The sequence below is a fragment of the Trichomycterus rosablanca genome, chromosome 9 (assembly GCF_030014385.1).
Source record: "Trichomycterus rosablanca isolate fTriRos1 chromosome 9, fTriRos1.hap1, whole genome shotgun sequence".
In the NCBI taxonomy this organism is placed as follows: domain Eukaryota; kingdom Metazoa; phylum Chordata; class Actinopteri; order Siluriformes; family Trichomycteridae; genus Trichomycterus; species Trichomycterus rosablanca.
The window spans coordinates 33889085-33961173 of NC_085996.1; the positions used below are offsets into that span (position 1 = coordinate 33889085).

The 72089-nt window shown below is 39.4% G+C and overlaps 3 protein-coding genes across 3 annotated transcripts; 1 reads left to right on the top strand and 2 right to left on the bottom strand.

Annotated features, from left to right (window-relative positions):
* The first annotated feature begins 13218 nt into the window (after positions 1 to 13218).
* LOC134320886 (mitochondrial basic amino acids transporter-like) lies at positions 13219 to 29923 on the top strand. The gene is given in 5 exon segments (XM_063002526.1): positions 13219 to 13248; positions 15315 to 15412; positions 22733 to 22778; positions 23509 to 23592; positions 29156 to 29923. Coding segments are annotated over 5 exon segments (1026 nt in total).
* A 6254-nt stretch (positions 29924 to 36177) lies between these two features.
* On the bottom strand, positions 36178 to 41985 carry myh6 (myosin, heavy chain 6, cardiac muscle, alpha). Its single transcript, XM_063002286.1, has one exon. The coding sequence runs from the start codon at positions 41983 to 41985 to the stop codon at positions 36178 to 36180; it is 5808 nt and encodes a 1935-aa protein (XP_062858356.1).
* Positions 41986 to 44166: 2181 nt separating this feature from the next.
* Positions 44167 to 55882, bottom strand: pak6b (p21 protein (Cdc42/Rac)-activated kinase 6b). The gene is made up of 8 exons (XM_063001394.1): positions 55622 to 55882; positions 53390 to 54016; positions 50403 to 50870; positions 49388 to 49521; positions 48746 to 48872; positions 46235 to 46360; positions 45323 to 45457; positions 44167 to 44458 (listed from the first exon to the last, which is right to left on the bottom strand). The coding sequence occupies exons 1-8, from the start codon at positions 55880 to 55882 to the stop codon at positions 44291 to 44293; spliced, it is 2046 nt and encodes a 681-aa protein (XP_062857464.1). The 3' UTR covers positions 44167 to 44290.
* Between the last annotated feature and the right edge of the window lie 16207 nt (positions 55883 to 72089).

Consider the following 72089-nt stretch of genomic DNA (forward strand, 5'->3'; position numbering starts at 1 on the left):
TAAGACAATTTAGGGTGGCATGATGACTCAGTGGGTAGCACTGTCGCCTCACAGCAAGAAGGTCCTGGGTTCAATCCCCAGGTGGGGCGGTCCGAGTCCTCTCTGTGTGGAGTTTGCATGTTCTCCCCGTGTCTGTGTGGGTTTCCTCCAGGAGCTCCGGTTTCCTTCCACAGCCCATATACAGTATATGCAAGTGAGATCAATTGAAGATACAGTGGTACCTTGTAACTCAATGTCCCCTAAACTCTTTGAAATTCAACACCCTTCTGCATTTGTGTGAAATAACTGTCAAATCCACTCTGAAAGCTCCACATGTATCTGTTGTAAACTTGTGTTACAGCTCGAGGTTCTGAGAAATTGCGAAAATCAGCTTTTCCAAGAGATTCTAAACCACTTATCATTAAAAAAAAAAAGCTTAATGTGACTTAATGTATTAAAAGAACGACATAGAAACACTAAAGTGTGCAGTTGTAGCCTAGTGGTTAAGGTACTGGACTAGTAATCAAAAGGTCGCTGGTTCAAACCCCAATACTGCCAGGCTGTCATTGTTGGGCCCTTGAGCAAGGCCATTAACGTTAAATTGCTCAGCCTGTATACTGTCACAGTACTGTAAGTCACTTTGGATAAAAGCATCTGCTAAATGACAAAAATGTAAATGTAAAGTTCTCTTAATTATTACTGCTCATAAGTTCTCTCCACGATTAAGAATCATAAGTAAATAATAAAGAAGTAAAGGTTAAATGCAGGTTTTATTGTATTTTTTATTGATTTTAAACTGTTTTTTTTATTGTATTTTAGTGTGTTTTGTATATTATATTTGTGTTATTTTTAGTGTAAAAAAAAAACATTATTTTACATTAGCCTAAAATATATGCAGTGCCACAGGAACATGGAACACATTAACAGGTTCCCCATACATCCTTACGGGAAAAAATACCTTGAATGTAACCAAAGTGTGTAAAACATGTCGTTAAAATCCTAATAAATAAATAAAATATGATGATTTAACCGTCCTGTTATGTTCATTTCTCAGGAACAACAATAATGTTCCCGGGTCAGTTTGACCCGGGGCATGTTTAATTCTCCAAAAGTTTCAGAAACCAAAAAATCCCAATAATCATTGTTTATATCTCATTATTAACTGCATTACTAACTATTTCAATCAATATTTAGTGCAATTTTGTTCTTTATCTCTCACAGATCATGGTTCAATAAGGACAGTTCATTTGTTTTTAATAAAAAATGCATTAAAAATGAATGTTAAAACTTTTTAAATGTAAATTTGAATGACCTTCATATTAAATACAATAGTTTAACATGTCATTGATATATTTTTAATATTATTTTACATTTGGGATTTTTTTTCTTTTTATAGAGTGATAATAAATTAACACGAGACACATCTTCTGTTCAGGGTTAAACTGTCCCTCTTAAAATCAATACAAGTGAGTCATGAGGATTTATATTGAAAATAAACTTTATTTAAGCCCTGTTTTCAAACCAGAAATGACCAAAATAACAAAAAAACAAGATTACCAATAAGAACACGGTGCTCAGTAAACACTGTGTACTGTTTAGAACTAGAAATACATTATAAATATACTAGGTGGAACTAAACTAGGTGCATGTATGTGCATCTACACAGCGCATGAGTGACATGTCATGACAGTGTGCTTTTAACACAGGTCATACTCGTCTTCACATCGTCAGATGACTTCCAAAACCTCCTGGGCTGACAGACGTTTACTTCAGTTGCTCATTTTGTAAAGCTCTGACAGAGAGTATATGTAGCTGCAGTGTGTAATTCTGATATGACTCCCTTGCAGAGAATCTTTATACAGTACACTATATTGCCAAAAGTATTCACTCACCCATCCGAATCATTGAATTCAGGTGTTCCAATCACTTCCATGGCCACAGGTGTATAAAACCAAGCACCTAGGCACGCAGACTGCTTCTACAAACATTTGTGAAAGAATGGGTCGCTCTCAGGAGCTCAGTGAATTCCAGCATGGTACCGTGATGCCACCTGTGCAACAAGTCCAGTCGTGAAATTTCCTCACTACTAAAGATTTGGGTGAAATATGTCTCACAGTTGCAAAGAAACAAATAGTAATTGACACTTCTGACCCCTTTTGGGCCCCTTTTCTGACCCCAAACAGCATCGATGTAATATAAACGTGCAGGGAAGGGGGGGGGGGGGTGAAGGGGGTTTGGGGTTATTTCACAAATATGTGAAGTAAGTTTCATCCCGAAAAAATATTTATTTCTACCTATATTTTTTTACAGTTTGAAACCTTAAGACGGGTCCAGAGCGGTAGAGAGAACAGAGTGGCGACACTCCCATAGGGAACCGTTGGAGCTTCCGGGTTGTGGAGCTCTGTATAGTTCCAAACAACCCATAGAGCCCCATTCATTTCCACTACTTATCAAACATTTTTAGCTGTATGTTGCTTTGTTTTAAAAAAATTATGAATTTAATGTCATTAATATACTTGCTACTGTTATTGTTTAGCATTTGCTCAGCACTAAATGTTACATGTTTATCTTAATTAATAGGTATAACCCAATCTAGCTTAGTCAGTTAAGCTTAATTAATGACACACGAGTCTTTTCACCTAAAATGAGTTGATTAATCAAGAGTCTTGTTACAGAAATGATCATAAAACATTAGAACCACAATAAATCATTATACTTTTACTTTCATACTTAAGTACATTTGAAGGTAAATTTAGTTTAGTACTTTAGTGGAGGTAAAGAGTATTTTTACTTTTACTACTACTTTTACTGGAGTAATATGTTACCTTGGATATCTCTACTTTAACTCAACTACATGGTTTGTGTACCTTGTCCACCACTTACAGTGTATCACAGAAGTGAGTACACCCCTCACATTTCTGCAGATATTTAAGTATATCTTTTCATGGGACAACACTGACAAAATGACACTTTGACACAATGAAAAGTAGTCTGTGTGCAGCTTATATAACAGTATAAATTTATTCTTCCCTCAAAATAGCTCAATATACAGCCATTAATGTCTAAACCACCGGCAACAAAAGTGAGTACACCCCTAAGAGACTACACCCCTAAATGTCCAAATTGAGCACTGCTTGTCATTTTCCCTCCAAAATGTCATGTGATTTGTTAGTGTTACTAGGTCTCAGGTATGCATAGGGAGCAGGTATGTTCAATTTAGTAGTACAGCTCTCACACTCTCTCATACTGGTCACTGAAAGTTCCAACATGGCACCTCATGGCAAAGAACTCTCTGACGATCTTAAAAGATGAATTGTTGCGCTACATGAAGATGGCCAAGGCTACAAGAAGATTGCCAACACCCTGAAACTGAGCTGCAGCACAGTGGCCAAGATCATCCAACGTTTTAAAAGAGCAGGGTCCACTCAGAACAGACCTCGCGTTGGTCGTCCAAAGAAGCTGAGTGCACGTGCTCAGCGTCACATCCAACTGCTGTCTTTGAAAGATAGGCGCAGGAGTGCTGTCAGCATTGCTGCAGAGATTGAAAAGGTGGGGGGTCAGCCTGTCAGTGCTCAGACCATACGCCGCACACTACATCAAATTGGTCTGCATGGCTGTCACCCCAGAAGGAAGCCTCTTCTGAAGTCTCTACACAAGAAAGCCCGCAAACAGTTTGCTGAAGACATGTCAACAAAGGACATGGATTACTGGAACCATGTCCTATGGTCTGATGAGACCAAGATTAATTTGTTTGGTTCAGATGGTCTCAAGCATGTGTGGCGGCAATCAGGTGAGGAGTACAAAGATAAGTGTGTCATGCCTACAGTCAAGCATGGTGGTGGGAATGCCATGGTCTGGGGCTGCATGAGTGCAGCAGGTGTTGGGGAGTTACATTTCATTGAGGGACACATGAACTCCAATATGTACTGTGAAATACTGAAGCAGAGCATGATCCCCTCCCTCTGGAAACTGCGTCGCAGGGCAGTGTTCCAGCATGATAATGACCCCAAACACACCTCTAAGACGACCACTGCTTTATTGAAGAGGCTGAGGGTAAAGGTGATGGACTGGCCAAGCATGTCTCCAGACCTAAACCCAATAGAACATCTTTGGGGCATCCTCAAGCGGAAGGTGGAGGAGCGCAAAGTCTCGAATATCCGCCAGCTCCGTGATGTCGTCATGGAGGAGTGGAAAAGCATTCCAGTGGCAACCTGTGAAGCTCTGGTAAACTCCATGCCCAGGAGAGTTAAGGCAGTTCTGGGAAATAATGGTGGCCACACAAAATATTGACACTTCAGGAACTTTCACTAAGGGGTGTACTCACTTTTGTTGCCGGTGGTTTAGACATTAATGGCTGTATATTGAGTTATTTTGAGGGAAGAATAAATTTACACTGTTATATAAGCTGCACACAGACTACTTTTCATTGTGTCAAAGTGTCATTTTGTCAGTGTTGTCCCATGAAAAGATATACTTAAATATCTGCAGAAATGTGAGGGGTGTACTCACTTTTGTGATACACTGTACATTAGACAAAATGAACTAGTGCATATTCATAATGAATTCATTAATGTATTACATGTAGGAATCAATTATTAATCACTCATGAAATAAGAGATGAATGAATGCTTTTTCATGTACCTGCACTATAATGTTTTTGGTACGGTAATGTGTTTATCAATCTGTTCATTCAGTGCAGGTAAACCTTATGAATCCAGCACATGACTTAGTGTTTAGCCAAAATGATTATTATTATGAATCCTCAGGAAAGTGAAGGGAGATTAGTTTATGCAAAAAACAAAACATAAAAAACTTTAATCTCTGTACTGTATATTGTCTCTACTGCTTAATGATATGGCATTATGTTATGTATGCTAATATAATGTACTGTGTGTTAACAAGAACGACCTATTAACAAGTCATTATAAACATCAATCTTCCACTTTATATACCAAATTGACATTAAAGCAGATGCAGTAAATGTAAACGCAGTTGAAAATACCCAGAAATTGTACAAATGTTTATTATTTGCCGTTTAATATTTCATTTACTGCTGCCTGTCCCATTTGAGAACATGACATCATCTTTTTACACACTTTGTGGCTCTATTTCTTTTTATGTTACTTTTGATACTTTCATTTGTTCTTTGATACTTTTGTTCTTTCTACTGTACATCACGTCTGAAGGCTGGTAGCGAACGGTGGATGAGTTTTCCTGGGATCGGCACAATGTTGAACTATTCCGTTGACCAGCTGATGAAGTTCAACAATTGCACTACTCCATCGTGTATTCTAGTCATCAAACAGCTTGGACTCCTTCGCCGGCCTCGTTATATTCACAGGGGCTCCCGGAGAAAGCTTGTTTATTTTCGAAACGGTAACGCTATTCCATCCTTCTGGTCAGCCGTGCACACTGCTGCTCCGCAAACACATCATCAGAGCACTGCTGCCTTGCACAATAGTAGCGGTTTAGTCTCAATGACAACGCTGTCCACGGAGTGGGATGGGAAACGCGGAGTGGACTTTGCACCTGATCTTGTCCGCGACTACTCATTAGATTTCAAACCTGTTTATCTCAGGTGTGTTCAGCCTGACAAATCGGCGCTCAGCTGGCCTGTCCGGGTACGCCCACTTCACCGTAGAAGAGAGGGAGCGGTACTCGCAAACCTACGAGAATTCGTCCCGGAACCGAGCTCGGCCGCTGTATACACCCCGATGAAAATGGCACTGACCAATGTGAGATCGCTCACGAACAAAACTTTTATCCTGAAAGATTTCTTCTTAAATCATCAGTTAGATTTTATATTTTTAACTGAAACATGGCTCAGTGTTGACGAATTTAGCCCTCTACTGGAACTGCTGTCCAAGAGCCACTGGTAGAGGAGGGGGTGTGGCTGTGGTTTTTAATAACCGATTTAAATGTGAAGCTCTTTCAGTCGAACATTTTACTAGTTTTGAAGTGCAGCTTATACAACTGGATTGTAGTAATCCTCTGATTTGTGCTCTTATATATAGACCACCTAAAGTGGTTGGTCATTTTATCAATGAATTTTCTAACTTCTTGGCTTGGATTATACCTACTGCAGACAGACTTTTAATTCTGGGGGATTTTAATATTCATGTCTGTTGCCCAAACAAACCTATGGTCAGTGAATTTATGCACCTAATAAAATCTTTTAACCTTGTACAGTCAATCAGTGGTCCCACTCATAGTCTCGGTCATACTCTTGATCTTGTTTTATCTTATGGTTTTCCTATTAATAATACTGTAATCGAGGATGTTGGGTTTTCTGATCATAAATCAGTATTTTTTAATATCACATTGCCAATGCAAGCCACCGGCACCAGAGCTACAAGCTGTCGTTATCGGCCTATAAACTCTGCTACAGCAAGCATTTTTTCAGAATCTTTTCTTAAGATGTCCCCTCTAGAGTGCAATGTGCCTCCTTTATCTAATTCAACTGCTGATGAATTGGTCACCATGTTTAACTCCACCTGCTCATCAATCCTTGACTCTGTGGCTCCCTTCACAACCAGGCGGGCTAAGGGTAAACCCAATCAGCCATGGGTAAATGATAATATCCGCATCCTTAGAAAAGAGTGTCGGAAAGCAGAGCGGAAATAGAAGAAAGACAGGCTTCAGGTATCTTTTGAGATTTTAAAGAGCTGCCTGTTTGCTTTTCAAGAAGCTACTAGGCTGGCTAGAGAAAGCTATTTTTCAAATATTATATCTAGGCACAGTAACAAACCCAGAGTTTTATTCACTACTATTAACTCTGTTCTAAATCCACCAATTTGTTACCCTGTCGAGTCCTCTAAAATTTTTGAGGATTTTTTGCAGTTTTTCATGGGGAAAATTGAGACAATCAAATTAAATATAACACCCTCTAATAATGACCCCCATCCAAATTTGGGGTGTTCGGATAGCTTCTATCTTTTTGAGCCCATCTCTCTTTCTGCATTGAAAGATGTGGTTTTTTGCATGAAACCCACAACCTCTCCTGGTGATATTATCCCCACTTCCCTCCTTATGGAAACATTTGATACAATTGGTCCTACTCTGTTGACTATAATAAATGCCTGTCTATCTTCTGGTACTGTTCCTGTGTGTTTTAAGCATGCTGCTGTGCAGCCCTTACTTAAAAAAAATAATCTTAATATCTCTATACTTAATAATTATCGACCAATCTCAAAACTACCCTTCCTTTCTAAAGTACTGGAGAAAGTGGTGCTTTCACAGCTGTGGGCTCATTTGACAAAAAATGACATCTTTGAAATTTTTCAGTCTGGTTTTAAACCTTTTCATAGTACAGAATCAGCCCTCCTAAAGGTGACTAATGACCTGCTCCTTGCTGCAGATGCAGGAAAGTGTGCTATTTTAGTCTTATTAGACCTTACTGCCGCTTTTGATACTGTTGACCACAATTTGCGCATTCAACATCTTGAGCATGTGGTTGGCCTTAGGGGGGCAGCACTGAGTTGGTTTAAGTCTTATCTTTGCAATAGGACCTTCTCAGTACATGTCGGTAATTTCTTGTCTTCTGTTTCTACCATTGGCTGTGGGGTTCCTCAAGGATCTATCCTGGGGCCGGTACTGTTTGCTTTATATATGCTTCCTTTGGGGAAAATCATCAGGAAGTATGGTATTCAATTTCATTGTTATGCCGACGATACCCAGCTGTACCTCCCCCTGCGTCCAACCGATTTGTGCTCTTTTAAACGCCTGAAGGAATGCTTGAAAGAGATTAAGTGTTGGTTAGCAAATAGTTTTCTTCAACTGAATGAGGATAAAACAGAAGTTATTCTCTTTGGCTCTCCCAAATATACAGATCCTTTAATAGAAAACATTGGGGAACTGTCAGACTATGTGAAATCACAGGTAAAGAATCTTGGGGTAATATTTGATTCTGACCTGAAATTCGATAAACAAATAAACTCTGTTGTTAGAAGCAGCTTTTTTCACCTTAGATCAATTGCTAAGATCAAATCAATTTTGTCACCACAAGACCTGGAAAAGGTCATTCATGCACTTATTTCATGTCGCCTAGACTACTGTAACAGTTTGTATATGGGTATAAGTAAGTCTTCATTAGCTCGGTTACAGCTAGTCCAAAATGCAGCAGCACGTCTGTACAAAGAAGTTTGACCACATTACCCCGGTCCTGGCATCTCTCCATTGGCTTCCTGTAAGCTACAGGAGCCAATTTAAAGTTCTTCTGTTTGTTTTTCAGTCCTTGGATTGGCGCCATCTTACATAAGAGACTTGCTCCATTTCTATTGTTCTCCTAGATCTCTTAGGTCATCCGATCAATTGCTCTTGGCTGTGCCACGGTCACGGTCAAAGCTCAAAGGTGATCGAGGTTGTGGAACAGTCTACCTTTGGACATCAGGGCCGCTTCCTCCATTTCTGTTTTTAAATCTAGACTAAAAATGGTCTGCGTTTCTGTTGTTCTACTGTTTTATACTTTGTGTTGCTTTTTTATATGTGTGTTTTATGTTTCAACATGTACAGCACTTTGGTTGTAAATGTGCTTTATAAATAAATTACTTACTTACTTACTTACTATGACAGCGCCGGGTTTGTTTGGAACTATTGAGGGTTACATGAACCACGTGACCGCGTAGCGGCGAGATCAAGGAGTGTCGCAACTCTCTCTATCTACGGCTCTGGACGGGCATGCATTTGGGGCCAAAATCGTCTTAGTTCTAACGCCTGTACACGTAAAAATATTACGTGTCCAGACGTAAAATATGTACGTGTACAGACGGCAAAATATGACGTGTTAACGCCTCTTCACAACTTATAGCCAATCAGTGAACTATAACATGAATATATCTGCATGTGAATAAGGGACCGTGACAAACACTGACAATGTGCAACGTTTGGCTTCCCATATTCATGAGACGCGTACACACGTTACAACGTATTGCCTACTAAGCATGACACACATGCAAACGTAGCGTTACGTTATTTGCACGTGAGAGCACGCACTAAATACGCACTGTGCTCTTAATTTAAACGTAGGCTCATGTGACCGTGATGTAGTAAAATTAACTTTACAAAATGGCTTTTCGAAATTTTCTTTTGATAATAACAAGGTAAAGTGCTAATTATGATTTTTGTTGTCTGTTATGATGTCTGTTTTCTTTGTTGTTTATATGTACTTTTTTGCATTTATCCACAAAATGAAATGAAGTTGAATTCTACAGTATGTCAAAATAAAACCGGGCCTTTTGATTTTGTAGATAAAACTGTCCATGGCATATTATTATTATTATTATTATTATTATTATTATTATTATTATTATTATTATTATTATTATTATTATCAATATTGAACTTTGACCCCAGACAAGGTCCGTGTTCATATAGAATTTTTTTTTAATTAAAATTGTATATTCAATACCAGATTGTGTCTTTGCCCCCAAGCACAATGCAAGCAAAGGCTATTTTTTAAGATGATCTCTGAACCAATCACAAAATTTTACTTTACCCCATACATCAATTTAAGCCAGTATCAATAGCTTTACTGTCATCATTCATACACAAATCAAACCCTGAATATATTTCTGCCTTCAAAAACATGACTACCTACATGCCCACTTAATTTTACTGCCCCCCAAGCAAAGCAGTCCAGAACCGGGGCTGTTCAATATTGTCATTTTCAAATCTACATTAATGCAAATGTTATTGGTTCAAAAACAGCCACAATTAAGTAAAATGTTTCGACGGAGCTCCATGGTGACTTAGTGCTATTTTTATAACATGCCCTGCGGGCGACACACATGGTCCATGCGGGCGACCAGGTGCCCCCGGGCACCGTCTTGGCTACCCCTGGCCTATGGTGTGTATTAAACACTGCAGGTTTGTCTGAGAATGAATGAATGAATGTTGACCGTAAAGTGCAAAGATTTAAATATGTATTGTTTATTTATGGATTTATTTAGATTTAATGCATTGAAATGCTCAAACACGTGACCAAATAAACCAACTAAAATCTATATTAATGCCAGAATCTGAAATCTTTTTTTTTTTTTTTTAAATAGTGTAATGAGGAGTTTTACTGGAAAAAGAGTCCAGCTGCAACTGAAACATGAAGAGCTCCAGCAGTGTGAGGACAACACCAGATGCCATAAGAAGTCTAAATTGGAAGTTTTGTTCAAACTGTTGGAACTAACTGGAGCGCAGTTCAAGAGACCTCAACACAACATTTCTGTTTTATGTACGTGGACAAAATTGTTGGTACCCTTATGTTAAAGAAAGAAAAATCCACAATGCTCACTGAATTAATTATATATTACCACCATCATTCTATTACTACTATGAATATATCAGTACACCTGATTATAACAGCAGACTTACAGGTGCATCTCAATAAATTAGAATATCATCAAAAAGTTAATTTATTTCAGTAATTTGAAAAAAAAAAAAAAAAACTCATTATATAGATTTATTACAAACAGAGTGATCTATTTCAAGTTTTTATTTCTTTTAATGTTGATGATTATGGCTTACAGAATATGCACTCAATACTTGGTCGGGGCTTCTTTTGCATGAATTACTGCTTCAGTGCAGTGTGGCATGGAAGCAATCAGCCTGTGGCACTGCTGAGGTTGCCCAGGTTGCTTTGAGAGCGGCCCTCAGCTCGTCTGCATTGTTGGATCTGGTGTCTCATCTTCCTCTTGACAATACTCTATAGATTCTCTATGGGGTTTAGGTCAGGTGAGTTTGCTGGCCAATTAAGCATAGTGATACTGTGGTTATTAAACCAGGTATTGGTACTTTTGGCAGTGTGGTCAGGTGCCAAGTCCTGTTTGAAAATGTAATCTGCATCTCCATAAAGCTTGTCAGCAGAGGGAAGCATGAAGTGCTCTAAAATGTCCTGGTAGATGGCTGCGCTGACTTTGGACTTGATATAACACAGTGGACCAACACCAGCAGATGACATGGCTCCCCAAACCATCACTGATGTGGAAACTTCACACTAGACCTCAAGCAGCTTGGACTGTGTGCCTCTCCACTCTTCCTCCAGACTCTGGGACCTTGATTTCCAAATGAAATGCAAAATTCCTTCTGAAAACTTTCATCTGAAAACAAGACAGTTGTAGCCCATGTCCTGGATACGTCTGTGTGTGGTAGCTCTTTAAGCACTGACTCCAGCAGAGGTCCACTCCTTGTGAATCTCCTCCATATTTTTTAATGGCCTTTTCTTGACAATCCTTTCAAGGCTGTGGTTATCCCTGTTGCTTGTGTACCTTTTTTCTACCACACTTTTTCCTTCCACTCATTTTTCCATTAAAATGCTTGGATACAGCAGGAGGTTGTCAGTGACTGCCTTCTGGACATCTGTCAAGTCAGCGGTCTTCCCCATGATTGTGTAGCCTACTGAACTAGACTAAGGGACCATTTTAAAGGCTTAGGAAACTTTTGCAGGTATTTTGTGTTGATTATTCTACTTTTCTGAGATAATGAAGGGTTTACATTGACTGTAAGCCATAATCATCAACATTAAAAGAAATAAACGCTTGAAATAGATCACTCTGTTTGTAATGCATCTAAAAAATATGAGTCAACTTTTTGAATTGAATTACTGAAATAAATTAACTTTTTGATAATATTCTAATTGATTGAGATGCACCTGTATGTGATGATACAGGGACCTTTTGTCAATTATTTGTAGGTAGTTTGACCAGAGTAGGTCCCCCCTCATAAGCCTCGGTTCCTCCCAAGGTTTCTTCTTCAGCTCTGAGGGAGATTTTCTTTGCCACTGTTGCCCCTGGCCTCGCTCACCTGGGGGTTTTACATTTCATATTCAAACTTTTGTCTTTACTGGATTTCTGTGAAGCTACTTTTTAAAAAAAATATTTTCCTCAATAAATAAACTCCCATTTTGTGAGATTTTGACCATGGCAATGTCAGAACCAGATATTTTGCATGCTTCTTTTGACTATGCTACAGGAAGAAACTTCATATCTAAATTATCATTGCTGCTTGTTATTGACTGAAATAACAATTAAAGATCTGGACCATTTTCAAAGTGTTTACAGATTTATTAACATTACTTTTAATATATGTGTGTATATTGATTTTATTTTTGTTTTATATTTTAAACTGTATCTTTTAAAAACAAATTAATTGCTTGTTCAAAGTAATAACCTAATGGTGTTTAATACTATAAATGTATATTTACATCATACTACATTTATCATCATAATAAAACTAAAGAAAATAATCCTACAGAATATCAAGAAATAAAGCAGCAGGTTAATAAACAAAGAATCACCTTCACTGTGCAACTTAATTCAATTTGTAAGTAAATATCTCCATCTACTGGCAAAATGCCAAGACGTTGTACAATTACGTCTGTACGGGTAAAATAAAAACCTCTGGAAACATAAAAATATGCCGTCTGTACACGTAAAAAAAGTACCTCTGCAGACGCAAAAAAATAAGCCGTCTGTACACGTAAAAGAAATACGTCTCAATACATCACACGTACATATTTTACGTCTGGACACGTAATATTTTTTTACGTGTACAGGCGTTAGAACTAAGACGATTTTGGCCCCAAATGCATGCCATACATAACAGGACGGTTAAGACACGCCTGGAGAATGACGCAACCCCGGATCACTCGCTTTCATCCGGCTACAGAAGCACGCTGACGACCGGCAGCTTAGAAGGGGGCGTGTCTTGAAGGATAGTGTACATTTGCGCTACGCAATTGGATAAACCGGTTTGATGTGTGTGACGTCAGCACACACCTCCCACACAGAAGTTGAGGTTGAAACTGTAATACAGGCACAGTGGTGCAGCAGCCTCAGGGTCAGGTGTAATTTTCCATTAGAGCTCAGTCAGTCAGCCCGGGTTGTTTCTGGTGCAGTTCAATTTTCTGCAATAATTTAAAAAATATATAAATTTTGCGTATTTTCGGATTTGGTGCGAATGCAGACTTACAGTTCCAGAACAGATGTTCTAGTGTACATACTTAACACTAGATGATTAACTAGCTAGCCAACCTGCAGCTAGTTCCTGCCCACTGAACATATCTGGCTGGAGTTAAATATCTAATAAAAATCTCTAGAGACATTTAGACTCTCAGCGAGTGAAGACTAAGCATAATGGACTTCGTGGCTGGCTGCTTGGGAGGTAGGTAATGTGAACAATACCATTTTATATAAACCCATTTATGCCGGTGTTCTGTCGATTTGTCCTACCCATCGATTTGTCCTACCGAGCATGCGCACATCGGTTTTTGACTCGATGCGGGTAACGCTATAATTCTGTGCTACCTTTGCCTAATTTATTTCTTCTACCGGTTAGTAACGTATGGTTTCGTTTTAATTCTTTGAATAGTTTAAGTGTATGTAATGCCGTTAATATGTGACTTAAAAAAAAAAAAATCTATATAAAAATATGCAAAGTGCTCAAATTAGCTGTACTTGATTGATTACAGTTAAATAACTGTTTATCTAATAACGCTGTGTTAAAGTTTTATTTAACCACGTTTATACATGTCTTCGGTGATTTTTCATACATCTAGGAAAGCCAATCATTTTTAAATAACCATCTGCGACCTTAACATTACGACAACACAAAATTGTATTCGGTTATTTTTCAGTTTTGTGCTTTATTAGCAGTTCAATATGTACAGTAAAGGTTGTTTAAAGTATAAAGTTGAGTTTAAAGTTAATTACTGAGTAAATATGTTGAGCATCATTGAGCATTTATTACGTTTTTTATGTACTTAGCTAGTTGTATATGTTTATGTATATGTTTTGTTGCTCCCTTGTCAGTTCAGTTCTAGAATATTATTTACTACAAAATGTTTTGTATACTGGCTAATACACAATATGTATATACAGGGGTTGGACAAAATAACTGAAACACCTGTCATTTTAGTGTGGGAGGTTTCATGGCTAAATTGGACCAGTCTGGTGGCCAATCTTCATTAATTGCACATTGCACCAGTAAGAGCAGAGTGTGAAGGTTCAATTAGCAGGGTAAGAGCACAGTTTTGCTCAAAATATTGCAATGCACACAACATTATGGGTGACATACCAGAGTTCAAAAGAGGACAAATTGTTGGTGCACGTCTTGCTGGCGCATCTGTGACCAAGACAGCAAGTCTTTGTGATGTATCAAGAGCCACGGTATCCAGGGTAATGTCAGCATACCACCAAGAAGGACAAACCACATCCAACAGGATTAACTGTGGACGCAAGAGGAAGCTGTCTGAAAGGGATGTTCGGGTGCTAACCCGGATTATATCCAAAAAACATAAAACCACGGCTGCCCAAATCACGGCAGAATTAAATGTGCACCTCGACTCTCCTGTTTCCACCAGAACTGTCCGTCGGGAGCTCCACAGGGTCAATATACACGGCCGGGCTGCTATAGCCAAACCTTTGGTCACTCGTGCCAATGCCAAACGTCGGTTTCAATGGTGCAAGGAGTGCAAATCTTGGGCTGTGGACAATGTGAAACATGTATTGTTCTCTGATGAGTCCACCTTTACTGTTTTCCCCACATCCGGGAGAGTTACGGTGTGGAGAAGCCCCAAAGAAGCGTACCACCCAGACTGTTGCATGCCCAGAGTGAAGCATGGGGGTGGATCAGTGATGGTTTGGGCTGCCATATCATGGCATTCCCTTGGCCCAATACTTGTGCTAGATGGGCGCGTCACTGCCAAGGACTACCGAACCATTCTGGAGGACCATGTGCATCCAATGGTTCAAACATTGTATCCTGAAGGCGGTGCCGTGTATCAGGATGACAATGCACCAATACACACTAGGGATGCACCGATATGGGAATTTTGGGCCGATGCCGATATCCGATATTATACACGTACTTATCTACAGATGCCGATGCCGATGCCGATATACACATTTATAACTTACAGAGAGATCAGACACCCCCGATTTACATTATAAACAAATGTACCATTTATTTGCATCACTTTTTAGCTTTCAACCAACTGGATGCAAACAATAAAATAAAAGGTGTCTCCTGAGAAAATTATTAGGCACATTTAGTTAGCTAACTGGTTCTACACAGACTGGTCACCACTTTTAAATCAAATAGATCTATTCAAACTAATAATATATAAAAGACATTTTAAAAAGTGATCTTATATCAAAGGATTTTAAATTAACAACTTAAATAAAATAATATCTACTCAAATTAATAAAAAATAAATAGATTTAAGTCAAATTAAAGCAAAGAAATGCCAGTTGCCTATTAGCAGTGTAACTAATCAACGATACAGTAACAGAGAAATAAGAATCCTTCAGCACTGACTTTGTGCTTCTCCACTGTGGTGCTTCTTTTAGAACAAGAGGAAGGTTTTTCTTAACGAACAGAAGCATCTCTGCTTTATCACATGTAATTCTGTTCCTCTTTTCATTGATTACATTGCTGGTTGCACTGAATAACCTCTCGCTGTCAACGCTAGTGCACGGAGCTGACAAGAACTTGCGTGCTACTTTGGCAATAGTAGGGAATCGACTCTTGTTGTTATTCCAGTACTGCAGTGGGCTTTCATTCCTTGGTATTGGAGCTTCTGACAGGAAACCCTGCACCTGAACAAGAAACATGTAGATATGCAGGATTATATTCATTGTCATTTTTTATTAATAAAATATTGCATCAAAACGTTCAGTTGATTTTAGGACAGCATTTTATTAATGTGTAAATAATGTACACATTTGAAACAAGCATATTACATTCATATTGAAGCCAAATATTTAAAAAGGGCTTTTTTCCTTGTGATATTGAACTCACCTCTGTTGCTATCTGAGTGTTTTCTTGAGGTGCCTGCGTTTCTTCAAGAATTTCGTTGTACATATCAAAGAGAGAGCATGTCTCCTCGCCATCCCTCCTAGCTCTTTTCTCTTGTGGGCGGTCAAGCTGTGGCTTGCATGTTTGCTCTGTGCGCTCACTCGATACTTTCTCCATCTGAGTTTGGAACATTTCATGTGTCTGTAGTTTCACGTCTGCTGTAAAATATCGATCCTTATATCTTGGGTCTACAATTGTGGCGACACAGTACAGGGACTCAGTGTACATCTCACTGAAACGTGTGTTTACAGCCTCTAACAGAGCATTTTTGCTGGTTTTAACTCCGAAGTCAGAGTGAGCACTTTTAGTCAACAGTCGTTTCAATGCACTAACTGAAGGAATCGCGTCTGATGCCAAGGCTTCCGACTGGCAAATCTCTCTTGTCAATTGTTCAAATGGAGCAAGGAGTGTAATTATGTTTTCAATTAAACTCCATTGAGAAGCCGTCAGAGTAGCTGGTAACTCAAAATCAGCGGCATAAGCACCAATTGCTCTCTTCTGCTCTAGCAAGGTTTGCAACATGTAGAACGTACTGTTCCATCTGGTAGAAACGTCCTGCTGAAGCACTTTCGATGACATACCCAGCTCCGTTTGGATGGTTTTTAGACGAGAGTAAATGCGAGTGTTTAAAATGGCCAACTATCCTTCGGCCAATCGCAATTACATCCGAGATACTGCGCTGAGAGAACACACCGTCGTTCACAGCGAGCTGTAACGTGTGGGCCATACACGGCAAACTCGGAACGCCGCATTCCACCATAGCTTTCGCAATGTTACGTGCATTGTCGCGCAGTACAACATGAATGTTCTCCTTAGAAATCTTCCATGTTTCAAACATTCTTTCAAATGCCACAGATAGTGCAGAGCTTGTGTGTGAACCGGAGCATTCTTGGGCGTGCAAAACTGCCTTCTGTAATTCAAAACTGTTGTCTACCCACTGCGCGGTTAAACTCAGAATACTCACTGGACTCACATCAGATGTCCAGATGTCCGTGGTAAGGCTAATGGAGGACACATTATCGTCAATGAGCTTGTGAATGTGAGTCGCTACCAAGTTGTGTAGCTCCGGTAGGGCTACGTCGGAAAAGTAACGACGGCTAGGTATGGTGTAACGTGGCTCAAGATGCTCGAGCAGCCGGCGAAATCCAATATCCTCCACAACAGAGAACGGCTGATCATCGAGAGCGATGAATTCCATCACCTTTGCTGTAATAGCTGTAGCTTTTGGGCTGTTTTTGTCAAATTTCTTAAATTTCTGAAGGAGTTGGTCAACCGGCTGAGTAGCTGCAGATTTTGCTGGCGTGCGCGGTGCTGTGCGAGTCTCCTCTTTCACCGTGAGGAACTCTGTATATTTGTCAGGATGGTGTGCCTTCAGATGTATAATTAAATTTGTGGTGTTGAAATTTCTTACTTTGCTCCCTCCACGCAAGACGTTAGTTGAGCAAGTGTTGCAAACTGCATGCTTTATGTCATGCTCGCTCACTTTGAAAAACTTCCATACCACAGACATTTTTACTGCACTGCTGTAGCACGGCCTGCGTCACCCCGTCTTCTTCCGGCAAATAATAAATGCGTCGGCAAATATCGGTTTGAAACATCGGCCAAATCTAAGCATCGGCCCGATGCCGATTGTTCTTAAAAAATATATTATCGGCAGATACAGATAGAATTCCGATATCATCGTGCATCCCTAATACACACAGCAAGACTGGTGAAAGATTGGTTTGATGAACATGAAAGTGAAGTTGAACATCTCCCATGGCCTGCACAGTCACCAGATCTAAATATTATTGAGCCACTTTGGGGTGTTTTGGAGAAGCGAGTCAGGAAACGTTTTCCTCCACCAGCATCACGTAGTGACCTGGCCACTATCCTGCAAGAAGAATGGCTTAAAATCCCTCTGACCACTGTGCAGGACTTGTATATGTCATTTCCAAGACGAATTGACGCTGTATTGGCCGCAAAAGGAGGCCCTACACCATACTAATAAATTATTGTGGTCTAAAACCAGGTGTTTCAGTTTCATTGTCCAACCCCTGCGTATATATATATATATACTGTATATATATATATATCAGTGGCGATTTCTCTAAGACTGCAAGGGAAGCTCAGCTTCCCCTAAAATGTCCAAAATTAAATGGTCAAAAATGTAACATTTCATTGACTACAAATGCGTTAGAACACGTATATCTCGAAGACGAGTTCGTTCAGAATCAGCTAATTATCACAAATCGACTCGATTTTCTTAACTTAACTCATACATTCCTGTAGCGTCAATGCATTTGCCCGCAGAAGCTGAGCGTCTCTTCACTTCTATGGGACTGCGTTGAGGTTTTTTTTTTAATGCTCCGAAACTCGCCGGTCATTGGATAAATGCCTCGATTTTGTCCCGCCCCCGGACGCTGAGCGTCTCTGGGGGTGAATGGGGCTGTGGGCGGGTCTGGACGCTGAGCTTCTGCAAGATGATTGGAGGATCAGTGGAAAGGCTGAATCCCGTTTTGATTGACAGCTCGTTTGAGCGCTACACCGTCACTTCTCAAACTCAAACTCAAAAGAAGCTTTATTGGCATGACAAATAGGGACATTCGTATTGCCAAAGCAATACACTTCATTAGTCACTTAATCACTAGGAGCTTCAGTCCCATCGTGGATTTTGCGAGTGAAGTCGAAAGACAAACTGCTGTAACCCATTTCAGGCCATTTTCTTGTAAAAGGAACAGAGGGCAGAATTTATGTGTAAATAAATTGAAAAATTTTATGATGTAAGCCGACAATGAGCTTCCCCTCTTTGAAAGACCAGCAGCCGCCACTGATATACAGGTCCTTCTCAAAAAATTAGCATATTGTGATAAAGTTCATTATTTTCCATAATGTAATGATAAAAATTTAACTTTCATATATTTTAGATTCATTGCACACCGACTGAAATATTTCAGGTCTTTTATTGTTTTAATACTGATGATTTTGGCATACAGCTCATGAAAACCCAAAATTCCTATCTCAAAAAATTTGCATATCATGAAAAGGTTCTCTAAACGAGCTATTAACCTAATCATCTGAATCAACGAATTAACTCTAAACACCTGCAAAAGATTCCTGAGGCTTTTAAAAACTCCCAGCCTGGTTCATTACTCAAAACTGCAATCATGGGTAAGACTGCCGACCTGACTGCTGTCCAGAAGGCCATCATTGACACCCTCAAGCAAGAGGGTAAGACACAGAAAGAAATTTCTGAACGAATAGGCTGTTCCCAGAGTGCTGTATCAAGGCACCTCAGTGGGAAGTCTGTGGGAAGGAAAAAGTGTGGCAGAAAACGCTGCACAACGAGAAGAGGTGACCGGACCCTGAGGAAGATTGTGGAGAAGGGCCGATTCCAGATCTTGGGGGACCTGCGGAAGCAGTGGACTGAGTCTGGAGTAGAAACATCCAGAGCCACCGTGCACAGGCGTGTGCAGGAAATGGGCTACAGGTGCCGCATTCCCCAGGTCAAGCCACTTTTGAACCAGAAACAGCAGCACTGGACTGTTGCTCAGTGGTCCAAAGTACTGTTTTCGGATGAAAGCAAATTTTGCATGTCATTCGGAAATCAAGGTGCCAGAGTCTGGAGGAAGACTGGGGAGAAGGAAATGCCAAAATGCCTGAAGTCCAGTGTCAAGTACCCACAGTCAGTGATGGTCTGGGGTGCCATGTCAGCTGCTGGTGTTGGTCCACTGTGTTTTATCAAGGGCAGGGTCAATGCAGCTAGCTATCAGGAGATTTTGGAGCACTTCATGCTTCCATCTGCTGAAAAGCTTTATGGAGATGAAGATTTCATTTTTCAGCACGACCTGGCACCTGCTCACAGTGCCAAAACCACTGGTGAATGGTTTACTGACCATGGTATTACTGTGCTCAATTGGCCTGCCAACTCTCCTGACCTGAACCCCATAGAGAATCTGTGGGATATTGTGAAGAGAAAGTTGAGAGACACAAGACCCAACACTCTGGATGAGCTTAAGGCCGCTATCGAAGCATCCTGGGCCTCCATAACACCTCAGCAGTGCCACAGGCTGATTGCCTCCATGCCACGCCGCATTGAAGCAGTCATTTCTGCAAAAGGATTCCCGACCAAGTATTGAGTGCATAACTGAACATAATTATTTGAAGGTTGACTTTTTTTTTTATTAAAAACACTTTTCTTTTATTGGTCGGATGAAATATGCTAATTTTTTTAGATAGGAATTTTGGGTTTTCATGAGCTGTATGCCAAAATCATCAGTATTAAAACAATAATGGGGGGGGGGGTTGTGTCGCGGACAAACTTTACAGTGTACACACGAGTGTAATTACAATATTTCAATGTTTTATTATAAAAAGATTTAACAATCTGAACGTCAAACATTGCTTATCTTATCTGATCTATAATAAATACGCGTAAGTATAAATGCATGTGTATCAATTACACTTTAACACAAACATTAACACATAACATTTTGGCATTGTAATCTCTCTCTGCCCACACAAAACAGAATAATAGCAGCTAAACACTTCAATATATTTCAAAAGTTAACTGCTTAGTTTATAGTTACAGATATTTCTTAAAAGTGTATGAACGTGTACGATTAGTTATGCCTGTAATCCAGAATTAAGTTCTATACCGTAACAAAAAATATGAATGTAAATGTTCATGTTGCGATGACGGTGATGTAAAGTAATGTTAAAATAATTCAAAGTCCAAACATTTGAGTGGTTAACGAGAACGCTACTTTACATGTCACACAAGCTCAGTGCAAAACACGAGCACAGAAACGGTACAAATCCGATCTATTCCCTACACACTCTCTCCCTACGCCCTATAGTGTGCTTAACATTCTTAAAGGGCCAGACAATATATTTTATAATTCACATTACACGACAGGTGAGACGTTCTTTTTTCTTAATATAGCGCTTTTATTTAGGAAAAAATAGTTCTTACATAGGCAGGAAAATCTATGGCAGACAAGAGTCAGAACAGCGGATTGGGCGTAACGTTATTATTACTGTTTGCTCCTTTTTCTCAACACTTGTGCTAGATTTACACTGAAGATATATTTAGTAAATAAGTACATGTCCGCGCATGCACGCATGCACTTGTGTTCATTTCCGGTTGAACTGATAAAAAAATTTTGATTTTGAAAAATTAAAAGACGAGCCGTTTTTCAGTTTCTGCTTGTTAGCTCACAGCTAACGCTAGCCAGTGTGGCTCTTCACTCGTCTCTCTGTGTTATCACCAGTAAGCACCCCACAGCCAATCAGCGAGCTCCAACCGCCTACCCCTCCCACCCCTCCCTCACTGTGGATGCGCGCATGTCCTAAAGTCTCAGTTTTCAAGGTAAACCTGAAGCAGAAATTCGGCGCTTCACATTTAAAAAATACCGTCACCATTTTTGAATACCGTCACCATTTTTGAATACCGCGGTATACGGTAATATCGTCATACCGCCCAACCCTAGTCAGGACCCCCACAGGACCATTACAGAGCAGGTATTATTTGGGTGTTGGATCATTCTCAGCACTGCAGTGACAATGACATGGTGGTGGTGTGTTAGTGTGTGTTGTGCTGGTATGAGTGGATCAGACACAGCAGCTCTGCTGGAGTTTTTAAATACCGTGTCCACTCACTGTCCACTCTATTAGACACTCCTACCTAGTTGGTCCACCTTGTAGATGTAAAGTCAGAGACGATCGCTCATCTATTGCTGCTGTTTGAGTTGGTCATCTTCTAGACCATCAGTGGTCACAGGACGCTGCCCACGGGGTGCTGTTGGCTGAATATTTTTGGTTGGTGGACTATTCTCAGTCCAGCAGTAACAGTGAGGTGTTTGAAGTTTTTAAAGTGCTTCTGTATGGGAAGTGGAGCTGATAAAATGGACAGTGAGTGTAGAAACAAGGAGGTGGTTTTAATGTTATGGCTGATCGGTGTATACTCAACTAGGGTCTATTTTGAGTCACAATCTCACTTTCGGTACATTTTTGGGAGAGGAGAGCACCAGAGCACCTGAATAAAACCCATGTGACCTTGAGGAGAAATTGTAAAAGCATCTTCTAGACAGTGGCCGAGGTGAGGATTGTATCCAGGTTCCCAGAACACATGTTGCTGTGTGCCACTCACTGTCAGCAGCAGCACTGTGCCCTAATTATTATAAATGAAAACTGAAATGAAACAAAACATTTAAATCTATGAGTTTTAAAATTTAAAATATGATTTTTTTTTATTGCAAGAATTGTGGGAAGAATTTTTGCTTTATTGGGGACACTAGACTAGCCAGTGGTTCTATCTGACCGCTCGTTTAAACTCGATGCACCTGACCACAATTTTAGGGTCTGAAAAATTTTGTAAATGAGTTTTCAGTTTATTATTATTATTTTTTTAAACACATATTAAAAAACACAGTACACTGTTTCAAAAAATGTAAAAGTGGCAATTATATCCATTTAAAAACAAGTGCACAGCATATCCTATTGATGCAAAAAGTCAAGAAGAATTATTTTAATCCGTTGTACATACACTGAATAAACTTCTGGGTGTGGTTGCTAAATGACATAGTGACCCAGTGTTTGATTTTGGGTGTGCTGCGGTTTTGTGTTTTGAGTGAAACAAATAGACAATTCATGAAATGGCACCAGTTTATGTTTACTATACACAAGAATTTTTTTGGTGGCTATTAAAGTTAGAATCATGATGCTGCATAATGTTTTGTGCAGTTCAATACAGATATGAACCTTTCCAAGAAGAAAATTAAATGCATGACAGCGATGCTGTGTGTGAAATAGGGAACGCTGATCCTGTTCCATTACTTTGCATTATGTTGCACCTTATGTTCTTATTTTTTTTATTCAGTGTGTGTAACCAGCCCCAATTCATTCAAAATACATACTTTGTGTTCTGTTCAGGTGCTGCTGGGGTTCTAGTGGGACATCCTTTTGATACTGTAAAGGTACGTAACTATCCATTGAAATGATGTTTGCTTAATTTTTAAATATGTTTATTAAAGGTTGTTTGTTACCATTGCATTGATTTCTGTTGGGTGTAAATGATACTAACTACATGCAACCAGTCATTTCTTTAACTAGTTTTTTATGGATTGAAGGTCAAAGATAATTGCTGTTTTTCTAAGGCTACATTATTGACAAAATACTGCTCGTATTTTGTGTGTTTAGTTTTATTATGCACAATTTGAAAATGCGTTCAGCTATTTCTAAATTAAGTGTGAATGGTTTGGGTCCTTTCTGTGTGGAGTTTGCATGTTCTCCCCGTGTCTGCAGGGGTTTCCTCCAGGAGCTCCGGTTTTCTCCCACAGTTCAAAGACGTGAGGTGAATTGGAGATACAAAATTGTCCATGACTGTGTTTGTCATTGAAGACTTAAACTGATCAATCTTGTGTAACGAGTAACTACCTGTCCTGTTATAAATGTAACCTAAGTGTGTAAAACATGACGTTAAAGTCCTATAAATAAATATATAAATAAGTGTGAATGCATGCTGTGGAACTTTTCTAATGCAAAGTATGCTATTGGTTTGTTTATGTGTTACCAACATGCTCGTGTCTTGTTTTAAAATTTTGTACAGATAATCAAATTGTCAAACTACCAAACACACTTGTCTCTTTCTAATTTCCCACAATTCTCTCTCGGCATCTGTCATAACCATGTTTTCTAATTTTACAGGTCAGGCTTCAGGTGCAGAATGTGGACAAGCCGCTGTACAGGGGGACCATTCATTGTTTTCAGTCCATCATACGGCAAGAATCGGTCAGTACTTCAACTGTACCCTCAGTCTTTCTGTTAACCTGAGTTACCTTTGCTGACAGAAATTAGTGAAATAGTTTTCTGTCATAGCAGCTTTGATGTCTGCAAAAATCTAATTAAAAATGTAAAAAAAAAAATAGACTCAGAATACGCTGATATTGCGTGAACACTTTGTTCTGACTTAAAGTTTATCAGTACCATGCAGTTAGGGAAAATGTATTAACGTTAACAAATTATGTACCTGAGGTTTGTTAAAGTTTTGTGCTCATCAGTTTTTATGTATAAATGTAAAATGACATTTATTCAAATTAAATATCATTGTGGATTTCATTCATTTCAGCCCTTAAAATTAGCCCTTAAAATGTCAGCTCTTAAATTAGTACCTTAACCACTAGGCAGTTGTAGCCTAGTGGCTAAGGTACTGGACTAGTAATCCGAAGGTTGCTGGTTCAAGCCCCACCCCTGCCAGGTTGCCATTGTTGAGCAAGGCCCTTAATCCTCAATTGCTTAGATTGTAAGTCGCCTTGGATAAAAGCGTCTGCTAAATGCCCAAAATGCAAATTTAAAGTAAATTACTGGAATAATACAGTAGGTATAATCACAGTGTTCCACAAGTAATATTGATTTTTTTTTTATTAACAAATCCCTCTTTTAAATTTATTAAAATGATACATAATAGCCTATTATGTAAATAAAAAAGTTAGGATGTTAACAAACTGACATATAATAAAGGGTATAAATTAGGAGAGTTGATAAAGCCTTATATGCATTGTTGGAAAAAAAGAAAAAATATGCATTTGTTTAATAATTTGTAATTTCATCATACTTATTATTCAGTTTTGATTGCTACTTTCCATCTCTTAGTCTTGCAGTCTAAGCAGTAACGCTGCAGTTTGGCAGACAATCTCTTGATGGCTAAATAGTGATTACCTGCATTAAGTGACACTTTTCGATAAACAACTTAAATGACACTGCTTCACTCGGTTAATGATAGGGTGCCACGGTGTAAACAAACTTGGGCCCTGTTGATGTCGCCCAAAACATGACTCCACTGAAGTCCTTTGGGTCGAAGAGAGACAGATTAGAAAACTAGTGGCTGTCAATAATACAAAAAGTTTAAATTATTTTACTTATTTACAAGTATAAGATGATGCAAACAGTGTGTTGTGGGGATCATGCTAAACTTTCATGCTACTTTTTACTCATAGAATAGAATTAAATAGAATTTTTATTGTCACTATACACAGGTACAATGAAATTTTGTATGGCATCTCTCCAATAGGGGTAGTAGCAGCAGTAAAGAAAACAGTAGCAGTAAAAATCACAAAAAAATATTTCCAGTTCTAAAAATGTAGGAAATGTACACTCTGCAAAAGTAAAGTAGATGTGCATTTATAAATATTAAATACTGTATTTGTGCAAATGCTGCATAGTCCGCATGTGAAGCATAGTGTGTACGTATGTGTTCGTGCATGCGCGCAGTCTTTCTCAGTCCTGTGGTGTGTTATTTCACTGGATGGGGATGGGTGTGATGGAGGCCACAGCTCTAGGTAAGAAGCTGTTCTTTAACCTGTTTCTGCGTGTTTTTATTGTCCTAAATCGCTTGTCTGATGGTAGCAGCTGAAACAGTGTGTGTCCTGGGTGTGTGGTGTCTGTAATGATGCTGCTGGCCTTCTTCTTCAGTCAGCTAATGCATAAGAGCAGATTTAAGTACAGAATATCAGCATTTGTAATGATAGTGTAACATACTGACATAATTTACAGAAGTTATGTAAGCTATTTGAGCTTTTTGCCTTTACATTCATACATACAGTTTTCCAATCCCCTTGACGTTTAGCGTACCTTGTGTTGTGGATTTGAATGATGTAACTGCGATTATTACCCATTAATCTAAACTGAAACTGAAAACATGGTTTGATAGTGTTCTCAAAATGTATCACATACTGACAACTAAAATATTACAAAAGAATTCAGACCCTTTACCGTGTAAATCCAAATTATAGTCACATCTTGTTTACTGTATCCCTGATGTGAAGAAATGGAATCCACCTGATGCAGTTTGATTAGACATAGTTTGTTAAGACATGCCTGGGTCTATAAGGTCTCACAATTTACATTGCATCGTGAGGACAAAAACCAAACCATGACGTCCAAGGAACTCTCTGTGGATCTGTGGAACCCTGAAATAAAATGGTGCTAAATCATTTATTAGTAAAAATATATATAAAACAATATACAGTCATGTGAAAAAGTTAGGACACCCCATGAGAACCTTTGTCTTTTTTAACATATTTAAACATATGGACATTTGAGCTTCATTTGAACAGTACTGAGAGATGGAGCTTATATAACTAAACAACAACAATGTTAAAAAATACTTTTAAACTCAAGTTGTAAAATGTAATGAACAAAAATGGCAATTTATTGTGAGGAAAAAGTTAGGACACCCTATGCCCTAATAGCTGGTATTTCCCCATTTGACTGAAATAATCTCAATTAGACATTTCCTATAACCATCTACCAGTCTCTGACATCGACTGGTGGAAAGTTTTTCCCACTCCTCCATGCAGAATTTCTTCAGCTGTGTGAGGATTGAGTGGTTTCTTGCATGCACAGCCCGTTTCAAATCAGCCCACAGCATCTCAGTAGGATTAAGATCCGGGCTCTGACCTGGTCATTCCAGATGTCTCAGTTTCTTTCTTTTGAGCCATTCCTTGGTGGATTTACTGGAATGTTTTGGGTCATTGTCCTGCTGCATGGTCCACTTCCACTTCAGCTTTTGGACAGTTTTTTACATTTTCCTCAAGCACCCTCTGATACAGTGAAGAATTCATTGTAAATTCTATAATGGAGAGCTTGCCAGGCCATGCTGCTACAAAGCAGCCCCAAACCATGACATTTCCACCTCCATGCTTCACAGTTGAGTATGAGGTTCTTGTGCTCAAATGCTGTGTTTGGTTTGCTCCAAAGATGTCTTCTGTTACTGTGCCCAAATAAATCAACTTTGGATTCATCTGTCCAAAGCATATTGTTCCAGAAGTCCTGGTCTTTGTCTAGGTGTTCTCTGGTAAATTTTAGTCTTGCCCTGATGTTTTTTTGACAGCAAGGGTTTCTGCCTTGCACACCTCCCATGAAAATCAAACTTGTGCAGTCTCTTTCTGATGGTAGATGCATGTACCTTCCTATCAACTATGGCAAGAGCTACCTGTAGGTCCTGTGATGACATTGAAGGATTATTGGAGACTTCTTTACGCATATTGCGGTCTGCTCTTGGGCTGAACTTGCTTGGACGGCCTGACCTGGCCATGTTGGCAGTTGTTTTAAATGTTCTCCACTTGTAAATTATTTTCCGGTCAGTGGAATGGCTGATTTCTAATTGTTTTGAGATCTTTTTAAATCCTGTCCCAGACTAATATGCATCTACAACCTTATTTCTGAAGGCCTCAGAAAGCTCTTTAGATCTCACCATGGTGATACCACTCACTTCAACAATCATAGGCAAACCAAACTTATGTCTGAGGTTTAAATAAAACTTCACTGTCCTCTAACAATGGTCTAATCATTGCAGCTGATGTGGTGCACCTGATTCTAATTTTAGACATTTTAAGTAGTATTAAATGTGGGGGTGTCCTAACGTTTTCCTCACAATAAATTTGCATTTTTGTTCATTACATTTTACAACTTGTGCTTAAAAGTTGTGCTTAAAATTTTTTTTTTGTTTAGTTATATAAGCTCCATCTCTCAGTACTGTTCAAATGAAGCTCAAATGTTCATATGTTTAAATATGTTCAAAAAGACAAAGGTTCTCATGGGATGTCCTAACTTTTTCACATGACTGTATATGGCTTTCAATGTTCCCAGGACTGCAGTGGTCCTTAATAATTGTGAAATGGAAGAATCTAGGCACAAGCTTAAACCTTTCTAAAGTGTCCCCCTGACAAAAAGGTACAGGGCCATAGTTTCACCTAGGAATAGTATAAAAAAAAATATATATATATATATATATATGTGTATATATATATATATATATATATATATATATATATATATATATATATATATATATACAGGGGTTGGACAAAATAACTGAAACACCTGGTTTTAGACCACAATAATTTATTAGTATGGTGTAGGGCCTCCTTTTGTGGCCAATACAGCGTCAATTGGTCTTGGAAATAACATATACAAGTCCTGCACAGTGGTCAGAGGGATTTTAAGCCATTCTTCTTGCAGGATAGTGGCCAGGTCACTACGTGATGCTGGTGGAGGAAAACGTTTCCTGACTCGCTTCTCCAAAACACCCCAAAGTGGCTCAATAATATTTAGATCTGGTGACTGTGCAGGCCATGGGAGATGTTCAACTTCACTTTCATGTTCATCAAACCAATCTTTCACCAGTCTTGCTGTGTGTATTGGTGCATTGTCATCCTGATACGCGGCACCGCCATTGGATGCACATGGTCCTCCAGAATGGTTCGGTAGTCCTTGGCAGTGACGCGCCCATCTAGCACAAGTATTGGGCCAAGGGAATGCCATGATATGGCAGCCCAAACCATCACTGATCCACCCCCATGCTTCACTCTGGGCATGCAACAGTCTGGGTGGTACGCTTCTTTGGGGCTTCTCCACACCGTAACTCTCCCGGATGTGGGGAAAACAGTAAAGGTGGACTCATCAGAGAACAATACATGTTTCACATTGTCCACAGCCCAAGATTTGCGCTCCTTGCACCATTGAAACCGACGTTTGGCATTGGCACGAGTGACCAAAGGTTTGGCTATAGCAGCCCGGCCGTGTATATTGACCCTGTGGAGCTCCCGACGGACAGTTCTGGTGGAAACAGGAGAGTTGAGGTGCACATTTAATTCTGCCGTGATTTGGGCAGCCGTGGTTTTATGTTTTTTGGATACAATCCGGGTTAGCACCCGAACATCCCTTTCAGACAGCTTCCTCTTGCGTCCACAGTTAATCCTGTTGGATGTGGTTTGTCCTTCTTGGTGGTATGCTGACATTACCCTGGATACCGTGGCTCTTGATACATCACAAAGACTTGCTGTCTTGGTCACAGATGCGCCAGCAAGACGTGCACCAACAATTTGTCCTCTTTTGAACTCTGGTATGTCACCCATAATGTTGTGTGCATTGCAATATTTTGAGCAAAACTGTGCTCTTACCCTGCTAAATGAACCTTCACACTCTGCTCTTACTGGTGCAATGTGCAATTAATGAAGATTGGCCACCAGACTGGTCCAATTTAGCCATGAAACCTCCCACACTAAAATGACAGGTGTTTCAGTTATTTTGTCCAACCCCTGTATATATATATATATATATATATATATATATATATATATATATATATATATATGAATAAAAAATGTGAGATGCACACATGTAGGATTTCTGCCCAATGGCTAATTTAAATGAGAATTTAAATAATCTACTTTTCAAATGAATTAACAAACAAATCCAGCCAAAGCCAAATCCACAGCACAGTGGGTAGCACAGTTTTGCCTAGCAATAGTGAAAGATGTATAAATCATGCCGCCTTGTTTCTTCTGTGCAGGTGTTTGGGCTTTACAAAGGCATTGGTTCACCCATGATGGGCCTGACTTTTATTAATGCAATTGTCTTTGGTGTGCAAGGCAACGCTATGCGTCGACTGGGTCAGGACACCCCAACAAACCAGTTCCTAGCTGGAGCAGCTGCTGGAGCTATCCAGTGTGTTATCTGCTGCCCGATGGAACTGGCCAAGACGCGCATGCAGATGCAGGGAACCGGTGAAAAGAAGTCTTCCACTTACAAGGTCTACAAAAACTCACTAGACTGTCTGGCTCGCATATACCAGCGCGAGGGCTTTCGGGGCATCAACAGGGGCATGGTGAGTACTGTGATTCGTGAGACACCAGCCTTTGGGGTGTACTTTCTGGTCTATGATGTGCTAACACGCTCACTAGGCTGTGAGCCGAATGACACTTACTTGATTCCTAAACTGCTGTTTGCTGGTGGCATGTCTGGCATTGCATCTTGGCTTTCGACTTACCCCATGGATGTGATCAAGTCTCGGCTACAGGCAGATGGTGTTGGGGGAAAATTCCAGTACAGCGGCATCATGGACTGCACGCGTCAGAGCTTTGAGCGAGAGGGCTGGCGCTTGATTACAAGAGGTCTCACTTCAACCCTGCTCCGAGCTTTCCCAGTCAACGCGGCTACTTTTGCTACTGTAACGCTCTTCCTCATGTACGTTCGAAAGGAAGAAGAGCCCACAGACTGCAAAGCTGATTCACAGCAAAATTCAGCTTTACAACAGCAATCATAACCTACCAGTCTGTAAACGCTCTGCTATCAGTGTGGTACTACTGCTGAAGCACAGCATGCACTGTGAAAATGTGTGTAAATGATATATGCAGTGTAAAGGTGCATATGCATAGATAATTTTCTATTGGAATTATGTCAAGGGAAACGACTTGTTTATATGGAGATGATTTCCTAGCATATAGGAATTAACAGTAGGTGGGAATCTGACATTCAGTCCCACTGTCTTGAATGGTGTGCCTCTTTCTTTCTATGCTAAAAAAAAAGATACGAGTACTGCTGCTGACAATATTGCACACAATACAAAGAGGCACAGAAAACTGTAAAGAAAAAAAATACGAATAAGGCACTGATTCATGATTGAAAATGATAAATAGAAAACTACCTCTATCCGCTTGTTAAGTGGTGACGTGTCGACCTTACGTCACATCCGGGTCCAAGTTGGCTGAGTCCCTCGTATTTTCAATAGGCCACAGTGCTGTGTCCCGTACTGCTTCAACAGGTCCATAATTCAATGTAAAAAGGTAAACTGTCATTGTATATTCATTACACGTGTTAAAAGTAAAACCAAAGAGTTAGAAATGTCAGTTTTCATGAAATGAATTAAAAATATGACCGCTTACCTCTTGATGAGGTGACATGAAATGAAATAATGACATGAACTTTTCATGATATTCTGATTACCTGAAGTGCACTAGTGTACTGCACATCTTGTCTTATTTGTATCTTAATGTATGTTTCTAATATATATATATACTGTATATATATAAAATAAGACCTTTTCTCGTCCAGACCGCTATTGAGAAGGACTAAACATTTATGACTCGGGTAATGTTTACGACAGCAACACGAGTTCCTTAAGTTTTCCACAAACAGAATTTATTTTAACTTTCTTCTTACATTGACATCCATTAATCCAAGTTTCTTATAAAAACAAAATAAAAACTCACTATGTTCGCAATTGGCGTATAACAAACAAAACTTCGATCATAAATCTGTTGCTCCACGTCCTCTTTCTTTCCGTATATTTGATAAATATTGTCGGTATATAGAGTCCAATTCTGCCCCCCCCAGGCTCCACCGAAGAGGACTAATGAATAACAGCATACATTGATTAACAGGAAAAATAATCAATAGCTGAAATACCAAGTCTCCACCTCAAATAAGTATTCTTTAACCAAACAGAAAATATTTATGACAATAAACATAGATCATTACAATTAGTGCAATATGGCTCTTACAATATATATATAAAAAGGTTCACAGGTTTAGCCATAGTTGTTTGCGTTTGCGATTAGGTTTGTTTGGCCCCGGAAATGACGCGTGACGTCACACTTAACAAGCGAATGTACAAAAGTTCCTAATTTAGAATAAGTGTAACTGTTTTAAATGTAAATAGTTTACACAGTTTTATTTCATGATATTTTTACACAGTTTTATTTCCCACCTGTGCTGACATTTCCTCCGGCCGGCCGGAAAGGAGGGCCGACAGGATTCCACAGAACTGCTGCAATTGTGGCATCTGCTGGCTGGTCTGTTGGGGGATAATAAGATCGGCGCGTGGCTCTCTGTGCACAGATCCCCATATGAACCTGCCTAATTCAGGTGAAAAGAAGAGGTTGGCTACTGTGCACATATTGTCGGAGGGGGCGTGTTTTAGAAAGGCTCTTATCAGTCAGGAGGTCTGCAGCAGTAGAGGTGGGGAAATGCGATTGGGTAATTGGATATGACTAGATTGGGTACGAATAGATACAAATAAAAATTGTGAGTTACACACACGTAGGAATTCTGGCCAATGGCTAATTTAAATAAGCTAATTTTCAAATGAACAAACAAACAAATCAGTCTTTCTCTTAAGTGTTCCAGCCAAAGCCAAATCCTCAGCACAGTGGGTAGCACTGTCGCCTCACAGCAAGAAGGTCCTGGGTTTGATTCCAAGGCGGAGAGGTCCGGGTGCTTTCTGTGTGGGATTGCATGTTCTCCCTGTGTCTGTGTGATTTTCCCACAGTCCAAAGGCATACAGTCAGGTCAAATGAAGTTACTAAAATTGCCCCAGATGTATGTGTGTTTGCCCAGTGATGGACCTGTCTTGGGTGTTTCCAGTCTTTCGCTCAGTGAATCAGACCCACCCACGACCATAAATAGAATAAAGCGGTTGTAAAACGGGCAATAAATGAATCAAATTAGCAGGTAAACTGTGTTGTGGCGACTGCTTAACAATTGTAGAAAAAAAATCCTTAAAATATATTGTAAAAAATATATTTAGTTTAAATCATCCCAAAGAGAAATATAATATAATAATATAATATAATAATATTAAATAAATTAGCCTACATTCAGGATGTGTTCATGCAAGCAAGACTGTCATACCTCCTGTTTTGAAATACAGTGGTTTCTTGGCAAACTTGGCAAACTGGTCCCTGAGTATAATGCTGATGCTTGTCTTTCAAATATGATTCTTCATTTATGACACCAGTTAAATGCATAAGTTGCCGGGGCGAGTAGAAATGAAAACTCGCTACAACTCCTTAGGATTAAAGCAGAGGGATTTAATAAAAATGAGGTGGTTAGCATGAGCCTCTTTGTATTTTAGTGGTATTTGCTTAATAAGACACCAAAACCCTGAAGGTATGTTCATGGGTGTAGTCATTTTTGGCTTATACTCATACTTAACTTTGAGCACATTAGAAGTCTAGTAGTCAGAGTGTTTAAGCCACGAAAGGCTTTATTACATATTCTAAATTATACAGTACTTTTACTTTGTATGTGTATAAAACTAGGTTTACTCTTTTTTTTCTACAGGTGACATAGTAAATGTTTTTGTACTGGTTAGCAACAAACTAACCATAGCTATAAATATTTTTTAGCTCAGTGGTCCCCAACCTTTTTTGCACCACGGACCGGTTTCATATAACATATGATTTCACGGCCCGGCGGGGGCATGGGATTTAAAATAGAATAACTATAGAATGGAAAATCAGTGTGAATCCTGAGCTTTTTTTGCTGCAACGAGACGCTGCTCCCACCTAGTGGTGATAGGGGACAATAACACCTGAAGAGTATTGGAAATGTAATTGCTCTTGTAGCGATCTCTAATTATTTATTATTTCTGTGCGGCCCAGTAATAAATCCCGGTGGTTGGGGACAACTGCTTTAGCTTATTAATTGTGAAATCAGTTAACAATTATATTTTCTTTCTGCTAACTTTATTCCACTTTTTAAACAAGCCGTGTTGCCAGAGTAGTGTTTCCTATGCATATACAATAGACATTTGTACATAAAATATAACTTCAGATCAGCTTAATTAATGCTTAGATATGTGTGGCATGTCATTTTATTTCATACTGTATGTAGTTTATTACATTTAGATATTTATAGGAACTTTAAATTGTAATTTTGTGAAATTTGTGTATTGTTACATCCCTTTTAGTCTGGTGTAAAAAAAACAGACTAAAAGTGCACTTTTTAGGTACATCTTTACTGGTAAAAAGGAAAACCAGGAAAGTGGTTCTAAACAGCAGTAGAACACTTGCTTGTATAATTAACATTTTGTCTTAGTGTTAAACTGTAATTTTCCCAAAGCAAATTGTGTACTGAACCAGCAATCCTGCAGTTTGTGCTGGTTTTCTTAATTTCTTGCGTTTAGCTACAAGCTGTAGTAATGTAACAGGTAGAGAAGAGCTCACATGAACAAAGTTCTGTAATTTAATGAATGTAAATAACAAGGATGTGTAAAGGCTCTGTATAATATGATCTCTTTGCCTTATTTAGGCAGTAATTGCACAAACTGTTTTTACCATTTGTGAAATGGACTTTTAAATCTAGTCTACAGACTTAATCTCTGATGTAGTTAACCATGGTCACTGTGGTATCAGCACCTTGTATGAATCAGTGTATTATGATGAAAAAATGTTGTTTGCTGCATGTTGTATGTGTCCTGCTGTAAAAAAACAACAACAACAAAACGTATTTACTCCTTTATGCTGTATGTACAAAGCAAAGCTAATGCATCTTGAATGGTGTGTGTACTACCTACCTGCACGATGGTGAATTATCAGCAAAATCTTATTGCACTTCTTAGGTCAAGAACTACTGTCAAGTTTTAAATCTCTCACCTGGTGATTGCTTAAGTTGTATCTTGTTCATATTACATATTTCACAAAAACATAAGGTTTAGAAATTAAATATGTATTCATTTTAGGTTCTCATAGAATTGTTTAAAATTTTTATAAGGAATCATGGGTAAAGTAGTTTGTTTAAAGAATGTAAAAATGTGTACTTCTAGCAAAATGGTCAGTTTTTTTACTGAGAGAGTATTTTCTGATGGTAAATGAGACAAAAGTGTAATGGACTGCCACATATTTTTTTAAAGAAACATTACATTGAATTCCATTGTCTTTAAATAAAGTATAAAAACAGCCTTGTGTTTGACTTTTTTCATTTATGTTATTCTTTCTGCAAATACATCGATCAGGCATAACATTATGACCTAATATTGTGTTGGTCCCCCTTTTGCTGCCAAAACAGCCCTGCAACTGTAATGCACTGTGTATTTTGACACCTTTCTGTCAGAACCAGCATACACTACTACTACAGTAGCTCTTCTGTTGGATCGGACCACACGGGCCAGCCTTCGCTCCCCATGTGCATTAATGAGCCTTGGCCGCCCATGATCCTGTCGCCGGTTTTCCACTGTTCCTGCCTTGGACCTTTTTTGATAGATACTGACCACTGCAGACTGGGAACACCCCACAAGAGCTGCAGTTTTGTGGATGCTCTGACCCAGTCGTCTAGCCATCACAATTTGGCCCTTGTCAAACTCGCTCAAATCCTCACGCTTGCCCATTTTTCCTTCTTGTCAACATCAACTTTGAGGATAAAATGTTCACTTGCTGCCTAATATAATATATCCCACCCACTAACAGGTGCCGTGATGAAGAGATAATCAGTGTTGTTCACTTCACCTCTCGGTGGTCATAATGTTATGCCTTGTCGGTGTATGTTCATTTTGTTGATTTGCTTTACTAAAATCTGCTGTTTAACTGGGCATTTTGTCATGGCTGAGAAATTGACCATGAAGATTTTTTTAGAGGTATTACCTTTTTTATGAAGTAATAATGACTCAATAAACCAAAACAAGCAAAAGTAAAGTGATGCAATAGTGTTTAATTTTACATAACTACAGGATTTGAAAGTAAAATTGCAGTTGCAGAGCGAAGTACAGAATTCAGTGTAAATTCAATAAGTAAATGTGTCTATTTTAAAACCACTCAAACATAAATTCTTTAAATGCATAAAGGTAAAATGATTATAAGAAACAGTATAAATCAGATGAAATAATATAATGTGTATTTATTTTTATGTTATTGTGGTCTAGACCAGTGGTTCTTCCACCAGGGGGCCTCAGAAGGGAGACCTGCTGCATTTAATTGAGAAGAGTTAAAAATAATCACACGTTATGGGATGGGTAAATCAATAGACTATTGGCTTATGGGAGATTTTGTGATGCCAAATAGATCTATTTTAAATTGTCCATTAACTAGCCTTTTTTGGGTCTTTGAGAATGGACACATATTTAATTTGCCCATCACAGAAGTGCAATGGTCAATGGATGGCGACTACGTAAGATTCCGATTCAGTTGGAGATGCAAAGCTCACTAAAGAAGACCATGGTGAGAAAGATCCCACCCCTGTTTACCAGAAGCAAACCCACTAACAAAATCAACCAAAATTAGGAAATACCTAGATAATATACCTTCATTGTGTATTCATAGAATTTTCTATGATCAGGAGCACAATACCCATTGTCATATTGTTATAACTGTACCCATTGTCTTATAACTTGTGTCATGGGGGGGGGGCTAAGAGCACAAAAGTTTAAGAACCGCTGGTCTAGACCAGCGTTTCCCAGCCTTTTTTGCACAACGGACCGGTTTCATATAAGATACAATTTCACGGACCGGCGGGGGCAGGAGCATTTAATAATATTGCTCACAAACGATGTAAAATTTGCTTTTTTCGCTGCAACGAGACGCTGCTTCCACCTAGGGGTGACAATAAGACAATAACACCTGAAAGAGAAGCAGTGAAAACTGCTTTTCTAGCGATCTCTAATTATTCATTCTTTCTGAGCGGCCCGGTAATAAATAGCCCACGGACCGGTACCGATCTGCGACCTGGTGGCTGGGGACCACTGGTCTAAACAACCAAACTGATTAAATAACTAGTAAGTGGACATTAGCATAATTGAGATGTATTTTTGATAACAAGATGTTACTCATCCTGGGATTTTTTACCAGGCACACCATCCCTGGTTTTGGCACGTAGCTTGTTCACCTGGGATTCTGCAATATCTGCACGCTCTTCTGCTTCTTCTAGCTCATGCTGCAGTTTCCGGAACTTGGCCAGATGAACATTTGCTTGTTCCTCTGCTTCCTCAGCGGAGCGCTTGTAGGACTTGACTTTGAGCTGTAGCTTGTCAACCAGATCCTGAAGTCTTGCCATATTCTTGCGGTCTTCATCAGTTTGATAGGTGAGTTCTTTGATGCGCCGCTCATACTTGCGAACTCCTTTTATAGACTCTGAACTTCGTTTTTGCTCTCCTTCCAGTTCATTCTCAAGTTCACGGATGCGAGCTTCCAGTTTCTGGAGCTGCTTCTTGCCACCCTTCATAGCTATTTGTTCTGCCTCATCTAGCCGGTGCTGCAAGTCTTTAATAGTTTGTTCCATGTTTTTCTTCATTCTCTCGAGATGAGCACTTGTGTCTTGCTCTTTTTTTAACTCCTCAGCCATCATAGCTGCATCAGTTATGGCTTTTTTGGCCTTTTCCTCAGCATTGCGGTTCTCTTGTATCACCTCTTCCATCTCATTCTGAAGCTGTAGCAGGTCGGACTCGTGCTTCTTTTTTTGGTTGATGAGGCTAGTGTTTTGGGAATGCAGTAGCTGCATCCTTTCTGTTGCATCTGTAAGTTCTTGCTCAGCTAGTTTCCGACACTTTTCAGTTTGTTCCAGCATTGCCCTCAGCTCCTCAAGCTCTGCCTGAATGAGGTTATTCCTCCGTTCCAAAAGAGCGATGTTCTCTTTAAGATCTTCATTAGTATGTATAGAATCATCCAGTTGAAGCTGATTGTCTTTTAGATACGACTGGATCACCTTTAGCTGTTTCTGTGCATCGGCCGCTTGTCTATTTGCTTGACTTAGCTGAATTTCCATTTCATTAAGGTCTCCCTCCATCTTTTTCTTGACTCTTAATGCTTCATTACGGCTTCTCGTTTCAGCCTCAAGAGAGGTCTGTAGAGTTTCCACCATTCGCTGGTAGTTCCTCTTTGCTTGCTCCATCTCCTCATCTTTCTCTGCCAACTTTCTTTCGATGTCAGCCTTCACTTGATTGAACTCAAGCTGTGATCGAAGGATCTTGCTCTCTTCATGTTCTACAGAGGCCTCAGCTTCCTCCAGCGCAGACTGCAGCTCTGCTTTTTCTTGTTCAAGTTGTTTCCTAAGCTTCTCCAACTCATGAACACTCTTTCCTCCTTCGCCAAGCTGATCTGTCAGGTCTGATATTTCTTCTTGAAGATTCTTGTTTTCTCTTTTGATAGTCTCAAGCTGATCTAGAGTTTCTTCATAAGCATTTTTCAGTTTGAAAATCTCAGTACTCAAGGTCCGTGCTTCCTTTTGAGATCCCTCAAGCTCACACTGCGACTCCTCATACTTCTGCTTCCACTCTGCTATGACCTTGTCAAAGGCTCTCTGTTTCTTGTCCAGAGCAGCTGAGGCTGCATTTGATCGTTCGAGATCCAGCATAAGATCTTCGATCTCATTTTGCAGGCGATGCTTAGTCTTTTCAAGAGATGAACACTTTGCATTAACTGCTTCTACTGCTTCCTCTGCTTCTTGTAGCCTTTGAACAAGTTTTTTCTTGGCCTCTTCCAATTCCTCTGTTCTCTGAATACCGTCTGTTTCGTACTTAGTCCTCCATGTTGAAACTTCGGTATTTGCCTTGGATAGGGCTCGCTGGAGCTCTGCCTTAGCCTCCTGCTCCTCCTCAAATTGTTCTCTCAGCAAGTCACAGTCATGACGGGAAGATTGCACAGCATGAGCAAGTGCGTTCTTCGCTTTCACTTCTTCCTCAAGTTGTCTTCTCATGTCCTCTAGTTGCTGGGTGTAGGAACTCTTTCCTCTAGTAAGTTGAGAGATCAGGCATTCTTTCTCCTCCAGCTGCCTCGCAAGTTCCCCATTTTCAGTTAGCAACTTGGCTCTTTGAGTTGAGACGTCATTAAGAGCTTTCTGAGCCTCCTCACTTTTTGACCTGTGCTCATTTAGCTGATCCTCCAGGGTTCGGCACATCTTTTCAAGATTCACCTTGGCTTTTGCAATACTCTCCATGTTTGAGGCCAGGTCATCCATCTCCAACTTCAGTTCTGTCTTTTCTTTCTCTAGCTTTTGCTTGACTCGTTGAAGATTGTCGATTTGTTCTCCGAGTTCTGCAACACTGTCGGCATGCTTTTTTCGCAGAGCTGCGGATGTCGTCTCGTGCTGAAGTGTAGATTCTTCAAGATCCCTGCGTAACTTCTGAAACTCAGCTTCTCTTTTTTTGTTGAGCTCCACCTGAACGGATGTGGCTCCACCTGCCTCCTCAAGTCGCTCGCTAATGTCTTCCAACTCTCGAGCAAGATCAGATCGTTGTTTTTCAACCTTTGCTCTGGCTGCCCGCTCAGCATCTAACTCTTCCTCCAGCTCTTCTATCCGGGCTTGGTTTTCCTTTAATTTTTTTTGCAGTTGCACTACTGCCGTTTGCTCATCCTCAATTCTTCCATTCAACTGACTTATTTCAAAGTCTTTTTTCTTCAGTTTCTCTTCTTGCTGTTGTTTGTCGTTTTCTAAATCCATTACATTTTCTTGAATCAGTTTAAGATCTCCCTCCAGCTTTCTCTTAGCACGTTCCAGATCCATCCTAACCTTTTTTTCTTGTTCTAGAGACCCCTCAAGATCATCTACCTGCTGCTCAAGCTTAGCTTTAGCTTTGGTCAAGGAATTTGCTTTATCTTCTTCACTTTGAAGGTCATCCAGTGTCTGCTGCTGAGCTTCCTGTAGAGCCTTTTTCTCTTTTGTGAGCTTCATAATAATCTCATCTTGGGATGCCATTTCTTCAGTAAGGTTCTTTACTTTATTCTCAGTAGCATGCTTTTCTTTTTCAACCTTGGCTAAAGTAAGCTCAAGGTCATCGATGTCTTTTTTGAGTTCAGAACATTCATCCTCTAGCTTACGCTTTTTGGCTGTAAGTTCTGCATTTATCTCTTCTTCATCTTCCATCCGCTCAGTCAGCTCTTTCACCTTGGCTTCCAGCTGAATCTTGCTCTTTATTAACTGTTCACAGCGCTCTTCAGCATCAGTCAGTGTATCCTGCTCTGACTGCACCTGGAGAAGTAAATCATTTTTTTCTTGGAGAAGTGTGACCATTTTCTCCTCCAGCTCTTTCCGCCGGCTTTCAGATTTATCAAGAGCATCCTTGATTTTGTTGAATTCATCTTTCATGTTTGCCATCTCTTTCTCAGCTTCAGCACTTTTAAGAAGAGGCTTTATTTTGAAAAACAGTTTCATCCAGGGCCAGTTTTTTACACCTAAGAAGGAACGAAGGTTCCACTGAATGACCATTAGGGCATCTCTTCGCTCTACCAACTTCTGATATTCTGCATTCATAAGCAAAGCCCGTGCATTTGCTTGTATTCTTGTAATAATGCGAGCAAGTTGCTCATCTCTCATTTCTTCTAGTAAACCCAGCAGTCCTGCTTTAAAAAATACTTTTGTGTGACCAAACTTGTACTGTGTATGGTCGATGTCAAGCGATCCCAGGAGCTTCTCAGCACTTTTTTTGTTTTCAATAAACTGACCTTCTGGGATTGCAGAGGCATTTAGAATTCTGTACCTCTGTTTGAAATCACCGTAGGCTACCCGGTTTGGAAAACCTTTTCTGCAGATTCTGATTCCCTCTAGCACTCCATTGCAGCGAAGCTGGTGCATCACTAGGCAGTTGTCCATGATTCCGGGGGTCTTGGTCTCATTGGGAATTAAGCAGCGAACAAAATGTGGATGGGTAGTTTTAAGATTGGTCATTAGCTTGTTGAGATTTTCTCTGTGCAGGGCTGACACAGTCTGAAAAGATGATCCCTTTTTTTTGCCTCCTTTTCCACCTTTTTCGCCTGCCTCTGCTCCAGCGTAGCTCAAAAACAGATGGCTAAGAAGCTTGAGAGATGATTTTTGATACAGCCCAACTACTGTTTCGTTCAGAGGATCTTTGTTTTTCACGAGCCAGCCTGAAATATTGTAATCAACTGTGCCAGCATAGTGAACCAATGCAAAGTGTGCCTCCGCCTTGCCTTTGACAGCACGTGGCTTTTGGAACATACTTGACTTGCCCAGATGGTTATCATAAAGCTTTGCTTTGAAGGTCTGGTCACTTGCTTTTGGAAACATGCACTCTTCCTCTAGAATAGACATGATGCCAAGGGGCTTCTCAATTAGATCAATACAGGCTTGCAAGTCCATGCCAAAGTCAATGAACTCCCAGTCTATTCCTTCCTTTTTGTACTCCTCTTGCTCCAAGACAAACATGTGATGATTGAAAAACTGTTGCAGTTTTTCATTAGTAAAGTTTATGCAAAGCTGCTCAAATGTGTTGAAATCAAAGATTTCGAATCCAGCAATATCTAGTACACCAATTAAATATTGTCGATGTTGCTTGGTGTCCAGGGATTGATTGATTCTTGCCACCATCCAAGTGAACATCTTCTCATACACTGACTTAGCCAGTGCACCAATTGAGTAGTACACCTGATCCACACCTTGGCCTTTTGTGACATATTCATTGCCGACTTTAACCCTCGGATGACAGAGCCCTTTAAGGAGATCAGCAGAGTTGAGACCCATCAGGTAGGTTGATTTGTCAGCAGCTTCTGTACCATCTGGTTCTGCCTGCTCTTCACGTTGTTTCTGCTTGAACTTCATGTTACCATAATGCATGATCGCACCAGTTAGTTTGTAGACCCCCATCTTCTCATCTGGGGTAAAGCCAAGCACATCAAAGGCACTGTCAGTGGCCATCAACTCCTCGCTATCATTTATGGATGCAACAGTTACCTCTCCTTGGGAGATGTAAGAGTAATCGTAGGGATTATTGGTAATCAACAGCATATCCAGCAGCTCAGGCTTTGCATTAGACAATATCTGAAAAAAGATGTGGTAATTCCTTTCTGACTTCAGCTGAAAGGTCACACGAGACTTTTCCAGCAGGTATGTTTCAATGTCAGCTGAAGAAAGTTTACCACTTGTTCCAAAATGAATGCGAATAAACTTTCCAAAGCGAGAAGAGTTGTCATTTCTCACCGTTTTTGCATTACCGAATGCTTCAAGTGCAGGGTTGGCCTGGATAATTTGATCCTCCAGTGTGCCTTTGTTGGTGTCCTTTTTGCCACTGCTTCCTCCAGCGGCTGCAATGCTTGCAAAATACTGGATCACTCTTTTGGTGTTAACAGTCTTTCCAGCACCAGATTCTCCAGTGATAAGGATGGACTGGTTCTCTCTGTCAGTTAACATGTACTGATAAGCATTATCTGAGATGGAGAAGATATGAGGAGGAGCTTCCGATCTCTTTTTCCCTCTGTAAGCTGCGACTACCTCCGCATCATACACAGGTAGCCATTTGTATGGGTTGACTGTAACACAAAACAGCCCAGAGTAGGTGTAAATCATCCATGCTGCGTAACGCTCTTTAAGGTTAAACAGCACAGCAGGCTCATGTAGGAAAGTGAACATTGCCATGTCTTCGATTTTGTCGAATTTAGGAGGGTTCAGGGGGTGGACATCTGTCTCTTTGACTGTTACAGTCCTACCATCCTCTGTTTTGACGGTCGCCTTTCCTCCATCTTTGCTGAGAATTTGCCCCTTGACATATTCCACTTTTTCATCCACTACGAAGCATTCGGTCTTGATATCAAATGGTCTTGTTTGAGCTTCAAGTCGTTCTTTATCTGACTTCCTCAGAAAAGAAGCAGCTTTTCCAAACTCTGCCATAAGAGCATCGCCCATTTTGATCTCTTAAAGTCCACAAATGCCGTAAGAATGGCTTGTCAGTTTTCAGAGCTCTTGCTGAAGCAGGGCACTGTAGAGTACTCAGTCGTGCTGGTTGAGAAGTCTTTATATATGATGAACGATCTCCAAATTTGGATATGTCTGCAAGTATCTTGGACAAGAAGGGTAGCATAACCAGCAAGAGCCAGTTTTATCAAAGGATTTAAGTGGTGTGGGGGCAGTAACAAAACCTTTAGCTGATAGAGTCCTTATTAGGACAACTGTCATCTTGTTCATTGTCTCTCCACTGGTCACATCCAATAAAAATACCATGCATATTCATCAGTCTTATTCCTCTACACATAACCAACAGTTTGTTTCTGCAGTGTTTTAACAATTTGAACAACTACACATGTTGCACAAGTGTTAACAAGAATGACCTACTTAGGGACATGCATTTGAGAATTTAGTCTATCCTGAGCTGAATGTTTTGATAGTAGTTATCTTGGAATGGCAGCACACCACTTTGTTTATCAAAGGTTACTCTGATAGATGCCACTAACACTCCTTGCAACTGTCAGGGCACAGACCATCACAGCCCATCCCGGCTTAACACCATCCTCAAAATAGTTTTCCTCTTATGCTTCTCAATTTGTTGTTCTGTTATGAAAATCTTTTATGTTTCTTTTAAAAGTACAAGATAGATATTTTACACATGTGCAGTATAAATTATGCATATAGGGTGATAAGAAAACATTAAAACAGGATTATTCATTTTAAATAGGGCTGTCATTAATTGCGTTAATTAAAGCGTTAAAATTTTAATCACGATTAAAAAAATGAATCAAGAATAAACATTTTAATCAAACGATTTTTATTGTGCTATGTTTGTGCCACTTTAAACATGCAACACTGTGGTAATTTCCACTGCTTTAACACAGCAACATTGTGTTTATACTGTATAGCGATAACACTGGTCTTTCTCCAGTTTGCAGTTGTGAGTTACAAAGTACTCTAGCTGCTGCTGCTACATATTGCAAAATGTACGGGTGTTTTAAAATAATGATTTTTGTTTAATTAATTAATTGACACTCTAATATCATCTTTGGTCAAAGCATGCCTTTGTCTCTTCAGGCATCTGTGCACACAAATACACGTTACGGGCAAAATGAGCTCAGACTCAGTCTAACTTTATTTCATAGAAATTTGGATTTAAAGCCCATGAACTGTACACGTTGTGGGAACATTACAAACACTGGTGTTAAATGGATCGCAATGGACTGTAGACACTTTAACATAGTAACGATGTGGGTCTACATGACGTTACACGTGTTGCATCTAGAAATGGTTCATTGTAGTACCCTGAGCGCCTGTTTTCAGTGGCAGGGTTATGAACAGGAAAAGATCCTCACTTTTGCCAGATAATGTGAACAGACTTGTCATTTTAAATAACTGGCTGAAAGATGGGTAGCTGTTAATAACTCTATATAGGCATTGGCTGGCTTTCTAAAGATAATTTAGATTTAATAATTTTATCATAATATTTTTATTGGTAAACATTTTCTTGCAATAAAAACGTGCATAACTGTTCAAATTTTGCTTAGTTATTTTTGCAGTCGATTAATCGCGATTAATTTGGTACTTTAATCACGATTAAAAATTGTACTTGTGTGACAGCCCTAATTTGAAATTTATCATAATAATTATTTAATTCAAACCTGGTGTTAAGTATAAGGTGTAGTTTTATTAATGTTGTGAAATAATCTACATAATTAAAATAATTTTACAATGCATATAATTTACAATAGGAAATGTAAAATGAATTGCCTATGTTTGAAACAGTTTCTCTTAAATTTTTTGGAGAAAACCTACAAATGCTTTACTCTACACATACAGTAAATGGTGGTCAGGATCAAACCTGGTACCCAGGAGCTGCAAGGCACCAACAGTACCCACTGTGCAACTATGCCACAATAATACTGAGTTACATTTATAGAGTGGAATAGATGTTAATTTATTTATTTGTAAAAACCCACCTGTACAATGCATCTTCACATGTTTATACAAAAGAAACTGCCTGTCCTTTTTCATCTTTCATTATACAAAATGTTAATAGTGGCACAGAACATTCAGTAATTGACAAATGTTTTACATAATATGTATTTTATTGTAAGAAACTTTACAAAGATTTTACTGTGGTGGTCAGGTCACTTTTGGCATGCATAAATAGTTTATATTTACAAAGGTCATGGTTAGAGTAACTGCCAGTCTTTAGGGCTCATAAATGTACATCCTTTTTTGGTCCATGCAGTGTGTTCAGTGTTCAGCATCGAGACATGCGTTTCCGGTACTGCTCCACCAGAGGCACCAGGCAGCGAGGCGAGCCACTTTGCAGTAGGAACGGGTGTTTGAGCAGGTCAGTAGCACTTGCTCTCTCCAGAGGGTCTTTTGTGAGCATGGAATTCAAAAAGTCTCTCAGCACCGGTGAGATCTGTTTTAAAAAAAAGAGAGAAAAGGTTTTGTACAGGTGCGTGAACTATGAAACATATAAACCAGTTTCTGTATTATATGTTTGTTTGTTTATTAGGATTTTACGGTCATGTTTTACACTTTGGTTACATTCATGACAGGATGGTTGTTACTCATTACACAAGATTCATCAGTTCACACAAGGTTATATTGAACACAGTCATGGACAATTTAGTGTCTCCAATTCACCTCACTTGCATGTCTTTGGACTGTGGGAGGAAACCGGAGCACCCGGAGGAAACCCACGTAGACACAGGGAGAACATGCAAACTCCACACAGAAAGGACCTGGACTGCCCCACCAGGGGATCGAACCCAGGACCTTCTTGCTATGAGGCGACAGTGCTACCCACTTAGCCACTGTGCTGCCGTTTCTGTATTATATACATGCTTTTATATGCAACTGTGCATGTAAAATTATTTTGATGATTAAATGAAATTTGGTAGGTTAAACCAGGCTGGCACAAAATTATTTAATTGCTTGTTTGTTTTTATAATGCCATAGCTAGTTAGGTGCTGCAAATCTGTTTTCAGTCCTCAGCCCTAGTCACTATTTAAGATGAGTTTTTATGTTTGACCTGTGTCTATTTGGGTTTTCTTTCCTCCCACCACTCCAAAACTCGCAGAAGTTTTAATCCACTTTTAATGATATACTAAACTCAGGTCTGATGTATCTCTGGCCAGGTCTGTGTTTTTCTATGTCATCATTTTAATTTCTATTGCATGAAGACTCTACCATAGTGTAAGAACTCACAAAACACACTTTATTTATCCTTTCAAATTAATAACAGACAATACATATTGGCAGTGTATATTCTTAGTCTTGCCTTGTGTGCGTTCCTGATGGAAGGAGCTGGTTCATCTCTCAGTCTCTTCATAGCAGCTATTGGTGTGTCACTAAAATAGGGGGGCTCCCCATCCACCATCTCCACCACCATGATGCCCAGAGACCACACATCCACCTGCCAACATATACAGAATAAAATTATTTAAGGTGTGTAAATGAGTCAGTGCCTTTTGCCTATTTAACTTATTAACTGCCATAATCCCAATATGGGGATCATGTACTTTAACCCCTCTGGTAACACCATCTGTCAGTCAATTTGAAAAAGAGGACGTTTACGTGTTCCAACAGAACAAATTTGGCAGTTAATGGGTTAAGTTTGCTTTGCTTATTCAATGTACACATTTAAACAATGTATACAAATAAAAGCATTTCAGAAAAATTGAATGTGTATAACCAAGACTGTCAGGAAGTGTGTTCTTATAATATGAGGCACTCCTATTCCATCTCCTCCCTAAAAACCTCAACACTTAAACCAAGAGCAGAAAATAACTACAAAGATAAGAGATAGATATTAGCTCAGGGTGCCAAAATATAGTGTCCAGACCCTGGTTAATAATAACATTGACATCAGTGTTGTAGATAACATAAGATTACAAAAGTATTTCTGGTCTTAAGCTCTTCTTGAATTTTGAGCAGCTTATAAATCTGTTTTCTACTTTTAATATGCATTCCTTTAGATTCCGGTCTTATTTACATGCTTTCAGTCAGCACCTTTTAATTCATTCTGGGTTAGGTCATAGTACTTGAAGAAATACTGATGCCTAAATACTGAATAGTTACATTTGCCATTTTCCTTCTATTTTTACATTTACTCCAATTCCAATTTTTCACTGCATGCAATATTGTAATATTCTGTAATATTTGTAATATTGTAATATATTAATGACTTTACCTCTGTGCCATACGGGGCTTTAGAGATGACCTCTGGAGCCATCCAATATGGAGTTCCAACTAGTGACTTCCTCTTTGGAATGTCTTTGCTGATCTGAGCACAGAATCCAAAGTCTGATAGCTTGACCTAAAAAAGAGCAGATTTTTTATTAATCAGAATACTTGAAAAAATATAGTATATACCTGTATATACAGTGGGGCCAAAAAGTATTTAGTCAGCCACTGATTGTGCAAGTTCTCCTACTTAGAAAGATGAGAGAGGTCTGTAATTTTCATCATAGGTACACTTCAACTATGAGAGACAAAATGAGAAAAAAAAAATCCAGGAAATCACATTGTAGGATTTTTAAAGAATTTATTTGTAAATTATGGTGGAAAATAAGTATTTGGTCAATAACAAAAGTTCAATTCAATACTTTGTAACATAACCTTTGTTGGCAATGACAGAGGTCAAACGTTTCCTGTAAGTCTTCACCAGGTTTGCACACACTGTAGCTGGTATTTTGGCACATTCCTCCATGCAGATCTCCTCTAGAGCAGTGATGTTTTGGGGCTGTCGCTGGGCAACACGGACTCCACAAATTTTCTATGGGGTTGAGGTCTGGAGACTGGCTAGGCCACTCCAGGACCTTGAAATGCTTTTTACGGAGCCACTCCTTCGTTGCCCGAGCGGTGTGTTTGGGATCATTGTCATGCTGGAAGACCCAGCCACGTTCCATCTTCAATGCTCTCACTGATGGAAGGAGGTTTTGGCTTAAAATCTCATGATACATGGCCCCGTTCATTCTTCCCTTAACACGGATCAGTCGCCCTTCCCCTTTGCAGAAAAACAGCCCCAAAGCATGATGTTTCCACCCCCATGCTTCACAGTAGGTATGGTGTTCTTGGGTTTTTCTTCTTCCTCCAAACACGATGAGTTGTTTTTACCAAAAAGTTCAATTTTGGTTTCATCTGACCACATGATATTCTCCCAATCCTCTTCTGGATCATCCATATGCTCTCTGGCAAACATCAGACGGGCCTGGACATGTACTGGCTTAAGCAGGGGGACACGCCTGGCACTGCAGGATTTGAGTCCCTCTCGGCGTAGTGTGTATACTGATGGTAGCCTTTGTTACTTTGGTCCCAGCTCTCTGCAGGTCATTCATCAGGTCCCTCCGTGTAGTTCTGGGATTTTTGCTCACCGTTCTAATGATCATTTTGACCCCACGGAATGAGATCTTGACCCCAAGGGAGATTATCAATGGTCTTGTATGTCTTCCATTTTCTTACAATTGTTCCCACAGTTGATTTATTCACACCAACCTGCTTGCCTATTGTAGATTCACTCTTCCCAGCCTGGTGCAGGTCTACAATTTTCTTCCTGGTGTCCTTCGACAGCTCTTTGGTCTTGGCCATGGTTGAGTTTGGAGTCTGACTGTTTGAGGCTGTGGACAGGTGTCTTTTATACAGATAACGAGGTCAAACAGGTGCCATTAATACAGGTAACGAGTGGAGGACAGAAGAGCTTCTTAAAGAAGAAGTTACAGGTCTGTGAGAGCCAGAAATCTTGCTTGTTTGTTATTGACCAAATACTTATTTTCCACCATAATTTACGAATAAATTCTTTAAAAATCCTACAATGTGATTTCCTGGATTTTTTTTCTCATTTTGTCTCTCATAGTTGAAGTGTACCTATGATGAAAATTACAGACCTCTCTCATCTTTCTAAGTAGGAGAACCTGCACAATCAGTGGCTGACTAAATACTTTTTTTTACGTACACTCAGTGCTTTTGTTGATGATTTTGAAAGATTAATCGAGGTATACATTTTCTTATAGAGAAAGCATTAGTGAGGTCAGGTATTACAAGGCCTTTCTTGTTGCTGGCATTTTAGTTCATCTCAAAGATGTTGGATGGGGTTAAGATGACTGCACTATGTTGGCCAAGATTTTCTGCACAAAACTATTCACACAATCTATTGCTAACACACAATTCTTAAAAATGCAATAACAAATAGGATTTGCCATGTTACTAAGGGAATAAATCCAAACCATCAAATACAGCCTAAGATTTTTTATTCTTTAGGTCAATGGTAGCATTCACTTGACATCCACTAAACGTGTGGATGTGCTATAGCAAATGTTGATCTGATCTTGGATTATGTTGCATTGTTTGTTAAAGTAAAACCCACTCAATAAGTTACTGACAATTAAAGAGGTGAACTCAGTAGCGTGTGCTGTAACTGAAAAAATATACATTTTACATGCTACACTATAAGAATGTGAAGTCCACAAGTGAGCTGTTGTTACTCCTGGGCATTTAAAATTTACATGATATTGTTCTTCAGTACAAACTATTATTTGTCTATTTGAAGATGGAATGGCTGTGTTTCATTTTTGTGGCACTAGATAAGGATGTAGCTCAAATCTGATGTAGCTGAATCTTTCAAACCTCTATTTTGTTCATGTAGTGTATGTGCTACATACAAGAGTTTTACTACTTATAAACTCCCATTAAAAGATGCACCTACTCTTCCATCCAGTGTCAGTAATATGGAATCACTCTTGATGTCTCTGTGGATGACACCTTGTGCATGGAGATACTCCAGAGCTTGTAGAACAGCTTCACTCACTGTAGCTATCTGCTCTTCTGTCAGCCTACACACACACACACACACACACACACACACACACACACACCCACACACACCCACACACACACACACACACACACACACCCACACACACAGATTCACAGAAATCAACCGATGCACTCTCTAGTAAAGTTCAGGCTATTGTCATGTTTAATGTCTTTTGATATCGTCTTTTGGGGAGCTAAACTTTTTATTGCAGATTAAACATTTTGTAGTTGTTTCTTTAAATACTATTATTATCTTTTTCTTTTTTTTCTTTTTTACCAATTATTACATATTATTATTATATTACTATTATCTAAATTCTTTAAAAAAAATGTGACCTTTACCACTGAGGCTTATAATTTACTAAATAGTAATTCAAGTGTTTATATTGCATTTTATTTGCATCTTACTAATGAAAATAAATGGCACATAATGGAAAAGGGAGGAAAATGAAGGTGCTGTTTGTAGCAATTTGTACAGGTAAAAGCAGGTGGGATAAAACTAAACTTGGCTTGTGCTGAGTAAATGTCCTACCTGGTTTCAGACACTATATTGGTTAAAGCTCCACCCTGTAAGTACTCCATTATGACCCAGAGCTCCTCCTCCACTAGGGCACTTTTGTACATCTCCACCACATTCTTATGCCTGTAGTCTCGCATGATGACCACCTAAAAGTTAAAAAAAGAAAATATGTATAAACCGGGCGGCACATTGGCTAAGTGGATAGCACTGTCGCCTCCACTTGGGTCCTGGGTTCAATCCCCAGGTGGGACGGTCTGTGCGGAGTTTGCATGTTCTCCCTGTGTCTGCGTGGGTTTCCTCCAGAAGCTCCGGTTTCTCCCAAAGTCCATAAACATGCAGTCAGGTTCATTGGAGACACTGAATTGCCCTATAGGTGTATGAGTGTGTGTGTGTATGTGTGTGTCTGCCCTGCGATGTACTGGTGCCCTATATATATATATAAACCACATTATTATTGTTGTTATTACCAGGGTTAATTATGTTCATAATTTCCACTCAAGTAATTTTCCACTTGAAGCCTTTAGTGATTAATTTAGCCACATTTAAAAAGACAAGAGGTTTATAAAAAAGTTCTATTGGCTGTTTTGTCACCACTTTGTCCTATTTAGCGTAGCAGTGGGTCCAATTAATTGGGTAAAGGGTAGTAAACAGGTCAATTCTGGACAGGTCATCCTCTGGACAAACACACACATATTCACACACACATTCCCACATAGGGCAATTAAGTATCTCCAGTTAACCTGCATGTATTTGGACTGTGGAAGGAAACCGGAGCTCCCGGAAGAAACCCAAACAGACACGGGGAGAACGTGCAAACTCCACACACAAAGGACCCAGACCGCCCCATCTGGGAATCAAACCCAGGACCTTTTTGTGTGTGAGGTGATGGTGCTACCCCCCCCCCCCCCCCGAGCCACTGTACCACCTGTAAAATGTTCAGTACTTTAGTACTACCTACAATTAATTTTAAATCAGTTCTACTGAACCAGTAATGCTGTTGTATGTTAAAGATTATTGAACTGCATACCTCATTAAACAGAAGCTCTCTCCTTTGCTGTTTCCTCAGATCCATCATTTTCACTGCGACCTGTTTCCCACTGTGCTTCTCTCGTGCTATGCAGACAACTCCCGTCGAGCCCTCGCCAATTTTCACAAAGTTCTCAAGGTACATTCGCGGATCTCCCTTGTCCACCACCATTTGCAGAGCAGCCTTAAACTGTGCGTGGGTGACTGTAGGCTGCTCACAGGTAAAGCTGGCTGGCTCAGTGGTACTCATGCTGGGGGAGGAAGCACCTGGGATGTGGGTGGCCGGAGAGCCTGTAGGGGAAGGCCGAGGCTGGGAGGGACTGTCCTGTATAAGGGGGACTGAGGAATTAATAGGAGAAACATTTGATGGATTCTTGAAAGAGGGTGGAAGTTGGTGGGAGTCTGTGGTTAATACTGGTTTTGGACTGCTGGTGCCATTTGGTTTCGACATGGCTGGGAAACCCCTTGTCTGTAATAACAAAATAATACAATTTGTTATAATATTAGAAACTTATATAGCTGTTAGGTGTATAAATATACACCTGTTAGGTGTATAAATATACAGCTTTATAGAGTTGAAAATATAAGTAAGAAATTATAAACAGAAATGTTGGTTTATGTTACATTACAGTACATTTATTCCAGTAATATAAACATTATTATATATAATTAATTTCATCCGAATTACTGGTGTACCATTATTTGTTTTTCTGTGTTTGTTTGTTTATTAGGATTTTAACGTCATGTTTTACACTTTGGTTACATTCATGACAGGAAACGGTAGTTACTCATTACACAAGGTTCATCAGGTCACAAGTTTATATCCAACACAGTCATGGACAATTTAGTGTCTCCAATTCACCTCACTTGCACGTCTTTGTACTGTGGGAGGAAACCGGAGTAACCGAAGTAAACCCATGCAGACACGGGGAGAACATGCAAACTCCACACAGAGAGGACCCGGACCACCCCACCTTATCAAACCTTTCTCTTATCAAATTAGGAGAAAATAAAAATAAATTGTGCTCCAGTGGGAAGTAAGAACAGAAATGAGTCTCTCCATCACGGATTAAATGCTGTAATTTCGCTGTACACGTTTCTTTTTTGGAGAGCGTCATTTGTCTCCTGTCTCACTCGTCTTTTCTCAACTTTCTCCGGCACGGTCGTCTGTATCTCTCCCTTCGTTTTTTCTACGTTCGCTATCTTTCTTTTTCTTTCCACCGTCTTTCCACATGTAACTCGCCTCTTACTCTCTCATCTGTCTGCACTGTAGAGTCGCAGTGTTTACCGGCTGGAATGCACAGACTTGATTGGCTGAGTGGTGTCACGTGATCTCTGGTGTCTGTGCGTTTTCTCATCCACTAAACCGCTACCGTAAATGGTACAGAAGCTGCGCCGGTTAAAATAGAAGCGCTCCGTCAGGTTTCAAATCATAACTTTCTGTTTGGTTGTAGGTCCGGGTCCGTATGGGACAGCTTCTGGGTCCGGACCCGGACCGCGGTCCGCCTGTTAGTGACCTATGTTCTAAATAAACCCAGTTTATTGCAAAGCCATTTCAGCGTCGACTTTAATCTCGTAATTATTTTGACTTTAATCTCATAATATTTTGACTTTAATCTCGAAATCGAAACTTATACGACTTTATTTTCAAAATCGAATGGCCCTAATACGCCATTGTAGCTAACTAACCAGCTCTAGATTTTGTGTTCTGGGGACCACTTTTGCAACTATGCATAAGCGTCCTAGGCAGGTTGTGAAAGCCAGCAAGCTAATTGCTAATAAACTGTTATTAGTTAAGGGTATAAACAATTTGGGTTTAATTAGGTAGCTTATTATTGATTTACATTATTATGTTTACAGTAACTTTTGAAAATAGAAGCTAACATTTTATTTTACAAAGGGATGATTATATGTCATGAAGATTAGCAAATTGCCAACAGGTTGGGCTAGTTAGCCCTACCTTGTCTTAATTATGAGTCGTAAGTTGTAATTGGTATAATCATTGAGTGTACACAGCTTACACGATCAGCCATAACATTAAAACCACCTCCTTGTTTCTACACTCACTGTCCATTTTATCAGCTCCACTTACCATATTGAAGCACTTTGTAGTTCTACAATTACTGACTGTAGTCCATCTGTTTCTCTGCATGTTTTGTTAGCCCCCTTTCATGCTGTTCTTCAATGGTCAGGACCACCACAGAGTAGATATTATTTGGGTGGTGGATCATTCTCAGCACTGCAGTGACACTGACGTGGTGGTGGTGTGTTAGTGTGTGTTGTGCTGGTATGAGTGGAGCCATAGTCCACCAACCAAAAATATATTCAGCCAACAGCGCCCCATGGGCATAGATGAGCGATCGTCTCTGATTTTACATCTACAAGGTGGACCAACTAGGTAGGAGTGTCTAATAGATTGACAGTGAGTGGACACGGTTTTTAAAATCTCCAGCAGCGCTGCTGTGTGTGATCCACTCATACCAGCACAACACACACTAACACACCACCACCATGTCAGTGTCACTGCAGTGCTGAAAATGATCCACCACCTAAATAAAACCTACTCTGTGGTGGTCCTGTGGGGATCCTGACCATTGAAGAACAGGGTGAAAGCAGGTTAAAAGGTATGTGGAGAAACAGATGGACTACAGTCAGTAATTGTAGAACTACAAAGTGGACAGTGAGTGTAGAAACAAGGAGGTGGTTTTAATGTTATGGCTGATCAGTGAAGATACATGTTTAATAAGAGAAACCCCTCCCCTCACTGTTTTTATTATTTTTTTGGCTGGATTATTCAGCAGGTCCCTATTTTAAATGAAGAAATAATACTTCTGCACTGTGATGTATAATCTAATGAAAGAAAAACACTCTTTTTCTAGTTCATGTGACTGTTCCTGCAAAATGTGTTGAATATAAATACAAATTTTTTACAAAGCTGTGATAAGTGATAAGTAAAGAACACTTTAATTATTAAAGCTGAAATGTTACCTTAGAGTCATAAGTGGAGTTTGGTCTGCTAGGGGTGTCCACTAAAACTTCACCCAGTTCTGGGCTTGGACTCATTCTTGGATTACCCTTAAACCCATAAGTGGTAGTATTGTAGAGACAGGATACAGGCCTTTGATTGGCTTTACCATCTCTCTGAGTTATGCCGCGTTGGTAAGTCCTTAATCTCTCATTATGTACATACTTGGTTTCTTGATCTGATCCAGCTAAGCCCAGAATGTCCCTTGGCATGAGCACCGGCTGATCCAGAGATGCCATATTGACTTCAATAATAGACCTGGCTCTTGGAGTCAGTCCGTTTGATTGAAGAGTCACGCTGTTTTTGGTACCAGGTCGAGGGCTTCCACTTTCGCTATAGACTTGCCATTGGCGTTCATGCCAGTCCTGTACAGTCTGTCCATTTCTCTCATTATTTTTATTTATTTCTTGATATTGGTACATATCCCCTTCAGCCAGTTCACCCAGGCGGCCCAGGGACTGGGCTCGTTTACGGAGTGATGTATTGGTCTTTCTGAGCGAGTTAGAGCTGGAAACAGAAAGCCGGGCCATCTCAGCGATTGCTGCACTAATGTAGTCTCCATGTCCAATGAAACTGCCTCGCACAATGGTCTGTAAACAGAGGACGACAAAAAATTATTGTTGTAATACATTTTTTTTAAATGCATTTTCTCCCCTTTTTCTCCCTTTTAGCGTGTCCAATTACCCGATTGTGTCCTGCTTCCTCTCCACCAATGCTGATCCCTGCTCTGATTGAGGAGATCGAAGCTAACCCACGCCCCCTCCGACACGTGGGCAGCAGCCGTATGCATCTTGTCACCTACACTTTGATCAGTGCAGTGCAGCTCAGCACTGTGTACGGAGAGACACAGTTTTCTCAACTCTGTGCAGGCGCCATCAATCAGCCAGCAGAGGTCGTAATTGCACTACTTATCAGAGAGAGACCCTATCCGGCTTAATCCCACCCATATCTGTACAACAGGCCAATCGTTGTTCATGTGGCCGCTCAGCCTAGACGGCAGGCAGAGCTGAGATTCGATACAATGTATTCGAGATCCCAGCTCTGGTTCCAGCGTGTGTTTTTACCGCTGTGCCACCTGAGCGGCTTGTTGTAATAAATTTAATGTATAATGTATGGCAATATTTAAAAATATAATTCAAATAATTGTAATACTTTGAATCAACTAAAAGATATCCCCTCAACAATGAGTGAAAGTTTTTGGTTCCTTAATTAATTAATTGTCTGTTAATACATTTACTTTAACACTGAAAACAGAAAGAAATGTAACCTATAATTTAAGTAAAAATTATTATTCCTAAAAGTAAAACCAGAAATAATTATTTTTAACAAATCCACATATGCCACAATTATTGGCACCTCTAGAAATTCTTAGAACCAAAAGGTTTTTTTAATTGCGTTTTACTTTTTTAAGTTGATCATTAAAAATAAAACACAAGTACATTCTCGATTTAAGACTGTCTGGCAAGAAACAATAAAAAAAAATCCCACTTTCAGCTTAATGTTTTAAATCTTTTCCCATTTTTTTCCCTGGGTGCCAACTTTTGTGGAGGGGGTTGTTAATCATTTAAGGCTTTTAATCATTAAGGAGCTTTGGTTTTTTGTGTTTTGTAGTGCGGTACTAAACATGCAGCCAGTGTAAGCTAAACTGAACAGGAAATGATGTTGGCTTTCTGTTCTGGTAAAGACAGGAGCAGTAGCATTCCAAATCACCTGACAGATGGTTGGGCAGCCTGCCAGCAACACATAATTGTACAAACTAGTGGTGCTAGTTTCTTATGATCATGTGAACATACGTCTTATTCTTGTCACAACCGCCAAATAATAACACGTCGTTTTAGAAATGTGACTTATTTATCCAAATGTGTTTATATTTACCAACATGGTAAATATGTTGCATATGTTCCACTTTATATGGGTAACACTTACTTTGTACTTCAAACTATATATGCTTTACCAAGGTCTAGAACAAAACCTTGTGCAAGACAATACTGAACTCTTTTGGGCTCTGAAAAGTCTTAATTCATACTGACAAAATTGTATTTAATATATACAGTACAGAGCAAACAATGATGTATGACAGTGCAGTTTCAGGAATACAGCTCATCCCTTATGCACAAACACAGGAGAGTGTAGATCCTGTACACACTTCACACGTCATGGACTTAACTTTAATAAGTGGAAATCATGTGCTGTACCTTCTCTTGTTTAGTTTGCACAGCTGTGATTCTTGAAGGGTCCACCACCGGCTTGGGTCTCCTCAGGGTTTCTATCAGACTTTGCCACTGAGGCGGTAGTCCTACAAAACAGCCTTGAGTGACATCATAGGATGTGTGAACTCTGTGCTCAAAGTTCCTGGGAGAAGAAATCTCTAGCTTCCTCTTCTTTTTCTTCCTTTGGAACATCTTAAAGGCCTGGAAGAAACAGAAATGAGGTCTGTTATGGTGTGATTTCTTCATCTTCTTTGTGCAGGTAAATCACAACACTTCTTCTGAGCTGACAACTGACAACACCTCAAGCATGCACTTCCCTTCAAAACAGAGAAGAAAATCACAACAAACAATGGCACCTAGAAGAGCATTTTGGAGGTGGAGAGAACATTACTACACACCCAGCAGAAAACACACCTCCATACATGAAAAGAAACTAAACCACACTTAACCTTCAGAACACTTTTCACACATGGACAAGCAGTTAAAGATTCTTCCAGCAGATTTTGAATGCTTAACCCAGCAGTTAATAGCTTGTGGTCTGATGTTTCCAAACCCAACGGCATTAGTACATATTCAATAATTAAACACAGCACATTCTGCCTGTCCTCATTTCTCTTTCATTACACTGATGTTAGGCATAAGCTACACTAGCTCTGATTTTACGTAGACATGCCATAGCCATGCATTCATGATAAAGATGGGCACTGCCCTTAATTAATCCTCACTGTGAAATTCTGCTTACTGACATCAGGGCTCTATCCCAACCCAAAGTAAATGACACAATGAACCATATTTATCCTATCCTATTATCATGTTTAAATATTTAGATGTATCAATCACTTTTAGGCACCTCTTAAGTGGTCATTTCAAACCATTTTAAATAATGTATGTAAAATTATATCTAGTATTAGGCCGCTCAGATGGCGCATTGGTAAAAACACACGCTGGAACCAGAGCTGGGATCTCGAATACATCGGATCGAGTCTCAGCTCTGCCTGCCTGCTGGGCTGAGCAGTCACATGAACAACGATTGGCCTGTTGTTCAGATAGGGGTGGGATTAAACCGGATAGGGTTTCTCTCATAACTAATGCAATTACGACCTGTGCTGGCTGATTGATTGCGCCTGCACAGAGATGTTAAAAGAGTGCTGTCAGGGTGTGTCTCTCCATACACAGTGCTGAGCTGCACTGCACTCGTCAAAGTGTAGGTGACAAGATGCATACGGCATGCTGCCCATGACGTGGGTTAGCTTTGTTCTCCTCAGTCAGAGCGGGGATAGGCATTGGTGGAGAGGAAGCATGACGCAATCGGGCAATTGGACACGCTAAAAGGGGAGAAAAAGAAGAAAATAAAGCTGGTTTAGAAAAATCTCTAATATAACCCTAATAAATAAGTCTACCAGGATACCAGGTCTAACAACCTCTTTTCTTTCTGGCATTTCATAAACGGCCCAACCCAAGTGCTTGAAAATACAAACTCTGCAAACTGTGGTTGTGCCCCAAATCACATAAATCTGTACTGTCTGAAGTATGTGATTTCATTCATGTTCAGGGTGATGTTTAAATGCCTTGTACCCACTGATTTGGTTTCTCTTTTCTGGTCCACTTTTCAGGCTTTCCATAATATATTACAGCATGTATGTGGGAATTTGTGCTCATTCTGTGAAAAGTTAATTTACAAAGTCAGGAACTGATGCTGAATCCAGGCCTTTCTGTTTCAATTTTAGTTCCTCCACACCCAAATTGTCAAGCTACGTATATCTTTATGGACCTTGCTTTGGACACAGCCATGCTGGAACATGACAGGACCCTTCTCAAACTGTTTTTACAAAGGTAAACGTATATTTATATTCTATAACATCTGAACTTAATAATTAAGAGGACTGTTTATACACTTTTGTCATATAAATCAGTTAAGTAATTCCTCTATATATTTGGGTGGTGGGAAGAAACCAGAGTACCCAGAGGAAACCCACACAGACACAAAGAGAACATGTAAAATACCAGGCCCTCATCCTGCGACTCCGCGGCTTCCACTCTATTAGCTGTGGCACTGTGACACCCTAAATGCATAAAGCATTGTGCTACACCCAAGTGCTTCTGAGTTTAATATGAGCAAACCTATTTAAACAATGCAGTGTAATCTAAAATTATGTTGTATATTGTTCATACATTTACAGTGGGATATAATAACACAATGATACAGTGTCCACACTTTATTATCTGCATGCCATCCTGGTTTAATCAAGTCAGTCAATATTTACTTAAGAGTACAGAGATGACGTGCAGTAAAGCTGCACACAAATAGGATCTATCATAGGAATGGTTTAATCCTGAACATTAGAACACTAATGGTAGAATTTCACCCTAGCTTCTTTGCTTAGAGTAGACCAGAAAGCCAATTCAAAATGTTCATTTACACCTAGATTGAAATCCGAGTTCCTACAACTACAGCTATGTGGCACCCAAGCCCGGAGTGGCTAATCGGGAGATTCGGGAGGATTCCCGATGGGCCGGCTCATGTCAATCTCGAGTTTGGGCCGGTTGGGAAAAATTATTTTGACACTTATCTGTCATTTATCTAATCTTATTCTTGCATTCATTCTCCATTCGTCTGACAGCGCAGCCCCTACACCGCAGTAGATTAGATGGGTTTTACCGTCTGAGGGAATCCCCCCCTCCCAAATGTTTAAGTTGGTTTGGCCCATGAGGCGTCTTTTCTGGAGCACCGGTGTTACAGTAAATATAATAACAGAATAGCGCAAGTCGGTGGTGATGGAGGGCAGGAAGAGACCAGGTGGAGCCGAAAAGACCAGGTAAAAAAAAAAAAGAAAGGCAATAGAAGAAGATGCTGCCAAATGTGCCAAATTAACAGACATGTTTTCCAGAGGACAGACCCCATGCGGCCGGTATTGCGCAACATAGCCAAGTCAATTTAGCGTAGTTTATTTTGTAGAACCCAGTACACACCATTAATCACAAATATCCAGTTTCAAGCTGAAATTAATAAACATAATTTGAAGTGTGATATATTAAATAGCCTAACTCATTAATGGAATGTTTTTGTTCCGACGCTACTGTACTGTAGTTATTTAAACTAAGATAGTTATTAGTAATGTAAAATATAACGTAGAGAATATACATGATATATGTTAAATTGTTCAGACATTCAGAAAGATGTCAGCACGATAGCCTATTTTATTTTAACAAATGAAGACAAATAGCCTAAATCACTATCAATTTTACACCATCATAATAAAGGCTAAATTGTTAAAAACAAAAAAAACTTTAAGCATGTTATGTTATTCAGCAAAACAGGCTAACCCTTAATGAAATGGGTTTTTTTAGCCTCAGAGCAGCAGATAAGCCATGTCTCATGTCTATAGACAATGACACCGTTATTAATAAAGTGCACTGCTTAGGAGGCTTTTGATGCTGTAGGTAGCCTACTAAATAGTGAAGCTACTTAAGAGTTTAGTGTAAACCTAACAATAGAGCACCTCTCTGTTAAGAAGACAAATGCAATTTAAATTTTTATTTCAACTTATTCCTCATGTACAAATGTAAATACTTTTTCATCTTATCACATTTTTTACCTTTTAAATGTTTATCTGATTTAAATTTGAATTAAACATGTTTAAGTGAAGTGTTTTCGGTTAACTTACCAACATACACCTGAACTTATACCCAATAAAAAGTCATTGTAAGAGCTAGCTGCTGTTTCATTTATTCAAATTTTTCCTCCGTGGAAAAAGTGGGCCGGGTTTGGGCATGAAACTCCCGGGCTGAAAAAGGGGCCCACTCCGGCCCTGGTGGCACCCACACTAAGTGCTCTGTATTGTGCTGTCCACACACAGAACGGTTTACACAAAAACTGAAAGGTTCATTTTCATTATGCTGAAGGTGGATTGGCCTCTCAAAACTGTCCCTAGGTCTAAGAGTGGATGACAGGCTTTTTTCCTTGTGGCTGCGTCAACCAGGCAACCAGTTACAGTTTTTGACAGCACAGTTTTAAAGAAAGGTAGTAAAGAATGAAGCCTTACCTTCTTGTTTGTGTTGGCCCAGCAGTTAAAAATTTACAGCCGAACCTTCTCACTGTTCACATCATCAAGTCATCACGATCCATCATCTGTTGATGATAATATAAGTGTAAGAAAAAACTACTTGCTGCATGATTTTCTTTTTCTGTCTCTGATACACTGTTCCACCATACAGTCCGTGATCTGATGAAGGATGATGTGCGCCTGACCACAGGTAAACAGAATGTGTGTTTAAAGACTGTCAAGGCATGGAGTCTGATCAATATTGACAAAGGCGTGTATCGTATACCATCAGCAATAGACACAGGGTTGCGAATGTTTCTTAAAATCTTAAATTAAAAGTATGCAACCATTTGTACGAATGAAGAGTACACACACACACACACACACACACACACATACACAATCAATATTTTGTAAAGGGTAAAGCTACCTTTAAAAACATATGCAGTTTTAAAGGTATGTAGGAATTTTTAAAGATAGCTTTACAATTTACAAAATATAGGTTATAAATTATATACACCGATCAGCCATAACATTAAAACCACCTCCTTGTTTCTACACTCACTGTCCATTTTATCAGCTCCACTTACCATATAAAAGCACTTTGTAGTTCTACAATTACTGACTGTAGTCCATCTGTTTTTCTGCATGCTTTGTTAGCCCCCTTTCATGCTGTTCTTCAATGGTCAGGACTCTCACAGGACCACTACAGAGTAGGTATTATTTGGGTGGTGGATCATTCTCAGCACTGCAGTGACACTGACATGGTGGTGGTGTGTTAGTGTGTGTTGTGCTGGTATGAGACACAGCAGCGCTGCTGGGGTTTTTAAACACCTCACTGTCACTGCTGGACTGAGAATAGTCCACCAACCAAAATTATATCCAGCCAACAGCACCCCATGGGCAGCTTCCTGTGACCAATGATGAAGGTCTAGAAGATGACCAACTCAAACAGCAGCAACAGATGAGCGATCGTCTCTGAGTTTACATCTACAAGGTGGACCAACTGGGTAGGAGTGTCTAATAGAGTGGACAGTGAGTGGACACAGTATTTAAAAACTCCAGCAGCGCTGCTGTGTCTGATCCATTCATACCAGCACAACACACACTAACACACCACCACCATGTCAGTGTCACTGCAGTGCTGAGAATGATCCACCACCCAAATAATACCTGCTCTGTAGTGGTCCTGGGATAGTCCTGACTATAAAAGAACAGCATGAAAGGAGGCTAACAAAGCATGCAGAGAAACAGATGGACTACAGTCAGTAATTGTAGAACTACAAAGTGCTTCTATATAGTAAGTCTGATTAGTGTATATTATATAATATGATCTGATCTTTTGAAATATCAGTATCTTATTGATATTATGTGCTTTGTTCTTACTGTTAATAATTTGTTTTTATTAAGTGTATACATTTGAGTATAAGTTTAATGTATTTATGCCCATATATGTTTATATAATTTACTTACAAACCCCATTTTAAACACAAGAAGGTTCACATATTCTTTCTAAGTTTTTTTTCAAGCATGACAGTGCATAACGCATAAGGTTGCTGGTAAGCATAAGGTTGCTGGTTCAAACCCCAACACTTCCAGGTAGCCACTGTTGGGCCTGTGAGCAAGGCCCTTAACCCCTAATTGCTTAAATTATATACTGTAACTTGCTTTGGATAAAAGCATCTTCTAAATGCCAAAAATGTAAATGTAAAGCAGTATTTATAAGGACATGGTTTGATGATTTGGTGAGTAGAAACTAACGTTGCCCGCAAATAACTCTGATCTTAATCCCAATGAACATCTTCTGAATAAATTAAATCTTCAGTTGTGACCCAGGCCTTCTCGTTCTACATCACAATTCCTCAGATACACTCCAAAATCTGGTGGATAGTCTTTCCAGATAAGTGGAAGCTCTAACAGCTTCAATTAGGGGATAAACTCCATTTTAATGTTCAACAAGCCCATATTTTTGGCCATATAGTGTTTCACAAAGGTGACACAGCATATCTAAATCATTATTCCCTGTTAGGTAGCAGCTTCGTTTTGATCAGGGATGTATTGCGCACAAAGAATATACCCGGGAGGAACATTTCTTTTCTCGCTTAGCCCTGTTTCCTTTCTTGCTTAGACCTGTGGGCAATTTGGTGAGAGGAAACCTCTCTTAACATTCACAGTGACATCAGGCAAGGTTTACCCCAAGTTGTCTTTGCCCAGTTGCATTCACCTGCCACGGTGCCACATCTCAACCTTTTAGTTTCTGTGTTTGACACTTTTCATGGATAAAAAACCTCAACAGGCATTTTTGCAACTTAACACACTAAATATTTGTCTAAGTTATCATATCTTGAAGTTTATGCAATGAGTTCTAACAGAACAGAAGTATAGTATTGTTCATTCATTGTTTATTTAAAAACTGTATTTAATGATAAGTCAGTCTTACAGTATTAGTTGGCCAAAAATGACTGTCCTTTTTATTTTTGAAACCTTGGACTCTATTATTCAGCTAATAAAGTACTGCAAGACCTACTAGTCCATACAGATTACTAAGCACTACTCATAATTTGTGGTAAATTGCTCACTAATCAGCCCAAGGCTGTTAAGCTAAATGGCCCATAAGACTTTAAATGGAACAAGTCAGGTAACAACTGAAGAACAGGGTTTCTTAGCCTTTTTCCAACAAATCAATATACAAAAGCACAGCATTCTAAGGAGCATTATAATAAATGTATTTTCACTAACCCCATCAGGGTCACAGAAAGTCAGGCGTCACCTCAATACACTAGGTGCAAGGTGGTAAAACAGCCTGGATAGAGGGGCAAAACACACTTACACATAAAGTTATTTACTCACACCTGTGGCAGTTTAGACCAGCCAATCTACCGTCTGCATGTTCAAAAATTTGGAAGGAAACCAGTAAACTTGAAAAAAACACATAACACATCTTATAGACAGTAAATTCTACCTCATGCATGTTTTTGGAGGTGGGGGAAACCTGAGAACTTTAAAAAGCCCAGACGAACTGGGGGGAAACACTTGAGACAAACAATGACTGGAGGCAGAAATCAAACCCAGGTCCTCAAGATACCCACTTAATGCCACTGTGCTAGTCATAACATTTTAATAAAAAACATAAAAGTACCATGTCTCTAAGGTACAACAAAAAGGGTTTATCTTACACATTGCATATACATAGATCAGCCATAACATTGAAACCACCTCCTTGTTTCTACACTCACTGTCCATGGGCAGCATCCTGTGACTACTGATGAGTGTCTAGAAAATGACCAACTCAAACAGCAGCAATGTATGAGTGATCGTCTCCGACTTTACATCTACAAGGTGGACCAACTAGGTAGGAGTGTCTAATAGAGTGGACAGTGAGTGGACACGGTATTTAAAAACTCCAACAGCGCTGCTGTGTCTGATCCACTCATACCAGCACAACACACACTAACACACCACCACCATGTCAGTGTCATTGCAGTGCTGAGAATGATCCACCACCTAAATAATACCTGCTCTGTGGTGGTCCTGGCCATTGAAAAACAGGGTGAAAGCAGGCTAAAAAGATATGTAGAGAAATAGATGGACTACAGTGAGTAATTGTAGAGCTACAAAGTGCTTCTGTAAGGTAAGTGATGCTGATAAAATGGACAATGTGTGTAGAAACAAGGAGGTGGTTTTAATGTTATGGCTGATCTGTGAATGTTTAAAAGCAAAAGAGTATAGAGTTTGTTAGGTTATGGAACAAAGATCACCTGTGATGAGTCATGAACCTTCCCGTATTTCGTTCCTCCAAAATCGCATGGCCGTCCTACTTGAAGATTTCACCTTTCTACCTTTTGTCTGAATGTTTATCAGTCCCCTTCTCGCCACCCCATCCCCCAAAGATACCTTCTTTACTACAAGAATAGCATCAAGGTAAGACAGATAAAGGTAAAAATCTTACCTTTCTGTCTGGAAGAACAATATCTGCTTCTGAATAACTCAGCGAAAGACGCTTACTGTCGCACAGTACCTCACACACTGTCTCTAACTCACACTCCGAGCACTGGTAGTTGTTCCTGTCAACATGCAGCACGCAGGCCAGCACATGTTGCGATGAGTTGGGTGCGTTCCTCTGTGGAGGAGGTGTGAGCCAGGTTAAAGCACTCTCTGTCTGGACTGATCCTCCACCATAACCTCTTGTTAAGCCTAGAGGGCCAGTTGGATCTCTTTTAGTGCATGTAGCATAGAAACCAGAACTATAATCAGATTGATAAGAAGGTAGAGTTAGGTGTTGAGACCATTTTAAAGACAATATTATCTGTAGCCTGTATGATTCTTTAAAAAGGCCTGTGCACGCTTGTGAACCCTTTGGCATTTCCTGAATATCTGCATTGCTCATGAAGTGTGTTCTGATCCTCATCCAAGCCATAATAATGCATGAAAACATTCAACCTAAAGACTAGGTCTGATTTAATCATGAAGTTCTGTTTATTTCCTCTAGGCTATGGTCTAAACAAATTTCAGATGATCCCAAAAACTGTAGAAAAGATCAAATAGAATTAAAAAAAAAAATCTTGGGTTGTCATCAGTTGACTGTTTACAAATGAAACTGAATTTATTTCCAAGGCTACTCTTTTTTAGCAGCAAAATTAGAGAGTGTGAGCAATAAAAAAGGCCCCCTGTCATCTCAATGAAAACGTTGGACATTATGAAGCACAATGTATATACACTGATCAGCCATAACATTAAAACCACCTCCTTGTTTCTACACTCACTGTCCATTTTATCAGCTTCACTTACCATATAGGAGCACTTTGTAGTTCTACAATTACTGACTGTAGTCCATCTGTTTCTCTACATGCTGTTTTAGCCTGCTTTCACCCTGTTCTTCAAATGGTCAGGACCCCCACAGGACCACCACAGAGCAGGTATTATTTAGGTGGTGGATCATTCTCAGCACTGCAGTGAGACTGACATGGTGGTGGTGTGTTAGTGTGTGTTGTGCTGGTATGAGTGGATCAGACACAGCAACGCTGCTGGAGTTTTAAAATATCGTGTCCACTTATTGTCCACTCTATTAGACACTCCTACCTAGTTAGTCCACCTTGTAGATGTAAAGTCAGAGACGATCGCTCATCTGTTGCTGCTGTTTGAGTTGGTCATCTTCTAGATCTTCATCAGTGGTCACAGGACGCTGCCCACGGGGCCCTGTTGGCTGGATATTTTTGGTTGGTGGACTATTCTCAGTCCAGCAGTGACAGTGAGGTGTTTAAAAACTCCATCAGCGCTGCCTTGTCTTATAAACTCATACCAGCACAACACACACCAACACACCACCACCATGTCATTGTCACTGCAGTGCTGAGAATGATCCACTACCCAAATAAATAATGCCCTGTGGTGGTCCTGACCATTGAAGAACAGCATGAAAGGGGGCATGCAGAGAAATAGATGGACTACAGTCAGTAATTGTAGAACTACAAAGTGCTTGGACAGTGATTGTAGAAACAAGGAGGTGGTTTTAATGTTATGGTTGATCAGTGTATATAACAATTCATATCCATATGAATGAAGGAAAGGAAAAAATATGTTGGTTTACTTTTCAAAAGATTAAATGTTAAGAGAAAAGATGAAAAGACAAAACGCTTTACAGAAACTTTTTGTAAAGCTGAAGAGTCAACAAGTACTAAATATTCACCCCCATTTTAAGTACTTTTTGAGAGACCCTTGTGTCTTTGCATTAGACTGAATAAATCCTTTAAAATGGTCTTCCATTCTTCTGTAAATGCTCTGCCAGTTTGATTTGCCAAATGGACTGCCTATTGTTACACTAACAGACTTGATAGGCTATTATTCCTTGTGAAGTATTCAAAATTAAATAAAATTTTACAAATGTGATGATGTGAGGCTAGTTTGACAGTTACAGAGGGGTTTAAATACATTTAAATCTCATTTCCCTTCTTCGAATTAAAGACTAGTAAGGATTGACATAACACAATGCTGAATAGATCAACCAGAAACAAAATTAAATCTTGGACCTCTAAAATGTGCAGTCTTAGATGATAATATGTAATATAGAGAATATCAGTAATAAACCTTCCACCATACCACCTTACCCGAATCAACTGTGCCACATTTGACACACCCTAGAGGCATCTTGCACTTGGGCTAAGCCAACTATGTGTACAGACATGTACACACAGGATACGCTGAGTATAGTGAGGCACAGTATCAGTGCTAAAGCTGCCAAGCAAACATGATTCACTGACATTCTTCATCTACACATGTATCATCTATAAAACGCAAAAATTACACAAAAAAATGTCTAAAACATTTACGAGACCTGTAACTCTCTGTGTATCTCATACCAAAGATTTAAATTACTATTGTCCTGTTTCTAATAAATCCATGTGCCACTTACAGGTCTGTGCCCAAGTCCAAAAGAAACCATTTTATTCACAGTGTCCCTAAACTTGCCACATACATTCCAGTATTTTCACTCTGTTTGAAATTAAGTAACAAGGTGTGACTACGCGCTCTTCGAGATCATATCCTGGCAGCAGCTCCTTGGCACAACCCCGTCCAGATCTTTGGACAGGAAACAGTTTATTTAAATAACAAATGAGGAGTCGCTCGTCTCTCTACAACAGCAAATATTAACTCACTTTTTTTTGTGAGAGACAACACCTGCTGTCTCAGCTGCCTCAAAGTTGCCATTACAGGCAAGATATGCAAAACACGTCTCTGTATACCTGCTTTTTAAAACGTGCACAAAAAGATACTGATGTAATGTTTTTTCTTTAAAATAATATTGTCCCCTTTTCTGTTTAAAATTAATTTATGAAGTCAATTTAGTTGTTATGCAAACTGTGGTTAGAGGTACGGTGGCCGAGAAGTGCAAAACAAATTTACATTTCAGAAAACAAAATAACAAAAAAACAAAAACAACATTTACAATGAAAGCAAAAACAAATTTACAAGTGCTTGGGTACCCAGTGTTTGTAAATTTGTTTTGACATATGTAAAAGTGTTTCAGCACTTGTAAATTTGTTTTGGCATATGTAAAAGTGTTTCAGCACTTGTAAATTTGTTGTCGGCATATGTAAAAGTGTTTCAGCACTTGTAAATTTATTGTCGGCATATGTAATTTTGTTTTCTAAAATGTAAATTTGTTTTGCACTTCTCGGCCGCACATTTATGACGGAAAAGGTAGGGACAATAACACCGGAAGTGCGTGTTGCTTACCTGCTGTCAATCAAACTGTTTGTCAGCGGTAAAGTGAACGGAGTTTGTGATGGTGACGATAAACAAGGTTTTGTCTAGTTTGTGGAAATCATTTTATCCAGTTGACCCGCTATTGTTTTTCTTGTGGAAAGTTATTAGATTGTGCAGATGTTTAGACGTGGCGTGTGCATCTCTATCTACTGTCCGCTCTTCTAAACATCTAAGGAATTCCCACAAGGAAAACAAAAGCGAAATAATGAAAGTAATTAACACAAAATGGACAAAACATTGTTTATTAGGGACGGAACATTTGATACCGAGGCTTTAAAGCTTGTTTCACTTTTGTAACACTGGACTCAGTGTATCGGAGCTTATATTAAAGCAGCATGTGCGGGACTGATGAAGCTTTGGTGCTGTGTTTTATCTCACTCACTATATAAGAGACAATCAAACCAGGGTTTCCCACCGTCCTGTAAAATACAGAATCCTTCTTTATCTGGAGACTAAACGTGGTGTTCAGTATTGAACTGATACGAGCTTTGTTCTGTATTTTTATCAATGGGAGACAGTGTGATGTGTATAAAAACAGAAGGAAACTGCTGTTTAATTAATTATATTAAGTAGTGTTCACTTTTATTCTTAGTAACGGTGTGTGTGCGCTGGTTATAGCAGCATAACCTGTTTAATACACCGCTGTATGAGCAGCACAGTGGGCAGAGTGCGTTGTTTTGCCTAAAATATGGTTCTGACTCAGGGCCGGCGCTAGGGGGATGCTGAGGGGGGCATTGCCCCCCCAAATTGTGTCTTTGCCCCCCCAAGCACAATGCAAGCAACGGCTATTTTTTAAATTATCTCTGAACCAATCACAAAAATGCATTTTGTTTTACAGTGTGAAGATATTTCCTTGCTTATTCCTGATTGGCTCTTTGAGGCATATAAAAATCGGCAGACTGCCCCAAACAGTTCAGTTCGGCAGTATATGTTCTGTTAGTGTGAGCGAGAGGCAGGTATACTGGTAAACACTTTTTTTTTTACAGAATTAGTAGCCTATTCTTTTGTTTTCTTTATATTTTAATTTCCCAATAATATAAATATTCTCACTCATTCCTATTTCCACGTTTGAATATTCTCAGTCTGTGTGTAGGTACATTTGTCAGCTTTGACTTAAATTTGTATTAAAGCCTTTCAAGAAATAGAGTTGTTCTATTAGTAATGGCAATTTAATTAAGGGGGCGTATTAAAATGAAATACAATTAGATAATCTTTTTTCTCCATTTACATAATCAACATGTATTTTTTAATCATTGGGTTTTAAGTTTAAGTTTGAAAACATGCATTTTTATTTCTTTACCTCATACATCACTTTAAGCCAGTATCAATAGCTTGGCTGTCATCATTCATGCACAAATCAAGCCTTGAATATATTTCTGGCTTCAAAAACATGACTATCAACATGCCCCCTCATTAGGTTTTACTGCCCCCCCAAGCAAAGCAGTCCAGAACCGGGGCTGTAATCTGACTTATTATTATAAAGAATAAAAAGAATAAATGTTAAACACCATAAATAACACCTTTGTTCTCATGACTGTGTAAGGTGCCCCCCCCCCCCCTCCCCCCAGGTATTTTCAGCACAATCAGGAAAAAAGCTTCAAAAGCTTAAATGAGGCTTCATCTGCACTCATACAGCGGTGTATTAAACAGGTTATGTTGCGCACACACACCGTTACTAAGAATAAAAGTGAACACTACTTAATATAATTAATTAAACAGCAGTTTCCTTCTGTTTTTATACACATCACACTGTCTCCCATTGATAAAAATGCGGAACAAAGCTCGTATCAGTTCAATACTGAACACCACGTTTAGTCTCCAGATAAAGAAGGATTCTGTATTTTACAGGACGGTGGGAAACCCTGGTTTGATTGTCTCTTATATAGTGAGTGAGATAAAACACAGCACCAAAGCTTCATCAGTCCCGCACATGCTGCTTTAATATAAGCTCCGATACACTGAGTCCAGTGTTACAAAAGTGAAACAAGCTTTAAAGCCTCGGTATCAAATGTTCCGTCCCTAATAAACAATGTTTTGTCCATTTTGTGTTAATTACTTTCATTATTTCGCTTTTGTTTTCCTTGTGGGAATTCCTTAGATGTTTAGAAGAGCGGACAGTAGATAGAGATGCACACGCCACGTCTAAACATCTGCACAATCTAATAACTTTCCACAAGAAAAACAATAGCGGGTCAACTGGATAAAATGATTTCCACAAACTAGACAAAACCTTGTTTATCGTCACCATCACAAACTCCGTTCACTTTACCGCTGACAAACAGTTTGATTGACAGCAGGTAAGCAACACGCACTTCCGGTGTTATTGTCCCTACCTTTTCCGTCATAAATGTGCGGCCGAGAAGTGCAAAACAAATTTACATTTTAGAAAACAAAATTACATATGCCGACAATAAATTTACAAGTGCTGAAACACTTTTACATATGCCAAAACAAATTTACAAGTGCTGAAACACTTTTACATATGCCAAAACAAATTTACAAGTGCTGAAACACTTTTACATATGCCAAAACAAATTTACAAGTGCTGAAACACTTTTACATATGCCAAAACAAATTTACAACCACTGGGTACCCAAACACTTGTAAATTTGTTTTTGCTTTCGTTGTAAATTTGTTTTTGTTTTTTTGTAATTTTGTTTTCTGAAATGTAAATTTGTTTTGCACTTCTCGGCCACCGTACTTTTGTGACATTCCTGCCTTCATTAAATGAAAGTATAATAGCAACTGAGTAGAATTTAGCATTATGCTTATTTATTTGAACAGATTTTCTTTACAGGAACATTGCACATTGCAAGTACTATGGAGCCAGAGGGGTGTACCACAAAGCAGGATTTATGGGTTAGTGAGTTAACTAGTGATAGTTCCTTAAGCTTAATGGTATTATAAAGGCAGTTGAACCATCTAACCAGGTCAGTAATTACATTTACTGCATTTAGCAGACGCCTTTATCCAAAGCGACTTACAGTACTGTGACAGTATACAGTCTGAGCAATTGAGGGTTAAGGGACCTTGCTCAAGGGCCCAACGGCAGCAACTTGGCAGTGGTGGGGTTTGAACCAGCAACCTTCTGATTACTAATCCAGTAATTTAACCGTTAGGCTACAACTACCCTCTTACTGGCTAACCTTTTTTAGGTTATGGCTCATATTGCAGCTCCTATACTGCATAGACCACACCTATGGTGGCCAATATGGGGATTCTAACTAAGAGCCTTAACACAGATGGATTTTTGTTTATTTATTAGGATTTTAACGTCATGTTTTACACTTTGGTTACATTCATGACAGGAACGGTAGTTATTCATTACACAAGATTCATCAGTTCACACAAGGTTATATTGAACACAGTCGTGGGCAATTTTGTATCTCCAATTCACCTCACTTGCATGTCTTTGGACTGTGGGAGGAAACCGGAGCACTCGGAGTAAACCCACGCAGACACGGGGAGAACATGCAAACTCCACACAGAAAGGACCCGGACCGCCCAAACCTGGGGATCGAACCCAGGACCTTCTTGCTGTGAGGCCACAGTGCTACCCACTTAGCCACCATGCTGCCCAACACAGATGAATCCCCATCTGGCCTTCTCTCCCTCAGTTACGACACACAGCAAAGCCAGGTTTGAATTTAAAAGGGAATAAAATATCAGGTAACATTATTTAAATTAACATCTAATTACAATAAAGGTCATCACATTAAACGGACACATACAAGTTATCTGAAAGTTCTGAAATCTCAGCCACAAATGTTTGCTTTTGCACCTTTCACTGGATGATCCCATTTGTCCTTGGTACAGAAAACTCGACATCAATTTTCACAGCACACGATTCCACTGTCTTAGTTGATGAATGATTTTCTCTTTCCAAAACGGAGTTTCAGGTTGCATGTATTGATGCATCAGCAGACTGTGTTACATGACAAAGTTTTTCCAGATTACTCCTGAGCCCATGTGGTTATATTATTCACACTAGCATGATGGTTTATCATACACATTTAAAAGTGGTTTCTGGCCTTGACCTACAAAGACTTTCCTGAATCTTTTCACATGTATGGTAGAATGTAAAAAACCAACATTACTTGCAATCCTACATTAAAACATTTTATTTTTTATCTGATTGTTCCAAACTTCATAAAAAAAACGTCAGTGGTGCATTATGACCCACTGCATGCAAAGACTGAGCCTTACCAGTTTACCTGCTTATGTATGGGTCTAGAATATTTTAGAAGCTTTTTGCTCTTGTTTGGACTCTGTGCTGACTTTAAGTGTGCTGCAGGCAACAAATAAAAAAAAATGTTTGTATTTACAAAATACAATCCGGTAGCTCAGTCAGAACATTGTCATTTCCTAATATAATTTCTCAGTACTTTGGTCAGTTGAAAAAAGTTTTTAAAATTATTCTTAAATATCTGATCTATGTATAGTGAGGAATTTAGAAGTGCACACTGTGTAACATCACTGACCACATTCATTTACATCACACATCGTATTTTGAAATAGCTAGCCATTTAGCAAATGAGTCCACCATGGAGACGGAATGTCAACAAGCAAGTCTGGACTTGTTTTATACAGGTGCAGTAAATATTGACCAGTGCACCCTTAAAGTATTAAAAGTTTAAGAAAAAAGTCAGTATTTTGTGTGTCTGAATGCAGGATTAAAACACTGTTTGTATTGAAAGTTTTAGAGACTTGTAATTAGTTTTTACTTTATTATTGTTTTTATTATTTATTCCAAGTATTTTATTTTAGTTTATGAGGGTTTTCGTTTAGTTATCTCCAACAAATAAAATATAAACCCAAATATACACTGATCAGCCATAACATTAAAACCACCTTTTTTCTACACTCACTGTCCATTTTATCAGCTTCACTTACCATATACAGTGGTGTTCAAAAAAATAGCACTCCAACACCATTAACTTGATAAATCACTGTTTTTAGTAGAAGTGATATTTCTACATAGCAAAAAATTCACTTGAAAGTGTAGTAGAGTAATGAAAACAAAACAAACCCAACAATTAGGACATTCATCCCACTCATTCTTAGTAATTGAAGCATTGATTGAAAGGGGGTTGTTCAAAATAATAGCAGTGAGGAGTTCAATTGGTGAAGTAATTCATTCTGCAGAA

Excerpts from the sequence above, each read along its gene's own strand:
- pak6b (XM_063001394.1), bottom strand. The coding sequence starts at position 55,882 with ATGAAGAAATCACACCATAACAGACCTCATTTCTGTTTCTTCCAGGCC. Across the intron at positions 48,873-49,387 it reads AATATAGTGTCTGAAACCAG|GCTGACAGAAGAGCAGATAG; the intron begins GTAGGACATTTA and ends GTGTGTGTGTAG. Across the intron at positions 44,459-45,322 it reads CCATCAGGAACGCACACAAG|ATCTCACCGGTGCTGAGAGA; the intron begins GCAAGACTAAGA and ends TTTTTAAAACAG.
- myh6 (XM_063002286.1), bottom strand. The coding sequence starts at position 41,985 with ATGGGCGATGCTCTTATGGCAGAGTTTGGAAAAGCTGCTTCTTTTCTG.